The following is a 72,089-nucleotide window of genomic DNA, read 5'->3' as shown; positions in this document are numbered from 1 at the left end:
TGCTGAGGTTTGAGGTCCAGGACTCCACCCTTTTTTGTAGATACCAAAATCCATGGATGCTCAAGTCCCATTACATACAATAGTGTATGTATACAATGATGCAGAAATATGGTGTCCCTCTTATAAAATGGCAAAATGAATGCTTGTATTGGGAATTTTCATTTTAAAATGTTTTAAAACTATAGATGGCTGAATTTGTGGATGCAGAATTTATGGATAGGAAGGTTCTCAACAGTATCTTTGTTTTGGTTTTTTTTAACTGAAATACTGTTAAGTTTATGTTGGTCAAAAGGTTTGCCCATATATACATTGTATATAATGTATAATCTAATATATAAACATTTATTGGGGCTCCGCAATAAACTTTTACTTCAAAAAGGGCTCCACAGCTGATAAAGTTTAAGAACCCCTGCTCCAGGTTATATTCACAAGTGTGATGGAATTGACCACCAGGTCTTTGAGATTGGCTTCTTTTCTTCTCCTCCCTGGTAACTTTTTTCTCTTTCTTTACCTGCTTCTGCTCCCAGTCACCTTCCTACTGTTTCTTCAACAGTCACCAACTGACCTCACTTCACATTCTACTCCACTTTTTTATACTTGTCCTACATTCCATAACATCACTGAAACAAGGGCAGTGCTAGATCTGTAAGCAAATAACATTGGGACATAGAAATTATAGTGGGGACACTGTAGATGCATCCATTGTTGGAAAAGATAAAGAACACAACCTTACACAATTATCTTTAAGCCCTAAACTAAGGTTTAAGCTTGCACATCCCACCGGGGATGCTGCGCATGCGTCAGATAAGATAGACGTGCCTAAGAGAGCTCCCTAACTGCAAAAGAAATAAAGCTTATTTTTAAAGCCCAAGAAGATCATAAATCTCGGTCGTGAAAAAAGAGGAAGCAGTTTGAGCGTCTGAAACTTGAAACCTCAGAAAATAAATCAGAAGACCGGGTGAAGGAAAGAACTGAACGTGAGTGCCATAATGGCGGAGGGAGTGGAATGGGGGCGGAAGCTGGACCAAATATTACAAACATTGAATGAACTAAAGATAAGCTCTGATAGCTTAAAGAAGGGGAATGATGAATTAAAAGAACAAGTTGAAATGATTAACACCCGGCTGGGTTCAATGGAGTCAAAGGTGCAACAGTATGAAGGTAAATTTATGGAGATGCAAGAGGAGACTAGAAAACAGAAAGAGGAAATAGCCAACTTAAAAAAACATTTAGAAAGTGCAAACCAAAAACTCCTAAACAAGATTGCTGACCAGGAAGATCGGTCACGAAGAGCAAATATACGCCTGAGAACAGCAGGGCAGGATTTTCAGATGAGTGACAATTTAAAACAAAATATTGTCAGTTGGCTACAGACTTTGATGGAAATCTCACCGGACGATATAGAACGATCGCATTGGGCTTATAGAGGTAGAAAAAAACCCAGAGACATTTTGATCCGTTTTTCAAGGGAGGCAACGAAGGAAAAGGTGTATAATCAGCTTCGGAAAATAAAAGACCTTACCTTGGCAGGTAAAAAGGTCTGGCCTCTCCTGGATCTTTCATCAGAGACACTGGATAAAAGAGCACAGATGAAAGAAATTACAAAAGTCCTGGAGGGGAAGAACCAGCGATATACTTGGGCTTTTCCTGCCACCCTGATCGTCTATAGAGATGGTAAATTATATAAAGCTACTGATTTGGCTAGTGGAAAGACCATGCTTAGACTTCTGAGATTTTGTACAGAAGGGGGAGTATCGGATGAGACGGAGGAGTCAGATAATGAAGAGGTCCATAGAAGCTTCAAAAGAAAGAAGGGGAGTAAGAAGGCCAAGGACACTCTTCAGGCAGCTGGACAGATAAGATCAACAGAGCTGGAAGCTGCAGACAGAGGCGGGCAAATAGAATCATGCTCGACTCAGAGTATATCTGTTATTGGAGACTTGATGAATAGGGAAGGAGAGCATGGTCAAGATTTACAAGAGACTATAGACTTAAGAAATTTGAAGCAAATGGACTTAGACCAAATACGAACTTTGGAAAAACAATTGAGAGAACTAAAAAAGCAAAAGCTGAAAGAGGAAACAAGGAGAATGGAAACAAGATCCAAGATGTAAGAGGGAAAAAACCACTTTGATAAACTGGGTTAAAATAATTTGCAGATGTGGGAACTGGCGAAGGGCAACGCAGCCGCCAAGTGGAGTCTGGGAAGGGAAGAGAATAGAACTCTTTCGAGTCCTTCTCTGATGGGAGAAGGGAAAGGACTGGACTCTGAGGGGAAAGGGGCACAATGAGGATCCAGGGAGGGGGGCAAAAAGGGGGAGAGGAGAAGAAAAGAAACTGAAGAGACAAGGGGGAGAGATAAAAATGTAATTATACAAAACAAATGGGTGATTTAACTATATTGGCACTGAATATAAATGGAATGGCAGATCTTAAGATTTATAGGATGTTGAAAATGGCAAAGGAATGTAGGATAAATGTGATAATGTTATCGGAAACTCATAAAAAGAGGGGGAGGGATAAATTGATTAAAGATAAAACATGGAATAGAATTTATGAATCTCGAGGGACAGGGAACTCACGAGGGGTAGCAATTCTAATCAATGAAAATGTTCCATTTCAGGAGCTTGATGTTCAAAGAGATAGGGAAGGAAGAACAGTTTTCGTGAAAGGCAAGATAAATCAGGTCAAAATAACATTAGCTGTGATATATGCACCGAACAGAAACACAAAACAGTATATATTGAATACTAAAAAGAAGCTGGATAATTATGCAGAAGGGACATTGATTTGGGCAGGCGATTTCAATTTGGACTTAACTAAAAAAAATAAAAAAAGCAATAAATGTAAATAAGCTTAATATGGTGGATGTACACGCAAATCAAAGTATTAGGGATACTTTTTATTCAGCAAGACATAATAAATTTAGCTGTATAGATTATATCTTACTAAATAAAGCAAGCATAGCCCAAATAAAGAAGGTAGAAAGGAAACCAATATTTTTGTCAGACCACAGTCCTCTGATTGCAACCTTGGGATTGAGTAATGAGATTAGTCAAAGAATTTGGAGATATAATTCGGTGGTAACAGAAAAAGATGAATATAAATTGAAGCTTCAGGAGGAGATAAAAGAATATTATAGAATAAATGATAATGGAGAGTTATCTAAAACTGTGGTGTGGGACTCATTTAAAAGTGTATTAAGAGGTCAATGTTTTAGTATTGAGTCCTACATAAGGAAAAGTTGGAGAGAGAAAAGAGAAAAATGTATAAAAGAAATTGAATCAATACAAGAACAATTGAGAATAACGAGGAGAAGAAATATAAATAGTATATTAAGGCAGAAAAAGAAAGAATTGGAATTAATGGATGAGGTGCAATGGAACAAACTGAGACAGAGCGTGAGGCAACGAATTAATGGATGGGGTACAAAATCAATGAAACAAATGGTGAGATATTTAAAGAGGAGAAAGGAAAAGTCATGTATAACCAAACTTAAAGATAAAAATGGATTGATGAAAGATGGAAGAAAGGAACTCGAAGAAATAATGAGAGATTTTTACAGGGAGTTGTACCAAAAAGAACAGGTGAATAATGAAGAAATAAAAATTGGGAATAAAGTAAATGAGGAGGATAAAATTATGCTAAATGATGAAATAACACAGGAAGAAGTAATTCAGGTAATTAAAGGACTGAAACAATATAAGGCACCTGGTATAGATGGATATACAGCAGAATTTTATAAAACCTTTATGCATGAGTTGGTACCATATATGGCTGAAATGTTTAATGAGGTATATATGAGAGGTATTGTCCCGGAAACATGGAAACTTTCTGAAATTATTCCAGTTCTGAAGCCAGATAGACAACCGGAGCTCCCAGAATCATATCGTCCGATCAGTTTAGTAAACCAAGATTATAAGATATTCATGAAAATCATAGCAAATAGATTGGAAATTATTCTACCAAAGATTATAGGAGAAGACCAATATGGATTTGTTAAAGGGCGGAGTATCAGTGAACCAATAAGAAATGTTGTTAATGCGATTAGTCATGCGACAAAAACAAAAAGAAAATTGTCAATTCTAAAGTTAGATGTGTATAAAGCTTTCGACAAAGTAAACCATGAATATCTGTATAGATTATGTAAAGAACTAAATTTGGGGAATAATTTCTGTGAAATGATTAAAAATGTATATAGGGAGAATACGGCTTGTATTAGAGTGAATGGACAAAGAACGGAAAACATTCAAATTGAGAATGGGACCAAACAAGGTTGTCCATTATCCCCAATGTTATTTGCTCTGGTAATAGAACCCCTAGCATATAAAATAAGGATGGAAGAAACATGGGAAGGGTATAAGATTGGGAGGAAGGAGGAGTTGAGATTGAACCTGTATGCGGACGATGCAATAATTTTAACACAGAGACCAAGGGAAATGATTAAATCAATGAAAATAATATTGAGGGAGTTTAAAAAAGTATCAGGGCTATCAGTAAATATGGAGAAATCAGAGATATTATTTATTAATACGCCACCGAAGGAACAATTAGAGATAAGGAAGGAATCAGGATTAAAATTGGGTATTAAAAAGATGAAGTATTTGGGAATTTGGATATTTAAGACACTTGATAAAATAATAGATGGAAATTATAGAATGGCATGGAAGAGAATGTTAAAACAAATGAGTAGGTGGAAGAATAAAAATTTGAGACAGATGTCTAGGATAAGGGCATTAAAAATATTGATAATTCCAAAAATGATGTATTTATTTCAGGCTCTCCCAGGAATTCCTCCCATGGCAAAATTAAAGGAATGGGATAGGAAACTAAATTATTGGGTTGAAGGAGGGAAAAGACCAAGAGTAAGGAAAAAATTGATAATTGCAAAAGAAATGAAAGGGGGATGGGGCTGTCCATGCCTAGAGCTATATAGTGATGCCTTCCAAATTGAAAGAGCAATAGAATTACAAGTGACAAATAAAAAATGGGTGAGATTTGAAAAGGAAATGAATGGAGTTAATTGTGAAGAAATAATCTTTAGAAAATGGGATAAGAGAAATATAGATAAATTAATAGGACCAATGAAAGGAACAATGCAAGTGTGGAAGAAATGGCAAGGGAGAATAAGTAGCTTAAAATCTAAAATGTCAACAGTATGGATAATCAATAAGGATAAGGAATCAAATATGAATAGAAATATTCAAACATTGAAGGAAAAAGGAATAGAGAGACTAGAACAACTATATGACAGAGAGGGAACGGTAAGAGAAAATAAAATTAAACAATGGCTTGGAGAAGAAAATTGGTTACAGATAAGAGCAATCTGTGCATATTGCAAAATAAAAGAAAATATTAATATGGTTAAGAGAGAAGATAACGCCTTTGAAAAGATAATAAGAGAAAAGGGGGAAGGAAAGAAGGCACAGGCCAGCAAAATATATACAATGCTCATAGAGGCTGATGGATGTATAATACGGGATCTGAAAAGTATGTGGGAAACGGAGCTGCAAATCACAGAACAAGAGATGAGAAATGTGGTAGAGACAATAGGGATGAAAAGGAATACCAGAGTACGAGAAATGAGGAGGAAAATATTGCACAAATGGTATCGTACACCCTGCCAATTAGCATACTACTATAAAAAGGGGAGTAGTCAGTGCTGGCATGGATGTCATCAGAAAGGGCGGTTTATGCACATGATGTGGGAATGTGAACATGTACAATATTTTTGGCAGACTATACAAAATGAGTCATATCAAATACTAGGAAATGAGTGGGTCATAACAAAGGAAATAGCGGTATTAGGGAAAAGAGAGGAAATGGGAAATAAAAGGGAAATAAAAGAAGCAATAATTGAATGTGCACAAGCAGTAATAGTATTAGGGTGGAAAGATAAATCAAAATGGACAGTAAATAAATGGTACCAATATATGGTGGAGCAAATGGAATTTGAAATTATGAATGTGAAACTAAATGTTGTAAAAACTAATGAAAATAGAACAAGAGAAATGGAAGAAAGATGGACAATGGTAAAGAACTATATCATGAATCAATCTGGAGATCAAGCCATAAGAAATAAGATACAAATGTTATATAGTATATAGGTTGGAAATGGATTAAGATAAAGATATAAAAATTGTCTCATAAAGAAACGAATATGTAAAAAGAAAACAATCCTCGTGTTGGTGGTGGGAATTGTAAATGTTTTGTATGTCTACGGTATGTATTTTTTGTGTTTTAAAAAATAAAAATTTATTAAAAAAAAAAAAAAGCTTGCACATCCCACCAACAGGATTCCAGCTATGTTTCAATACCACACAGTTACAGCAATATAATATATCTTTAATATTTATGCCTTCTATGGATATTTTGCTTTCAAACAAATCCTAGATTTATAAACTAGAGATCACATGTCAGTTTCTCTGAACTACAATAGAGAGAGAGTAGTATTTCACCAAACTACAAGGGCTATCCACAAAGTAGATTACGTTTTGGAATTAAAAATGAACAAAGTATAGGAGAAAACATTTACCATATGCAGTTGAAAGCCACATCCAAATACCACATCTCACGTAGTCATCATTTAAATCTAGGCACTTACCATAGTGATGAATGAGCTTTGCAAATCCTTCCCCACTAAATTCTGCCACTTGCATCCTCAACCAGCCGGTCAGCCCACCCCGCAGCTGCGCAGCATCGCCAAAATGCTGCATTGCCAACCACACCCCCATTGTTGGAAACAAGTGGTTGAGGATGCAAGTGGCAGAATTTAGTGGGGAAGGAGATGCAAAGCTCATTCATCGCTATGGTAAGTGCTTAGATTTGAATGGCAACTACATGAGATGTAGCATTTGGGTGTGGCTTTCAACTGCATATGGTAAATGTTTTCTCCTATACTTTGTTCATTTTTAATTCCAAAACGTAATCTACTTTGTGGATAACCCTCGTACATAATGCCAGGATTCCACAGAACAAAGCCTTGATAGTTACAGTACTTTAAACTGCTACAATTGTTTAATGAAGTTAAGTTATACTCACATAATTAATCATATAGTTCTAAAGCTTGCATTACAACTTTTGTCTTGGGTATTTTGATATATTTATGTTTAAATATATACTTTTATAGTATATAAAACTATATATGGGCTGTGGCGCAGCTGTTGAGCAGCTGCCTTAAATCACTCTGACCATGAGGTCATGAGTTCGAGGCCAGCCCGTGGCGGGGTGAGCACCCGTCAATTAAGAATAAAAAATAGCCCCTGCTCGTTGCTGACCTAGCAACCCGAAAGATAGTTGCATCTATCAAGTAGGAGATAAGGTACCACTTATAAAAAGTGGGGAGGCAAGATTAACTAATTTACGACCTGGTATGAGGAAGTGCCGTCAGTGTGGATGATGAAGCAGCTGCTCCCCCCCGTGGCCAGAATCGAACATCCCCTCAGAAGAAGGTTAACTTGCCTCTGCGTGTGTCTCTCAGTCTCTGTTTGATGTGTTTATGGGCATTGAATGTTTGCCCTATGTGTGTTATAATGTGATCCGCCCTGAGTCCCCTTCGGGGTGAGAAGGGCGGAATATAAATACTGTAAATAAATAAATAAAATAATAAATATGTTTTCATATGTAATTTTATAGATGTATTTGACTATGTTGTGCCCTGCCTGGAGCCAAAAGGAATGGCAGGTAATAAATAAATGTTTATTATATAGTTAGAATTTATTCCCTCACTAGTTGTGTCATTGCATGAAGTCAAATCCCCCCCCCGCCCCCAAAACATGGACAAGCTGGTATACAATTGTTGCGTGCCTTCAAATAATTTCCAATTTATCCTGGTCCTAACATGAAACTATCTCAGGGTTTTCTGGTGCTGATATTGTGTGATCTGCCCAGGGTCATCTAGTGCTTTTCATGGCCAAGCGGACATTTTAAACCTGGCCTTCATACTCATTGTCATACTCATACCCAAATGACACTATGCTGGTATGTAAAGCAGTTTTGTCTCTCCATACAATGTTGCTCAGCTAAGAGGAAAAATACTGTAAGTATCTGCAGATGACAAGTTAACTAGGTCAAAATGAATAGTCACCTATTTTAATGTCATTGGTGAATCTTCTACATAGCATCTCCGACATGTACAACAGCCAGGTCCTTTAAGGCTGATAGAAGCATCTCTTCCAGTCAGAGATCAGTAGAATCAGCACAGATGTTCAGAGACATGAGGTTGTCTATCTATATCAGTCTCAACAATATGCCCTGTCTATTCCTTTTATTAAAATTATAATGTCCTCTTTATACTGAATGTTGGTGAGATGTTAGGTTTTGCTTTTCCTAACCACAGAGTAACCTTTAAAATACAAGCTCCTTCTCTGTTCTAGACTCAAATGTCAGATTTGTTGTGGACTCTGTTACAGCTGGAATCTTATCATTTAAACTGCAGAGAGATGAGTCCTGCGGGGAGGATTAGAGGACTGTAGGATCTATTTTGGACTATGTGTTCCTTATAAAATCCAATTTCACTAGGGCAGGGGTGGCAATTAGACCAAACATACCATAGGTTATTATTGTAAGGGTAAAGTGAGTCATGTACATCTTTCCAGGTGCACATGATTGAGAAACAAACTAACTTAATCATGTGGAAAAACTAGGACTTCTTTTTACAGCTTTTAATGAATATGCCCCATGAAAATCACACCTTTGAGGCTTAACTAGGAGAAAGAAGTCTGTAGCATGAGCTTTTATAAATTCACCATCTACAAATGCTAGCAAATACATAATGATGTACCCCTAATGCATGCTGCAATGCACAAACACACAGAAAACGAGTGTTGAAAAGGTCAGGAGAAAGTCCAAAATCAGTAATGAAATGCATTGCAGCTAATCAGCATATGGATGCTGCAGAGCAGAAATTCGAGAGCAACGTGTGCTGTGCTCATGTAAACAGCAGCATCACTGGAAAATTCAGATGAAGGAACTAAAAATGTGGCTTTAGAAAGCTACAAGTAATGCATAGATATCTATAAGCATATAAAGAAACAAAGTATGTATGTATACGTCTCGTACAATATCCTCAAGATAAACAAACACCTCCACCCTCCTGAGAATTGGAAGATGAGTCCCACTGCTGATTCTCATCTAATGGGCTGCTACAGTTCAGCACATATTTCACAATGAGGTAAGACAAAAAAATGGGACCGGGCTGTGGCGCAGGCTGGTAAGCAGCTGCTGCAATAAATCACTCTGACCATGAGGTTGTGAGTTCAAGGGGCTATTTTTTATTTTTAATTGACGGGTGCTCACCCCGCCACGGGCTGGCCTAGCAACCCGAAAGATAGTTGCATCTATCAAGTAGGAAATAAGGTACCACTTATAAAAGTGGGGAGGCAAGTTTAACTACTTTACAACGTTGGAATGAGGAAGTGAGGAAGTGCCGTCAGAGTGGATGATGAAGCAGCTCCTCCCCCCTGTGGCCAGAATCGAACATCCCCTCAGGAGAAGGTTAAATTGCCTCTGCGTCTGATTGTCTGTCTATCTGTCTCTGTCTCGGTTCGATGTGTTTATGGGCATTGAATGTTTGCCCTATATGCATATAATGTGATCCGCCCTGAGTCCCCTTCGGGGTGAGAAGGGCAGAATATAAATACTGTAAATAAATAAATATGTCATTTTGTTGGATTGATTTGGCATGAGGGGAGTTTTGTGGACTCCCAGCATACATGTGGAGCTCTCCAGAGTGGAAATTGATTTATTTAATGCCCATTCTGATCTGGATTATATAGCTGTATAGAAGCAGTCTGAGTTTCCTTCATCTATTGCAGGGGTCCTCAAACTTTTAAAGCAGAGGGCCGGTCCACAATCCTTCAGACTGTGGAGGGGCCAAATTATCATTTGGAAAAAAAAACGAACAAATTCCTATGCACACTGCACATGTCTTATTTGTAGTGCAAAACAACAACAACAATGAAAGTACAATACAATATTTAAAAATGAAAACAATTGTAACCAACATAAACCTATCAGGATTTCAATGGGAAGTGTGGGCCTGCTTCTGGCCAATGAGATAGTCAAGTTAATTAGGATTGTTGTTGTTGTGTGCCTTCAAGTCATTTCAGGCTTTGGGTGAGCCTAAGCCTAAATTATTTATTTATTCATTTACTACATTTATTTATTACATTTATATCTCGCCCTTCTCACCCCGAAGGGGACTCAGAGCAGCTGTATGCACATACAATATATTATATTATTAGCATAGCACAATATTAGCATTATATATTACTATATTGAACTATACCACTATACTGTAATATTATATGTAATATATATCATATAATTAATATTATTATATGGTGTTATTAGTATTATATTGTATAACATATTATTATCAATATTATATGTATATACAATATATTATATTATTTAAAATGATATAAAAATATTATATTATAAAACTGAGGGCGGGGGCCAGGTAAATTACCTTGGAGGGCCGCATCCGGCCCCCGGGCCTTAGTTTGGGGACCCCTGATCTATTGTGTCAAACATGGACTGAATATATGAAAGCTCTTATTATAGACTTAATTCTTTCAGTTAAGCTATGTCTACAGACACAGACATACTTTATTCACCCCAAATCCAGTGCTGGCAGTCTTCATGATGCACAGAGATTTCCAGTATATACCCAAAATTTTTAGCCATTAACCCAACTTTGTTCTGTACCAAGCAGTATTGGGGAATACTCTGAGGTTTGCAGGAAACTCCAGAATATCTGTGGGCTTTGTGACCATTTGGGCAACTGGATAAGGTCTGTTTCATTCCAATCTGTTGTCCATATGCACAGGGTTGTCATCCCTGTGTCACTGTATTTACTCCTTGCTGATCACAGAGGTGTCCCATTATGACAATTGATAGTCAGATGGTCTTTGGCTGGTGTGGATTGATGACAGTGATACATAGATGGTCCATGGGTTGATACAATCCCAGCCCAACTGGAGACCAGCACAGTACTTCAAAAGGTTTGGCCCAATGCATCTCACCACCATCACTGTTGACCCAGTCCAGTCTAGAGTATATTCCCCATATTAAATGTCTTAATGGTGCTATAGAACACTTTTGTATGCTTAGCACAACTATGTCTTCAAATATCCATAAAAACACAATTATCACAGCTATCTTGCCCTGGACACACCCAATACTATTTTACTTTAAAAAGAAAAAGGAATTTTGGATCTGGTCTAGTATCTGGAGAGGAAATCATGAGACAATACCAGGAATTTCCAAGGATAGATGGAGTCCTGCTACAAAACTCTGGTTTGACAATACTTTGCTTTAGGGTCAGATTGTCTAATTCTAATAAGAATTTCCTATGCTGTATTCTTATAATCCACAATAGCAAATACAGCATTACAAAAGAATAGCTATTATCTATTAAACTAGTTCTCATCCATTCTCTTGTAGCATAGCATGTTATTGTGAAGAACATTGTTCACAAGTAAAATTGATGTGACCTGGGACAATTGAAATTTGGTGGGTGAAAATAGGTTTACACGATTTTCCTGTCAAGGCAGGTTCTTCACTTGTAATTTCATTTTTGTTGTTGTTCTTGTCCCTTTTTTCACAACTGTAAATCAAAACTGGAGCCCGCTAACTAAAACATCCTAACCAGCCCAGCTGCCCTCAATAGACCTTCTTGTGATAATTTCTGATCATTGTGAATAGACTTGGTTGCTTTGGAAATAATGTGTATATATGGAGAGAGAGAGAGAGAGAGAGAGAGAGAGAGAGAGAGAGAGAGAGATTGACATTTGACATATCCTTATCTGCTTTTTCTTGATGATGCTTGGAGTCCAGGAATAACGGAAAAACTTGCTGAAAATTGATTTGTAGGGGCAATATGTTTAAAGAATAAGGTAAAAAAGCAATTATGAGATTCATTGATATAAGTAGAACATCCTTTAGATTTGCAAAATTTCTTGTTGGTTTTCATTTGGTTTTGGTTTTGCAAAGAGTTCTGTTTCACTTGATCAAACTCTTATTTCAGCATGAAACATCCTGAATAAGCAAATTGTTATCGTTTAGTATAATTTATTTGGTTATAGCCCTAGACAATTCAGGTTCAGGTTATTTCGTCAACCGCATCCCCTTGTACTAACCTGTCCGGGCTCTGAGATCCCCTTCAAGAGAGGTCCTTCCTTCTCTCAGTCCCACCTCCATCTCAAGCTTGGTTGGTGGGAACGAGAGAGCGGGCCTTCCTTCTCAGTGCAAATGCCCTTCGACTTTGAAACTCCCACCTTCTTCCAAGGAAAGCCAGAATGGTCCCTCCCCGCTGTCCTTTCAGCAGCAGGTTAAAACCTTTTTATTCAAGCAAGCTTTTAAAGATGAAGGTGTTTAAGATCTAGTCAGGGGAGCTGTGGTTTTTAACTGATTCAATGGATTTCAACGGTGATTTTTTTGTGCTGTTCATGTTTAATTCTAATTTAATGTTTGTATTTTTCTATATTTTAATTGCATACTAGTGCTTTTATGTCAAGCCACTTTGAGCCCCCTTTGGGGAGATAAAACAGGGTAAAAATAAAGACTACATCATCATCATCATCATCATCATCCCTGTATTTTCATTATACTGGCACTCACAGCAGCTTTCTTACTTTAGGAAGTGCCCTATTACAGCATTTAAAGGTAAAGGTAAAGGTTTCCCCTGACGTTAAGTCCAGTCGTGTCCAACTCTGGGGGTTGGTGTTCATCTCCATTTCTAAGCTGAAGAGCCGGCATTGTCCGTAGACACCTCCAAGATCATGTGGCCAGCATGACTGCATGGAGTGCCGTTACTGTTCCACCGGAGTGGTACCTATTGATCTACTCACATTTGCATTTTTTGAACTGCTAGATTAGCAGAAGCTGGAGCTAACAGCGGGCACTCACTCCGCTCCCCGGGTTTGAACCTGGGACCTTTCAGTCTGCAAGTTCAGCAGCTCAGTGCTTTAACACACTGAGCCACCGGAGGCTCAGTCTTAAATAAAACATACAATAAGTTATTAAAATGCACTTGAATTATCCTAAAACACTTTCAGCTATGATCAACAGCCTACCCCCCTCTTAATATAGGGTCACCAACTAGAGCCATTCTAAACAGGCCTCTGTCCAGCCTCTTTTTCAAGTTCTTATTTTTTTTAAAAGTAAGTTGAATAAATGAATAAAAGTCTCCTCCCTTAAAACTAAAGTAACAGTTTCCTCCTTCAGAGGCAGTAAGGGCTGAAGAAGGCTGTAAAAAGTTGTAACAGGCGGTAAAGAGTCCTGTGCAGTTTAAGAATGCAGAATATATGGCCATGTAGACTCATGTAATGTGGTTCAGTCTGCATTATATGAGTCTACACTGACCATATAATGCATTATATGGCAGTGTAGATGTGGACTATGTTTTAGAATTGTCCAGCTGGAATCAGGGGCCCAAATATACTTCTACATGGTCAACTTGAACTGCATTGAATGGGTTTATTTGAGTCTACACTGCCATATAATAGCCTCATTTACTCTGCCATTATAATGCAGTTCAAACTGATTTATATGACCAGTGTAGACACATATAATGCATTTTGACTGCATAGAACTAGATTATATAACCATATAATACAGTTCCATTCCGGATTATAATGGCAGTGTAGATGTGGCCTTGTGAGTCTTTTTATCCCATAGTTTCAGGGTGGATGTGAGTTGGAGTTAGCATTGGGAGGGAATGTCATCAGGACCCCCCTCCCCCCTGCTTAATTCACTTTTAAGAGAATGATAGGCCCTGTGGACAGTGGGTACTGCATCATATGGCAGCGTAGACTCATATAATTGAATTCAATACAGTTAATCAGCATTCTGAAACTACAGTATATAGTAGTGAAGGTGGGGCCATAGTTTTAGGAATCTCTCAGTCCTCCAATGTAACTCTACAGTCAACTTCCAAAAGTTTGAAATAGAATTTGACTGAAGAATGTAGTGATTCCTACATAAACTTATGAATAAACACATCTGTAATTCTCATGGTCTAGCAATAGTCCAGTTTATGTAGTACATTATGACTATAAAATACAGGTGTCCAGAGGAGGGTGACTAAAATGATCAAAGGCCTAGAGACCATGAATCCTTCTAAGGAGCATCTTAAAGAGCTGGGTCTGTTTAGTCTGTAGAAGAGAAGGTTGAGAGGAGAAATATTTGAAAGGCTGTCATAAGGAAGCTGCAGCAATGGGTTCAAATTACACCTGAACATTAGGAAGAACATCCTGAACTTAAGGAGAGCTGTTCAACACTGAAACTTTCTGCAGCCAAGTGTGGTGGAAGTTCCTTCCTTAAACAGAGGCTGGATGACCATCTGTCAGGAATACTTTGATTGTGCTTTTTCTACATGGCAGGGGGTTGGACTAGATGGCCCATGTGGCCTCTTCCAACTCTATTATTCTGTGATTCTAAGTGCATCAGCATATTGCTAAAATATCACACATAGTATTCATACTTTTTTGTATGTCTCTTTGATCAAACATGTATTTATACTGTGCATATTCAAATAATGTCTCACAGTAATCTCAAAGTAAAGCTGCCATAGGCCTCATCTACACTGCTGAATAATAAAGTTTTAATGTGCAGTTTAATTGCTTTGAACTGGGTTATATACATCTACACTGCCATATAATGCTGTGTTCAATGAAGTTAAATATTTTGAAACTCTATTATATGGCAATCTAGATGGGATCACGAGGTCTTCTTTGCAACATTTCTTCACAGTCCACAGTCCTAGTCCATCAGCCAAACCACTGCAAATATTGATATAATGAACAATATAAAATAATAAATGTAATCACAATCTAAACTTTGTGCTTTTACTGCATGGCAGGAGGTTGGACTAGATGGCTCATGTGGTCTCTTCCAACTCTATTATTCTATGATTCAATTATTCTAAGGACTGAAGCTGGTGGGTGGTTAACATGACACACTTCTACAATCTTAGAATTAAACCAGAATGAAAAGAGAGATGTAATATACGGCAGATTTTCCTTGCATCGTTCTCATGGTGGTCTCAGAGGTCACTTAAAAATGTATCAAGCACAGACAATACTATTTCCTTGGTAATGCTTAAGATTCAGTATTTTCTCTGCTAGTCCTCTGACGTTTTGAAATCCTTCTTGAAATTCTCCTGGTCCTATCCTTTCCTTCCTTCACTTTTCACAAGGCATCCTCCTAATTTATCATGCATTTACATTTCAATTAAGGTTCCTGGCTGTTTATAAAAGCCACCCCAGTGAGAAGTGTGAAATAAATTATTGACTTTACCATCATCTGCACAGCCCATTACCACCTCATTTACCCTAATGACACTAAAAAGGCTGTCACCCTCAATGCAGTTCATCCTCCTAATAGAAATTCCCCCAGGAGCCCTGTTTATGCAAGTTACATCCATTTGCATATGTTAATTAGGTAATCATAGCCTGGGCCTTCTCACCAGTGCCTTTTAAGTATGATAGATCCATTGATGCTGACACCATGGCAGAAGATGTCTCTAGAAGAGTCAGAAGTCAAATTCTGCTCCAAAAAAGCCTACCCTTGGGTCAAAACCTTACCTCACAACAATTTTTGTACATGGAATAGTGGGATATCTGTTGCCATTTGGCCATAACCATTAAATCCAGCAGGAAAAAACTGAACTCTCAATATTCCTATCCACAATGACCTGATCAGTACTCCCTGAAGGAATATGTGAATCAGGACTTAGATCTCTGTCTGCAATGTGTCTTCAAGTTGACTGTTGACTTATGGTGACCTCAAGCATTTCACAGGGTTTTCTTCAGTAATGAATCCTCAGAGATGGTTTTTCCAGTTTCTTCCTCTGAAATAAAGCCTACAAAAACTTTATTTCTTATTGGTCTCCCATCCAAGCGCTAGTTTACCCTGCTTCACTTCCAAATCAGATGGTATTTGATGTCTTCACAACACTGTCCTGGCTCAGCTATCACACTTTGCAATTGAGGAGTCACATGCTTGAGGGAACATCAGCTAAAGCAGGAGCAAGGATTAATGAGTGCATACTAGAGCTGACAGACGGGAGCACACCCCATCTCGCAGATTCAAATCAGCAACCTTCAGGTCAGCCACCCATCCTTCAGGTCAGCAATTCAGCCGGCACAAGGGTTTAGCCCATTGCGCCACCATAGTTCTACACTTCTTCAGCTGCCAGTGGATTCTGGTTTTGTGCCTCCAGAGCAGTGGTTGTGAATCTAGGGTCCCCAGATGTTTTAGGCCTGCAACTCCCAGAAATCCCAGCCAGGAAACCAGCTGTTGGGATTTCTGGGAGTAGAAGGTCAAAAACATCTGGAGACCCCAGGCTGAGAGGCTGCTCTTCAACAGGAGAAACTACAGGGCTCTCTTCAGACTCTGATTCCACGTCTGAACGTGCATCTACACCAGTGATCCTCAACCTGAGGTCCCCAGATGTTTTTGGCCTTCAACTCCCAGGAATCCTAACAGCTGGTAAACTGGCTGGGATTTCTGGGAGTTGTAGGTAAAAAACAACTGGGGACCCCAGGTTGAGAACCACTGATCTACACAGTTGAATTTAGATTAACACCACTTTAACTGCCATGGTTCAATGCTTTGGGATTTCAGAAGCTTTTGTTCTACAATGTCTTTAGCCTTCTCTACTAAAGAGTACTTGTGCCTAACCAAACGGCAAGTTCTAAGATTCCAAAAAATAAAATAAAAATGAGCCATGGCAGTTAAAGTGGTGTCAAAATGCATTACTCCTACAGTATAGTTGCACCTTGAGTCCTGGACTATGACACTTAGACCCCATTTACATTGCCATATAATCCAGTTTTTGAATCCATATTATTTGCTTTGAATTGGATTATATGGCAGTGTAAACTCAATCCAATTTGAAGCAGATAATCTGGATTCAGAAACTGGATTATATGACAGTGTCAGTCCAGCCTTAGACAGCTCTTAGCATTTGTATTTGAAGTGCCCAGAAGGATACGTCTAACCATGATGCCAGTCATTCGAATTCCAATAACAAGGGACAAAGTTGTTACTTAACTTTTTAAAATAATTAGGACAAATGTTAAGATTTCTATAAATATATACAAATTGCTCATTAATACAAACACATTGGTTTGAGGGCATGGGTTGAACAATTTTAATAAATTTTTAAAATAGAATTGACAATACGACATTAATGTATTATGTTACCTGTTCCTGTTCTTTTTCCACCAAGGGGCAAAGATGTTTTAATTTAGGCAAGCCTTTGGCTCTTAAGTTAACTGTGGCAGAAGGGTCTTTTAATGAGGTGTGTCATGCTTTCATCTTTTTACTATGTTTTAATGTGTTTGAGCTGTTGTAATTAAGTGTTTTTAAGATAACAGTTTTAATTAGAAGTTTATTTACATTTTTTCAAAAAAAATTATCCCAAAGCTGTACTTTGTTTTTAATTTGATGCTACAATGACACCCTCGCCCCCTGGAAGATCTTTAGTTTGTCAAGGATCTCACAATATATTATTATTTTATTATTTTTAAAATCTTTTTTGAAATTTGGCTATTTTGAAGCATCAAAGATCAAGAATGGGCAGGTGGCAGCTTCATTCCCCACCCACCCCAAAAAAGACTATATCATTTATAACCCTTTAATAAATTGTATCTGCTTTCCTTGCCTTTCTGTGTAACTTGTATCTTTCTGTGTAGTGTATCCATTTCTTATATATAAACTGTAGCCCAGATACCATCACCTTTCTATAGCCTTACTGATATATTTCTGCGAGAAAAAGAAGTTTGAGTAAATCCCTCTGGCTGTTTCTCAAGCCAGCTAATCATCAAAATCCATTGTTCATATAGGCAGTTTCCCATGACAGCCCAGATCAGCCCAAAATTGTTTGTCTAGTTAAATGGGCCCGGGCTGTGGCGCAGGCTGGAGAGCAAGCCAGCTGCAACCAGCTGCAATGAATCACTCTGACCAGGAGGTCATGAGTTCGAGACCCGCTCGGAGCCTATGTTTGTCTTGTCTTTGTTCTATGTTAAAAAGGCATTGAATGTTTGCCTATATGTGTAATGTGATCCGCCCTGAGTCCCCTTCGGGTGAGAAGGGCGGAATATAAATGCTGTAAATAAATAAATAAATAAATAAATAAATGGTCCACTTGAGGCTGAGAGATTGCTGACTGTGGAAACAGAAGTTCAGAGTACATATATACATTTTTGAAACCTCTTTATTGAAAGCCCAGTTCTTGATTGTCCTTTTAGGAGTCTCATGTCTTTGTCTGTGGAAGCTCCTATCTTTAACAAACATGGAACTGGACAATTCAAAAATCCATTAACATTTCCTTGATACTGTCTTTATAGATGACTTCTCCTCCCAGGGGGGCATCCCACCCGCTGATTGGTTCTCCAACTGGCCAATCCCTGGTTGTCGTTTACCCTTAAAAGGGAATCCCTGCATGGAAGCAGCGACATCAGCGGAATTTCCAGCCAATCAAGGCACAGACACAGACTAGCCCCTCTTTAAACCAATCAGGGGAGGGAATGGGAGTTTTGAACAGCTGTATAACTATAAAACACTGTGCTATCTCTGTATGTTTATGCCTGTAGTTTTGAAGCATCTGTTTGTATTTTCATCTCCTTTGAATTAAGAAATCTCTGTGGCTTGTCTTCAACCTGGTGAGTGTTTCTTTGTCTTTGCCCATTCAGTTTAGCATAATGCTCATCGGGCATGGTTTCTTTTATCTGTGGTTCTAGTTATCCACTTATGATGTTACCTTGATTACAAATAATAACAGAAAGAGTTTTAGAGACAGTCTAGACCAGGGGTCCTCAAACTTTTAAAGCAGATGGCCAGTTCATGTCCCCTGACTGTTGGGAGGCCAGACTATTTTATGGGGGAAAAAAACATATCAATTCCTGTGCACACTGTACGTATCTTATTTGTAGTGGAAGGAAGGAAGGAAGGAAGGAAGGAAGGAAGGAAGGAAGGAAGGAAGGAAGGAAGGAAGGAAGGAAGGAAGGAAGGAAAGAAAGAAGGAAAGAAAGAAGGAAAGAAAGAAAGAAAGAAAGAAAGAAAGAAAGAAAGAATATTTAAAATGAAGAACAATTTTAACTAACATAAACTTACCAGTATTTTAGTGGGAAGTTTGGACCTGCTTTTGATTGATGTGATAGTCAAGTTAATTAGGATTGTTGTTGTATGCCTTCAAGTTGTTTCATACTTAGGGTGATCTAAGCCTCTGGAACGCCTTACCCAAAGAGCTAAGATTAGCACCATCAATAGCATCTTTTTGTAGGGATTTGAAAACTTGGTGGTTCCAACAGGTTTTTGGAAATGATTAACCTGAAGCCTTAGGTGCCACTTTAGCCATTAAATGAAAACTGGGATCAAAATTGGCTTTTGGAAGTGCTTACTCTGCAATTCTAGACACCACACTTTATTATTGCATGACACTTGTCCTGTACTTTACCCACTCTTTTGATCCTGTTATGGTGTTTATTATTTTAGTTCTACCTGATAGCTATACAGTAGGCTGAAGTGTGGAATTTTGGCCTAGGTTCCTTGCTATCAGTCATACTTTACCTTGGCTTTATGCCATTTTTAACATATGAGTCCTATTCCGGCCATACTGCCATCTTGCCTGTTTTATATATTTTATATATTATACCCTTTCATTGCAGAACCACTCAATGGAGCAATCTGCAATTGCTCTTACTAGGTATTATATTGTAGAATTTTAAACATGTTTGTTAATTGCTGTTATATTGGTTTCTTGTATTTTGTATTATGTATATGTATGTCAGACCCCTGGCAGCTGGGCACCAAGAACCATACACGGAGGCCAGTCTCTATCTAATATCTTTATTAAGGAAATATATAAAAGCAATAAAAACAAGTGAAGAATATAGTTCAGAAGCAGACCTTTCAAATGAGGTCAAATATAGTCCAAAAATGTATAGTCCAATAAATGATATTAGAGTTCAAAGTTCTTTATCCAATACCGAAACACACACTATTGCCAAGCAATAGCGTGGGGAAATGTCAGAGTCTTAAGAGTCCAAGGTAGCTTGACAACAAGGCTGGAACAAGGCTGGATATAACTTGGTTCTTTAACAAGGTCCGTGACTAGGTACAAGGTAACCAGTGAATCCTGGAACTAGGTCCGTGGTTAAAAGCAAAGCGATACAAAATCTTGAATACTTGATCCGGGAGGCAAGGAACTGGGGTTACGAAGTCCACACACGATCTCACTCCTGAAGCTGATCTGTTGACTCCGCAAAGAATCTCCCGCGCCCAACACCTATATTGGGTCTCGTTTACCCGCCAACAATCTCTTTCCCTAGAGAACGAGAAGCGAAACCCAACTCTGTCCAGATGCAAGACTCCTTAGAATTTCCCAAGGGAAGCAGACCTAATCAGCCTGTTGTTTGGCAGCGATCCGTAAACTCCTGCGATTTGCTTCTCTGACTCCTCTGTCTCTAGAGTAAGATTCCTTCCTGGGAAACGGAGGCGAGGAATGCCCAAGGTCTGTTTTACTGAATTCTTGAGGACAAACATCAACATCCGTCAGGTGAAAGGACTCCGGCTCTTGTTGAACCGGCGAAAACCCCATGTTTTCATCTTCGTCTGCCACGATAGTACTAGGAACAGGACTACAAGGCCCATGGGGCATCACAATGTATTGATTGTTTTTATGATGTGTAAACCGCTCTGAGTCCTTATTGGAGATAGAGTGGTATATAAATAAAGTTTTGTTGTTGTTGTTGTTGTCTATGATTTAGGGTGGGGGCCAAGTAAATGATCTTGGATGGCTACATCTGGCCCATCGGTCTTAGTTTTGGGACCTGATGCTTCCTTACATTTCTGGCATATGTAGCCTATTCCAGGAATTATTTTTCAAGGGCTTTAGTGTAGTGTCTTACAACTTGAAATGGGACAAGGAGAATAAGAGCACTCCCTTGGTCAGGTGTCCCCAAACTAAAACCCACAGCCCAGAAGCAGCCCTCCAAGCTTATTTACCTACCCCCCATCCTAAAACTACAGACTTGGCATCACCCTAATAACAACAATCCTGATTAACTTGACCATCACATCAACCAAAAGTACTTTGCACTAAAATACTTGCAAGTTTATGTTGATTAAAATTGTTTTTCATTTTAAATATTGTATTGTTCATTCATGGCTTTTTTGCACTACAAATAAGATATTTGTAGTCTATATAGGAATTCATCAATTTTCAAACTATAGTCTGACCCCCACCCTCCCCAAAACAGTCTGGCTCTCTGTTTTAAAAAAATGTGAGAACTCCTTCCCTTGGTTGTTCTTGGTCTTTAAAGTCCAATCTACACTGCCATATAATGCAGTTTGAACTGCATTTCAATGGTCAGTATAGACTCATATAATGCAGAGTGAATTACATTGAGCTGAGTCAACGCTGCTGTTTAATCCAGTGCAACATAGTAAATCTACATTCTGAAATTACATTATATGGCAGTGTAGATAGGACCTTAGAGTGAAATGCTCAGCAGAAGAAAAAGCATCCATGGCCCTATAACCTTAACATAGTCTAGATTTTTACCAGTTCTACTGTATCCCAGGTAATTTATTTAAGGACATCAAGTACCTTAATGAATGTCTCTATAGTCCAAGAAAACATCCGGAAGAGAAACCAGGCCAGTCTGGGTCATATACTAGAGCAGAATTGTGACTAAGTTGGTCCCAGATATAGACACAAAACTTGAGTCTGGACAAGATTCAACACCAATCAGTGAGCAAAGAAGAATAACAATCCCATGTACGAACTGAAGTTCACAAACTGATAGAGCAAAAGATCATTGAGCAAAGGAACAAAAGTGTTTGAACGCTGTGTTTTGGAACAACAGTGACATGATCATATATGTGTTAATTTATTTGTTGTTAACTGCTGTCAAGTCAAGTTCAATTTATGTTGACCCTATGAATGAAAGACCTCCGAGTCACCCTACCATCAACTGTTCTTCTCAGGTCTTGCTGATTAAGAAAGCCACTGCTTCCTTGATTGAATCTATCCATCCTGAACAGCCTTTTGCCTTTCCTGCTTCCTCCTATATTATCAAGCAATATTGTCTTTACTAGAGAGTCATGCCTTCTAATGATAAGGCCAAAGTACCACAGTCCCAGTGTAATCGTCTTGGCTTCTAAATCAACAGTAAATCAACAGAGCTGGTCCAAGTAGCTTTGAAGCTTTTCTCTGCCCAATTGGCACTTTAGTCTACAATTTTCTAGTGTGGTGAAGTGCCTCAGCATCTGACTCCTGATCTTGAAGAGCCGCCCTCCTGTTCTGGCTTTAATTGGAGTCTGTTATTTTGACTCTTTTCTTCACTTTTCTCATCTGAGGAGGCCTCTTCCAACTAAGTCATGATGACAACAAGCAACATGGTTTTAATTTTACCCTTTGTTAACTTGTTGACTAGCTCTGCATATTAAAAGACCAAAGTAACAGAAAAGGGTTTTCATGTGCTAGTAGAATGATAGGCTTCAGAAGCACACTAACACAACCTTTGACAAGACACAAGCTTACTCAACTATTTTTTCATTAACAAAGTAAAGGCACTGAATCCTGTATGATCTTGGAAGCTAATCAGGGTAGGCCCTGATTAGTATTTGCATGTGAGACTACCATTGAAGAGTAGGTGCTATACACTGCATTTCAGATGAAGAATTTGTCAAAACCATTTCTGAGTATTCCCTGTCTATTGCAATCATATGAAATTCATAGAGTCACCATAAGTTGACCAGAAGCTTGGAAGTCAAATGCACACACAGCATAGCTATGGGATTCTGCCAATTTCTCCATCAGAACAAGAGTGGTGACAATAATCAACATAATGCTGTAGTATTTAAGACAAGCCACAGAAAGGGAAGAAGTCAGGAGCCTGTGTACATGACTATTTATTACCAAATGCTATAAATATGAAAAGACTATTCACAAAGTGACCTATTGTTACCAGTCAATACACTATTCAGGTTGAATGAAAATCAGGGGTTGCATTGCTGAAGGATTAATCCAGCTGGTATCATTGTGAAGGATCCTGTCCTTTCTTTCCTGTTTGGAGACACATCTGCCAATGACAATGTGTTGTACTTTCTGTGTGCTGAGAAGTCATTAACACCAGATGTTCCTTTCTTAGAATACCTTAAATGCCAAATAATGCCATTAACAGAAGCCAAAAATGTTAGCAATTATGTGTCCAAACTCTGTGAATTAAATAAGCCATTAAAATTCTGTGATGCCATCTATGTTTAATGCAATATCTCTCTCCCTCCCTCTCTCCATGTGCACATGAACAGGATGGAAGAGAGAGAGCATATCCATTTGAGCTTTGGTAGGTTTTCTTCTCGTCTCAGAAATAGAAAATATATTCAGAGAAATATAACATTATACATTCATTTTTGCTTGGGGCCCAACGTCTTATGAATAGAATGCATAAGAAAGGAAATGCCAGCCAAAATGACAACACAATGATGACAAAAGATGTGAATTTAAATAAAATCTAATTAAATATGTGGCCTTCTTTGTCCTGTAATCACTGAAGGGAATTCTATTTTTGCATTTTTTCAACTCTTTCCCCTAAATAACCTTTGGTTTTATTCATTATTAATGGAGTACATCACTTTCTCCATTTTTTCAAAACAAAAAATATTAAGAGAACTTGTTATTTTCCCCCTCTAAAGTCCATCTAGTGACTTGTTGGCTAAAGAGGAACATTTACCAGGGTCCTTCAAAATGATGTTCAAAAACTCACCCAGAAATATCAGTGGATCCATTGCTTGGATCATTTTAAAAGTGATATTAATTCAAATGTAGTTGGATTTGATTCATAGGAAATGAATTGTTGTACTGATCAGACTAAATTTATGTGAACCCATACTACATCATATTTAGATTATTCTGACTAAATATTGAGTGAGTTCAATTTTTGCTCTTTTGGGGACTAGAATATGAACCAGTGGCCACAGTGCTATTCAATGTCCTTATCAATGACTTAGACAATGAAGTAGAAGGCATGATTATCAAATTTGTAGATGACACCAAATTGGGAGTGATGGCTAATACCCCAGAGGACAGGATAACCTTAGGAGACTAGAGAATTGAGACAAAACTATAAAATGCTTTTCAATAGGGAGAAATGTAAAATACTACACTTAGGCAGAAAAAAATGAAATACACGGCTCAAAGATGGTTTGAGAAAAGTGTTTATGAAAGGGATGGAGGAGTCTTAGTGGACCCAAGATGAACACAAGTCAACAAAGTGATGGTTTTGGGCACCACAATTCAAGAAGCATATTGACAAGCTGGAACATGTTCTGGAAAGGGTGGTCAAAATAGCAAAATCCCTGGAAATCAAGCTCAATGAGGAATGGCTTAAGAGCTGGGTATGTTGTTTAGCTTGGAGAATAGAAGCTTGATTGGGGATATGATAGAAATTTTAAAATATTTGAAGGAGTGTTCTATCAAGATGGGAGCAAGTTTGTTTTCTGCTTCAGAAGAGATAAACACAATAGATTTAATTTAGAGGAAGAGAGATTCCAACACAACATTAGGAAGAACTTCCAGATGGCAATAGCTGTTCACTAGTGGGACACACTGCCTTGGACTGTAGTGGAGTCTATTTCTGGAGTTTTAAAACTGAAGCTGAGTGGCCACCTGTCTAGAAGACTTTGAGACCTTTTACATTGAGCTCGTAATGCAGTTTGAAGCCATTTTGAGGCCACAGTGGCCACAAAACGCACACTGCCAAATTGCACTGGTTCATTCCATACTGGTTCCAAGTTGGATGGCAGTATCAATGTGAAATTATTTTTGATTGATATTTCTGGCAGAGTCTGCTTGGACTGGATGCCTGTGATTTTTTCCCATCTCTATGATACTGATTGCAAGGAGTGGCAAGTCCTTTTCCTCCTTGTTATATTTCTGGTAAAATTTACATCTCCACATTCTGAATTGGATCATAAGCTGGTACATGAAAATGAGGGAATATAAAGTTTGAGAAAATTAAGGGATCATTAAAGTTTCATGGAGAAGCTGATGCAAGATGGAGAGAGATGCGAGTTTTAGAGAAAGCATAGGCATTAATGCAGACCTCCAGCTATTATTGAATGGCAGGTCCCAGCATCCCACCTGTGTTTACTGCATTGTATTGATTAGGAAAGGAAAACTGTCCCATTACATATGTGTGCATCTATGGAGGGTGGGAGCTTTATTTAATTTTTAGACAAAGCTTGTTGAGTATAGAGTTTTTAAAATAGTTTCTAATCAGTTTCTCTTTTGATGTCCTGAACTGAAATCCACAAAGCAATTTAACCTTTCTTCAGACATCAAAACAGTTGAACAATCTGTGTTCAAGATCCCTGCTCTATTGTCACTAATTCAAAGTCGTCTATTTTAATCGCTTAGATCATGCTATCACAAGGCAAGAAAGTTTCCCAGAAACAATAGCCATATGTTAAAACTTCATGGTGCTGGCTTATTTTTCCTATGCTTTTAATTCAATCATCTCTATTATAATTAGGAACCAGAAAGCTTCCAGATCTGTGCCTAGTTTAAATGGAAATGAAACTGAGCTCTTTGAAAACTTGTAAGAAGTTAGACTATGATCCTAGTAAAGCCCCCTCCCTCTCATTTTGCTGTATAAGAAAGAAGCAATTTGTTATCTTTTGGGAAACTCTTCAAATGTGAAGCGAAATGAAATTCTTTCCTTTTCTAGAAGTCTATTTCCAATATATGAATTAAAACAAAATCCATAATCCATAAATAAGCAATATCTTTACTGGCCAATGAAATGTGTAAAATGCTTCATACAAGCTTTCAAAGTTTCACTAGTTTCTTCATCAAATAAGCTGTTTTTAAAAACCATAAAGGAGAGTGTAAAAAAGAAAAATGTAATGGTGATGAGGACACAGGACTATATCAAATATTGTCTCTGCAGAAGTCCTACAACCCCAGCTTTGTTATATGGCCATTGGCCAACACAGCTACCAACAGATACCAACAGATAAATTTCTTTCTAGCCCATTAATGTGGGAAAAGGGAAACAATCAGATTTTTTGTGCCTTATCAGGAGGCATAATTCCAGAAATGGGTTGTTGTATGTTTTCCGGGCTGTATGGCCATGTTCTAGAAGATATATATAAACCTTCCTTGCTTAGTTTCTCCATACCTCACAACCTCTGAGGATGCCTGCCATAGATGTGGGCGAAACGTCAGGAGAGAATATTTCTAGAACATGGCCATACAGCCCGGAAAACATACAACAACCCTGTGATCCCAGCCATGAAAGCCTTCGACAACACATTCCTGAAATGAATGGCACACTATGCTTTGCCAATGTGTTTGCATGCATATGTACACACACATCATTTATGGAACTCCAAGCCAGGTACTTTACATAGCTACACTTTCAGATACTATCCTAGAATCTACAAGTCTGTCACAGTTGTTCATATTCATCCATTTAGATATTTTGTGCTCCATCTTCAAGTAGTCCCAGCCACTCAGTAGGATTCTGGGAACTGATGTCCAGAAAAAACATGTTGAGGAATTAAAGGCAGAATGGGTGTTGTCTGCATGGAAATTTGTTGCTATGTGTTCAAGTCAACTGCAACTCACAGGATCCACTCTTAGTGTTTTCCCAGCCAGATCTATTCAGGAGAGGTTTGTCATTGCCTTCAGCTTTATACCGGGAAAGTTCACAGAAGACTGGGCAACTTGGAAAGTGCTGACAGACTGCTCTCTGACACCACAAGATGCAGAGCCAACCTTAAGAAATGGGGCCACAAAGTGGAGTCCACGACATGCGAGTGTGGAGAAGAGCAAACCTCAGATCATCTATTACAATGCAGCCTGAACCCATGCACAATGGAGGACCTTCTTATAGCAATGTCGGAGGCATTCCAAATGGCCAGCTACTGGTCAAAGGACACTTAGTATAATGCCAAGTTTTTAACTTTGTGTTTTAAATACATTACAACTGTACCCTCGGTTCGCTTCTGATACGATAAATAAATAAACCCAGAAAGTTTCTATGGCTAAGCAGGCATTTGAACCTTGGTCTCCCATAATCATAGTCCAGCAGTGAAACTGCTACAGTTGGACCTCAACCCCTGTGGGTTTGACTTTTGTGGATTTGTTTATTTGTGGATGTTTAGCATAGAGTCAGACTGGAGGAAGTAGTTCCTCCAGTGCAAGTCTATGGTCAGCTCTGATGGAAGCTAATCATAGATTCATGCTCAAGGCTCTAGAGATTCCTAGGGAGGTATTGTCTCAAGTAAAAAAATGATTTTAAAAAAATGTGGGATTTTTTTCCCACTTTTTCAGAAGTCTTGAGCCCCTAATCCCAGCAAACATTGTGGGCTGACTGTACTTCACATCAGCCCTATTCCTCATTTATAGTTATGTATCCATAATATTTTTCCTCTTACTAGTTGTGTAAAAAGATAGTTATAATTAATTTTTATGTCAGCAAATGCTTTTTGTTCTGTTATCCTTTTTAAAAAATGTATGATATTTATCAGCTGTACACCTCAAACATTTTTATTTCAGCGGTGTCCTGCATGGCTGAACATTGTCCTGATAAGATTCCCTGTCAGTACCAGTCAATTTATTTGGTATATGGAGCACCACAGACGCCCGACTGCAGCAAAGCAAACACCATCAATTAAATTCCTTTCTTTTCTGTAGACTTCATAAACATGTAAATTCAACAATCTTCATAAACACTTTGATATTATGAATCACAACAGGGCATCACAGCTGGGCGGCTCCAAAGAGAGTGTCTGGAACCTGGCGCATCATTTAGATGCAAGCAGGTGATGAAGGGGAGGAAAAAAGAAAAGTGCTTCATGCACTCGCCATGGCAACTCTGGATGTAATTAGAGGTCTTTGGACCAGATTTCTTTTGCGTCTGATGAAAAGGAATTAGAGTGAAACAAAAGTGTTGCTTGAAAAGATGTGCCATCTGGTGAGCAAATGATGGACCAGAGGTTGAAAGAAAAGGCCAAATATAACTTATCTCCAAGCTGAGACCTATACTGCTGCATCACAAACATTCCATACTTCTAACTTTATTCGCCATTTATTAGCACAATCTGCAAGCATTGCCATTTTTTCAAAAAAACCCCTAAATGTTAAAGCTATGAATAGAGATGGACAGGTGAAATGATACCAAGGAGAATAGATAAGCCAGGAGCCACAAGTTCAAAATTGAAAGAAGTCAAATGGAATAAAAATAAGTCCACAAACCACTCCATAGATGGAAGGTTCAAAATTGAAAACTTGTGACAACAAAAGCATAATTTGTGTCTGAAATGTTATAGCCTGCATTCTACTGGGAGTTACAATTAAGGTTATCAACTCAAATGAACAAAATCTGGACTTATCTTAAATCTAGTTCTGAAAGTCTATACCAGGGCTTCTTAAATTTTTTTTCACTCATGACCCTTTTCTGCTAAATATGTTTACATGACAAAAATATTCAGAATATCCTTGGGCTTTGTGGTTGTCTGGATAGCTTGATTGCATCCATTTTGACCAATCCACTGTCCAGGCACACATTCCCAGCATCACTCTTTCCTTCTCATTTCAGTTGATCAACACAAGGAAGAGGGTGGGTCATCCTTGTCATGCAACCTCTTCCAATAGAGCTCCTTAGCTGTCACCTGCCACATCTGCTGACAAAAAAAAAATGGGATGCCTGCATTGTCAACAAGAAGGTGAGGGTTATGATTTCAGCAAATGCAATAGGAGACAGTCAAGAACTCACAAGTGGCTTTGTACTTGGCAAGGAGCATAAGCATTATCATTGCCTGCATTATCGTGCAGATAAGTGGATGTGCCAGCAAAGGGACAGCTTGGATAATTGGACACATGACTCCAGATCCAGCGGAGATGTGTCCTAGATCCTGAGCATCCTGGAGAGACAAATAACCCAGATAATAGTAATAATAATAATAATAATAATAATAATAATAATAATAATAATAATAACCTGCCCCATGTAGACACAACCTGATTGAATATGTGTGCACTTACTATTAAATGATTTAATCAATGAGTTTAGTTTAATTGGGATTAATTGGGATTAATTAATAGTAATAGAATTTTGACTTCAATCCTCAGATTTCCTTGAAGTGCTGTGGTAGTTTCTGCAAATCACACAGAGAGAAAAATATATATTTGTCATGAATGATGTTAGGGAGTGCTCAATGCTCAAACCTCACCCATCTCAAATGAACCTCTCACATTTATTTATTCCCAAAGAGAATCATGGTCATAGGAGTCCTACATAGATAGAACAGTTGAAGAACCTACATCAGATGTCCTACATTTCCTGTAGCCTTCTTTTCCGGATCTGGCTGTCTTCCATTAGGCAGATGCTACAATAGTTAAGACAAAGCATTATGAAAACTAGATGCCACTGTGCAGGGTGTGTTTTCCATAGAGTTATACTGGGTTCACCCTGGGGATTGATCTGTTCCAGTGGAGGGCTATTTGGAAGATCTTGTTCAATATTGCATTTTCCAGTCATGTGGTAGCTGATGGACTTTGAGAAAATCCAGTCAGGTAAAGAAGGAGGTGCAAGGAGAATCAAATCACTCCTTTAAATTTCTTGTCAGGATGGAATTACTGTAATCCTCCCTATGTGTTTTTCAGAATATATCTTTCATATCTATCTGTTACTTATGACATTATCATACCAGGGCTTTAAAGTGGGAAGCCCTGAATTTCTGCCACCTGCAGAGTTCTTAGAAATGTAGATTAGAATTCTCAGCCACTGAGGGCTTCATCTTCCCAAACTACATTTCCCAGAATTCTGTAGGTGGAAGAAATGCGGGGCTGCCCACTTTAAAGCTCTGGTGTGATAACGTGGTAAACTCTCCCAAAGATTAGGGGGGAGAATGATTAGGAATGAAAGAGAGTCAGTGGTTTACCTTTTGCAGATTTGATTATGCATGGTTATGATTAATATGTTCTCTCTAGAAATCTCTAGTTCACCATAGAGTTATGCTTTAGGGCCAAGGAATTCCCAGAGAGGTGCTCTTTAGGGTTTGCATTTTTTTTCCATTCACAGTGTTTCCATTTTCATGTTGGTCCTTCCTCCCATTCAAGAGTAAAGGACCTACTATATAGGATGAGGGAAGTCTAAGGAAGAGTTGGCCTGTTGTGGGAATATTTTTCTTCCATGCTTCTGGATCCTTGACTCAAGATCCCATATATTTTGAAAATAAAAGCTATATTACCAAATCTTTAAGTCATAGACATGGAGCGTCTATGAGATACGAGTTTCCTTCATGAGCTTGCCTGGCTCATTAGATCTTTCAGTCTCTCCATCTCCACTGGCGACTGGTAGAAATCCAGGAGGAAGCCCCCTTGGTGGCTGCTCCCACATCCTGGATCTCCTTTCCTAGTTAAGTATGATGATCCTTGTGTTGTCGCCAGCTTTCATGGCCGGGATCACAGGGTTGTTGTACTTTCTCCAGGTTGTATGGCCATGTTCCAGAAGTATTCTCTCCTGACGTTTCACCCACATCTATGGCAGGCATCCTCAGAGGTTATGATATAGATATTGTGCCATAGATGTGGGCGAAACGTCAGGAGAGAATACTTCTGGAACATGGCCATACAGCCCGGAAAACATACAACAACCCTATGAAGATCCTCTCCTTGCCATTACTTCGACTGCAATTGAAGGCCCCTTTAATCCTAGAGTCTTTTGGAAATTGTCCGTTTTATAGTCTCACACCACAAGCGCATCGTGTAGAGGCAGTTTCAAGTGGCTCCATCTTACGGTGGTCATTACAAGGCGATCAATTTCCCTTCCTCTTTGCATCCTCATTATGCAACTTGTCTTGTTTCATGCCTCGGCCCTGAGCTTTCATATGGTAATTTGCTTTTTATTACATTCTACTGTGTGGCTCTGAGATAATGGAAAACAATTATACTTAAGAAATCCCTCATCAATGGGACTAAGAGGAGCTGATAGGAGTGGGGAGTGTGTGAGAGAGGTGGAGGTGTTTTATTTAACTGTTCCATATCAGTAGAAGTGTCAAAATGAACAAACATGTTTATACCTGACCTACTTTTCCCCTGCACCAGCAGCCAGAGGGGAGAACTAAGGAAATCAGGTCAAGTTTTTTGCAACTTGAAACAAGAGGAGAACTGGGCAGAAAACACTACCTGCTTCTTAATGAATGAACCTGATGAGATACCACATTTTAAAAAGGAAACATTATATATTATAATAAATTAATCATCTCTCAGTGCTTTGTGATGTACCAGGATATGTATAAGTGTGAATATTCATGCTTTTGAGTTGATGAGGTCCCAGGCCAAATGTCTATTAGCATGGACCTTAATTTAACTATTATTCTATGCCACTTGGCATCTACCCAGTATGCATGTTTTTGTATATTTTAATTAAAATGTTCAAATATATTGAAAAGTATACATAGAAAAAAAGAACAAAATGAAAAGAAAAAATGAGAGAAGGTGGAAAATGAAATGTGATTAAAGACCAAAAATAAAGAGAGAAGAGTGATAATGACTTATACCGTTCTCTGCAGGATGTGGGGTTCTGCAATTCAGAGAAGGGCTTTTAGAATTCTTAACCAGAAGAGCTCTTCTTGTAATTCACCAGACTACACGCGCCAAGATTCTTCAAGATATAGCCAATAGCAATTAATACAGAATACAGCATGTGGAATTTCCATGTCCTTTAGCCTTCTCTACTAACGCGTGCTAGAACATCTTCAAACTACAAATCTGAGGCATTTGTACCATTGAGTCATGACAGTTAAAGTAGTGTCAAACCACATTGATTCTACAGTGCAGAAGCATCCTCAGTGAATATCACCAAAGTGCAGGCTGAATGGCGGATTTCAGGGGGTTATAATGGAAAGTATCAACTTTTCTAAATAAATAAGACTCCCTAGTGTGTGTTCAGTTGTGCAAATATGCCATTTACAAACTCTGTGCCATGAAATTAATGTGTAACACACAAACAATATACTACTCTCCATGCCAAAATTTTACGTTGAATTGCAATCACATTTTTCACTTTCATCTTGTTCTTTTAATTGCTGTCATTTTCCCCCAAGTGACAATTTTGAGGTTAAAATTTCTCTTCACATTGTTTCATTCTGTCCAGGGACATAAACTTATATATGCTTGTAAGAGTTTGAAGAGATCAAGGAATCTAGAACCAGATTCACACTTACATCTGGTTTTTGTACTTAACCAGCAGCCCTGCCCTTACAACTGATTTGCACCTGCCCACCCACCCGAGTCTAGAAGCTGTTTACTATATCAGGCCATTGATTGTTTGCTTGATGGTTGTCTTTATACTGTGTTATATTTTAACTATGTTGATTGGGAGTGTCCCCATGTAAGCCGCCCTGAGTCCCTTCAGGGAGATTTAGGCGGGATACAAAAATATAATAACAAAAACAGTCGCATTGACGAAAAACAACAGGAAAAACTCAGCCGCTAGCAGGACCTCAAGATTGAACTTCAAAGACTCTGGCAGAAACCAGTGCAGGTGGTCCCGGTGGTGATTGGCACACTGGGTGCCGTGCCAAAAGATCTCAGCCAGCATTTGAAAACAATAGACACTGACAAAATTACGATCTGCCAACTGCAAAAGGCCACCCTACTGGGATCTGCACGCATCATCCGAAAATACATCACACAGTCCTAGACACTTGGGAAGTGTTCGACTTGTGATTTTGTGATACGAAATCCAGCATATCTATCTTGTTTGCTGTGTCATAATAATAATAATAATAACAACAACAACAACAACAACAACAACAACAATAAATCCAGATGAAAATACTGCTCTGGAGCAAAGCCGCTCTTGTTGTCGAACACAGACCTCCCCCCCCCCCCGCCCCCGGGTCAAAATATATTAAATTGTCTTTCTGGGCTGTGATGGGTATAAGCCGTGGCTAGTAAGGACCCTTTATTTGGCCATTTTTCTTTTTGCAGATGTTCAAAGGTCTGGAGGAGCTTTGCTGTGGCTACCAGCATCTGGGATGCTTTTTAAAAAAACATTTTTTCCCCTTTTTAGTTATATTGTTTCGTAATCCTTCAATAAATGTGCACCTTGGTGTGTTGTCCTCTTCTTTTGACTACTTTGTATCTCTTTCTCTCTCCTGGTTCCTTTTCTTCCACTTTCACCTTCCACAGCTAGCCAGGTGGCCACCTGGACCACATGGCCCCAGCAGCCCCCACGGCGCTCCAAGGCCCGCGCAATGGGGCTCATTCTCTCCCTTTTCCCCATACTAACCGCCCTCCCATCTTCCCGAATCCCTTTTGCCGATCCTTGTCCCCATGGATACCAGAGCTGCTGGAATCATCACCTCCCTCGGTATCCACGGATCTCCTATTTATGTGCTCCTTACTCTGTGGATACGATGGCCTCCAGAATTGTTGGGTCCCCCTCAGTATCCGTGGGCACCTCATGTGCGTTTTGTGTATAATATTCTACATTTTATGTCTTGATATAAAACTCTAGAGAACGAACCCACTTAGCATGACCTTGATGACCTTTTGTCAGCATCCGTTGACCGGGGAATTCCTTCCAGCTTAAAAATGTCTGTTTTTCAGTGTTATGACATCTCAGCTTCCTTTGGAGGATTACTGCAAGCTGGCATCACCCAAGCTGACTTGAATAAAATTCCTCGGTGGCTTCTTCTTCAACTGGGTGAGATTATTGATTGGGAACTATTGGGTTGTAGCTTCATCATCTCACCAAGTGCATGGATCAACAGACAGCCTGCTGCTGGTGCCAGTATCTGCTTATTGGGACTTGGTATCCATGTTTCGAGCTTTGTTATCTGCAGCGGTCTCACTATCTGCGGTCAGTCTAAATTTCTCTATTTCACTCTGATACATGGTGGGAGCATCCCAAGAGCCCTTTGGCTAGCCACATGAATGGCTGCTTTTGCCAAAGGCTTGTTGGAAACATTGCATTTCTGGTCCCATGAATGAATGTTCTGTTGTAACATCACCACAAGCTTGTTGGTGGCAACAGAACACTGGATCCATTGCAGATGGGGACAATGGATTGGGCCAGATCTAGTTATTCAATGTGGAGCTTCCTAGAAGCCATATAGTACAGTCATCCCTCCACATTTATAGTTTTGTCTTTAGTGGATTTGATTATTCACAGATTTTATTACAAATGTTCTCTCTAGGAATCTCTAGGTTCCCCAGTGTGAGTCTATGGCCAACTTCTAGAGATCTCCAGTCATTCTAGAGATTTCTAGAAGAAAAAAAACTATCAAGGAATCAGTAAGTGCTCCAATGCAATTCAGTGGTCAGCTTCCAGCAGATGTTTGCCATAGAGTTGTGCTGGAAAACCCATCTACACTAACCATTTAATGCAGTTCGAATCTAACTTCAAACTATAGTAGCCAGAAACAAACCTGCACAAAAGAAAGTAAAATGAAGCCCTTAAAATGAATCAATGCTCTGTGGTTTGTATAATCACCATCTGGGCCTCAAACTTGTTGCAGTATTTTCTATGGAATCATCTGCATTGCAAAAACACTTTCTTCAATACACATTTGAAGAAGCATAATTAGTCTGTGTAGATGTGGTCCTAGAAATTCCTAGAGATGTGTTAGTTCAGTTAAAAATAAAACCATTTATTTCGTTGTGTGGGGTTTTTTTTGCAACTTTCATAAGGATCATGTTTACCTAACCCCTGTGAATGTAATGGGCTAACTATAAATTCAGTGTCTTCTTGACCTACAACAATGGCTGGATACAGCACTGCTGCATTATCTATGCTCCCTGTAGCACCTGAGTAGTGAGTCCACGTAATTGGGCCCTTGCAGGCACAGCCAAAATGATGGGTGATGCTTTAATGTCATATGCACCTTGGCCTTAAAGCATAATTTCTTTTCAGGGTTTTTTAAAGTGATTTTTGGATAGTTTTCAGATTTTCTGTTGTCAATTGTTTGTGTCTAATTAGTGTGGCAAGATCATATTGATCCTGATTCATATGGCGCATTCTGTAGCCTTATGTACTTTTCTACAACAAAACATTTCAGTAGGCTGCTCTTTTATCTCAGGAAGTGCTCACAATGGCAATGAACCAATACCATCTCCAGCTGAAGTATCTGTACCATCTGGTGTGAACATGATGCATCAGTTTTCCTTTTAAGCTTCAGGTTTTGAACAGCTGCACAACAAAACTAAGGGGGAAAGGACACATTTTTTTGATTTTTTTTTTCAAAGCAAGATGGGCTCCTTTTTCTGTATGATGGTGTGCCAAAGTAATCAACTCCTGTAGCATTTTGAAATTGGGTGGTGTATGAGTTATTTGAAGAAGATGTTAAAACAACTCAAACCCACCTTCTGGCTCATTGAAAGGTCTAAAAATGATACAACATTCCTCTTACTTGTTTTTAACCCCCTGAGAATTTCCAGATCATAAACTGAAGTCAAGTCACTAGTTTTATTTGAGTAATAAGTCACCTGATTTGTAGCCAAAAGGGAAAGCACATAAGGCTGTAGTGGTGAGGGTCAGTTGGCATCTCCAGCCCCATTACATGGAAAGAGAGGAGTTGAGACTATTTAAAGTTGATCCACCCTTCCTTCTCCCTTCTGAGTTTGTTGCATGGTCCACCCTCCCACCCTATGAATAGTGTGAGTACAGACTGGTTGTGTAAGGGCCAGGTAGGATTTTTCCCCTCAAAGTTTAGGAGGGGGGGGGCACCTACCCCACACTATCTCAGAGGAGTGTGGTAATTGGCTTAATTGGTCATTGGTCATTTAAATAGATGGTCCTAGAAGATAAATGGTTTCTGATGTCCTGGTAGCTACCATGGCACCTGTTGCAGCCCAGCCGCCTACTTGATCCCTTTTTCACCACACAGGTGAACAAGAATAGTAAGTTGATTAAGAAACGAGTATCTAATATAAAAAAACAGTTTCAAAATACATCCATCAACTAGATTTCCAGAAGCTTAACAAAAAGCAATGACCAACTCTGAGTAGAAATTCAAAAAATCACTTAAGGCAAAAGCAAGAAACTGCAATCCAACGGATGTTGCACTTAAACTAGAATTATATCCAAAAGCCTGAAAGCATGAACATAACCATAATCCAAAGGCTTGATACTTGAATATGACTGTAATCCCAAAGGCTTGAAATTTAAAACAAGATTTGTAATCCAAACAGGAGTCATAGAACTTAAACAGGAAAATAGGGTTGTGCACAAATCCCATTTCCTTCCATACCTGCAGTGCCTCCAGTGCCTCCAGAACCTTTGGGAGCACATAATGGGAATCCCCCTCATGGTACAAAAATCAGTGATATGAATGCAAGCGGGAGCCGATCTTGGTTCCTAACATGCTTTTAGTGAACAGCCTCCTTGCCTTGGAAAGAGTGTTTGTGTGGCATGCAGGCCTAGAAAACACATGCACCTGTCTGCAGCCAAGCACCTCCTCTGGAGTAAACATGTCTTTTTGCCTTGGAAAGTGCATGTGACGTGCAGGTCCAGAAAGCCAGCACACTTGCCTGCAACCAAGTGCCTCCTTTGGAGTAAGAGAAAATGCCTATTTGCCTTGGAAAGTGCATGTGGCACACAGGCCCAAAAAACACATAAGCCTGGCTGCAGCAGAGTGCCTCCTCTTGAGTAAGAAACAGATAAAAAGCCTCCTTAAAGTTTATGCCTGCCTGCAGCTGAGCGTCTCTCTTCTAGAGTAGAACTTAATTGTCTAAAAAACAAGATGCGGACCCAAGAAAAGAACTCCTAACTCGGAGCTCCCAAGACAGGCAACTTGACACATAAAAAACCAATGTTGAGCTCCTCACTGAACACTGACTCCAATTCCTTAAAAATACTCCCTCTTGCTCCTGACATCACCCTTTCTCACACCTGGGTTCCCTTTGTTTATCTTTCAATCTCTGGGAACACTGGATTTATCTCTGTTTTGCACTATCCCTTCTGATCTGTAAATGCTGAGTTATCTGTAACCCTCCTGTCTCCTCCGCATTTCTTTCAGAGTCAATCCCTGGCCAATTCTCATGGGAATCACTGCCTGTTTCCCTGACAACAGATCTATCCAAAACATTCCCATTGTCTCAAAAAACACTTTCTCTTTCCCCAACAGAAACACCAGGCTGAACCAGAAAATCCCTGTCCTCATCCTCAGAGGATTCACAGGCCTCAACAGCACTCACCTTTGTGAGTGAAGGGTTGACTCCCATAGAATTCTTTCTAAGTTCTGTGGTGCGGGGCTGTAATTGGTGGATTTCCCTTAGGGCTGGAATAAGGATGCCTCACTCTTTTTAAAAAAATTCTGAGGTTTTGGAGGAAGTGCCTTCAAGATGACCTTCCACTTTATATTGGTCTAGGGCACAGCCAAAGAGTTGGGATCTTGGTGCTCATTCAAGGATAGTCCTTGGGGTTGGTCAATGGAAGTGACACCTGGCCAAAGAATGTTTCCTACCATATGACTAGCAACAAAATGTTTATTTTCTCTGACAGGCTAACTCAGTATTCTAGAAGTTATAGTAAATAAATAAATAGGTCAAAATAAAATGTACCTTTAGCTCCATGTTTTGTGTCTGGTTGGGGTGGGAGTTAAACATCAGAAACACACAAATAAGGAATAGAGTACTTATAAGATAAAGCCCCGAATTCTGTTGGTTGTGGCAACTAGAGTAGGCCCAGTGAATTAGTTGTTGAATAGTGAGTCAACATTTCTCTAAAATGTGTACTCTAGTACAGACTATAGATTTCAGGACAGAATTGGAAGCACACCAGTAATGGGTGGTCTTAAGTCCAGAGTCACGGATAGGTACCCAAAGATTGAAGACAAGGTTATGGCTTCCTGTTCCAGAACCATGATTGTTAGGTAATTCTGGGAATTGTAGCAGAGTGGCAAGGCTTCTTCCCATGGGATGGGGCAAAGGTAAGTCAGACAATGTGGGTGTGGACTGATAGGTTCTCGATACTCCCCACCGGGACACCACAGATTTGACACGATGCATAGTGAATGGTGATGCATGGGTATTTATGATGAGGCCCAGAGGTTCACACTAAAAGTAAATATAAATAGCTTGTTAGTTCATAGACAGATATAAATATAAATTTGGTGAATGTAATATTTGTTTCAGGCTCTGCCACTTTGCAATATGTTGTTATTATCTGAATGTTGAATGTTGTTAATTTTTCTATGTCATGGTGTGTGTTTTGGAATTTTAAATAATTTTAAATTTTCTTATTTAATATATTTTTGTAATTCTTGGAAACATGCCAGTGCATCCAGTATACAACAAGGTGAATTGTGGATAGAAGTAATATGTAGTTTTCAAATGTCAAGGCACATCTTCTTAAATTCTTATCAAATACTCTCCAAATAGTTTCTAGTCATAACAGCATGAAACTACACTGTGTTAACTATAGTTAAGATAAATCTCTCCCTTTTCCATTTTATTCATTCCCTTCTTTTTATCACTAGATTGAAATACATTTGGAAGACCTGAAAATCATTCACTGAAAGGTGGTCTTTTTCTCTTTGTATTTTTTTCTCAGAAAGCAAGCTTTCAGGAAAAAATAATATGGTTTAAAGACCTTGACATTTCAGAGCCACAAAGAGCACTCTTCACGAACTCCATCCAATTGAGTTTAAAACAACAATTTCACACTGGCTATATCTTTGTCTTAAGATTTTGAGGGAGCTCTGCAATTACAATTGCAAATCTTTGAACACAAAGCTTGCAACTTGAATGATATACATTTATTCCAGAAGAGAGTGAAATCAATCATTAATTTTTAAGTCCTTTAGAGGCATGCAGGAATGAAATCATCAGCAACAAATTCATATATAACCCCCTCCCCCCCCAAAAAAGCCAGCAACAAATGCCAGTAAGATTCAGGCAATGATCAGCAAAGAGGAGGGGAAGCCACAATGTGGGTAAATAATCTATGTCTTAAAAAGCTGTGCGCTTGAAAATGTAAATGAAAAAGCACTGGGGCTCTCAATGTTCAATATTACTGTGTCAATTTGCATATCATCTCGACTCTCCTTTCAAGTAACCCAGACCAACAGCTGGGACTTGTCAGAAGGGCAGACTGAAAACTCAGAGGGGCCTCTCCGAAACTGTGTCAGCTTATCTTCTGCATTCACTGAGAAATGTAATTGCAGGAGATGCCATTAAGAGGGGGCTCCAAAGATGTGCAGAGCCTGCTTAATTTCCCACTGAACACGAGCCGTGCAGTATTTGGAAAGAGCAGAGGCAGAAATGTGCTGAGCATGCTCTTTGAACATCGCATCCCTCTCTCCCCTCTTTCTTTGCTGCTTCCTCCCCAGATCTTCTCAAAGCTGGTGCGTATGCGGTTAAAGGGACAATGAGTCTTTGTGGTAGATGTCTAGTGATGTTCTTCATTTCTCATGTCCTCAACTCCTACTTCTCTCAACTTTACCACAGTTCTTAGATCCTTGTAGCTTCCTTTAAATGCACTTGTTCACACAGGGCTGACTGAAAGTGACTGCAGGTGCATTCACACTTTATAAGAAAGAGTTTTTTCAAGTCTGGTCCAGTTTCAGTTGTCTTGCTAGATGTGCTAGGAAATCAGTGGGGCTTACTTCTGGCATTTTATTGCCAAAGTGTCTTGATGTGAAGATGTTGAAGGATATGATCTGAGCTTCCTGCAAGCCCTATTAAGACATTCTGAGACCATAGCCAGGATCCTACTAGAATAATAGAACCCAGAATTGAAAGAGATCACAAAGGTCAGCCAATTCAACTCTGTATCATGCAGCCTCTGATTAAAAACCTCCAAAGAAGGAGACTTCACCAACCTTCAAGGCAGCATATTCCATTGTTAAACAGCTGTTACCATCATGAAGTTCTTCCAAATGTTTAGGTGTAATTTCTTTTCTTACAATTTGAATTCATTGCCCCATCACGTCTTAGTCTCTAGAACAGTAGAAAACAAGCTTGCACCCCTTCTCAAAGTGACATCCTTTCAAATAGTTATCATCTCCTCTCTCAGCCTTCTTTTCTCCAAGCTAAACATACCTATGTCCGTATGCTGCTCCTCATATGGCTTGGCTTTCAGACCTTTTATCATTTTGGTGTCCCATGCATACATAATTTATCCTACAGAAGTGAGTGGATATTTTTGGCTAAGCAGCCATACAGTTCAATGTCATGGAAGAAGAATTGCAGATGTGGTGGACATTGTGCATGAAGATGTACATTGTAGATACACATGCACACTGGGTTGCACATTGTTAGTAGATTGTGACCCACATATCAAGTTGCAATTACCAACAATTTGATATAGCATGAATAGTGTGTAAGCCCATCAGCATAGGGAAAGGGGATGGATCATGCCCATGTCACTGCCACCACCAGTGCTCCTAACTGGCACGGAGCATCTGAGTTCCTGGCCATCTCTGTTGATGTCAGAACAGGGCGGCCTATGCAACCAACAAGAAAGAGGCATGGTGGCAGCAGAAACATAAAGGAGATGGGATGTGGGCTCCCAGGCCCCAGAGTCGGCATAAACAGTGTAGATAACACCCAAACACATGCATGCAATAATATGTCCACTAGATGAAACTGATGTCTGCATTCAAATATTTCTACAAATAACTCTGTGACCATGAGAAGAGGAGGAGGAAGAAGCAAAAAACACTTTCCATACGGCTCTCACTGAAACTTTGTGTGCATTTGCAAAGAGATTCCATAGATAATATAGTGATTATTGGAGTAATATTTTGGTGCACATTAAAAAATCTGCCCGCTGTAGGAAATTGGATGTGCCTCAGTCACTCTGTCATTCAGACTTTCTCAGTGGAGCTTTTAATCCTATATAACAGTCCTGATATTTTGTCTCGCAATATCAACTTTTCATCTCACATCGTTAATAGCTAATTCCCTACATTCCACTCCAGCTCGGTTGTGCAGTAAACAATGTGCTACTGGCTGCCAGGAGGGAAACTCTAACAATGTTCTTTTAGCATGCAGTGAGGTGAATGAGAGAGATTATCTCGAAGAGCACAATGGGGGAGCTGTGGAAGCCATCCCAACACTACTGGATTAAGAGATATGAGACGCTCAGTGGAACTGTAATTTCGGTTCACTGATTTATCTGCTACTTCTTTCTCTGCCTTGCTTTGTAGTTTACTTTTTTTTAAAAAAAGCAATACAATTGGAAACAACACAACTTCCTTTAGAAGGTAAGTATTGGTTCCAGAACATTGGCTGGATTCAGACCATTTCTCTTATTTCAAAACCAATAATTTAATGGGTAGGAAGCACTGATTTCTCCCTAACAATGATGAAAATTCAAGCTAAAGAAGAATGTGAGAGGTCTATATGATTTCCTTGCATTTAAGTAAATATCACAGATGCCTCAACTTCTGAGCTACTGCAGGCTGAACCATAGTGGTGGACTGCTATTTTAGGGATCCAAATAATCTACAAGATATTTGAAAATTATTTTAAAAAACCCTCATATTTCCATCTATAGCTCCACATTATGTGATGGGAAGCCTCATTGCACAGTGAGATATCTTGTGAAGTGTTTTATCATGTGACATGAATTCCCATTTTGCAACGGCACATTTTCCTTAGTGACTTGTTGTGCATCCTCACAATTCTCTAACATATTTGAGTTGTGTGTCAGCAAGATAGCACCATCAGTCTAAAGTTACATATTAAAGCCCACGATTATGTGCAGTTGTGTTTTCTGCACAGAAAATGCATTTTTTCTGCACAAAACCACAATGAACCAATTTAACACAAAATAAATGCCAAACTTCAAATTGCCTTCAGATGGAGGCTATTTTAATTCCAAAAATTGATTAAAATTCTTATTGTCTTAGTTGACAGAGAATTGTCAAATAATTGTTCAGTGATGACCAGAAGAGCTTAGTACATATGTCAAATTTCAGCTAAACTTGTTTATGTGACTAACAAGATCCTAGCCTTGATTTAGCACTGGAAAATTAGGCTGCATCCTCACTGACACCATTACCACAAAGAGGCAGAGGGGAATCAGTTCTGTAGTGGCTGCAGAACTGATTTGGGCTAATAAAACCCTGAACAGGGGGCTAAGGTGGCCTTAAAACTGTGATGACAGAAATTGCAGGTTGCTCCAATTTTTCACCAAAAATCTAAAGTAAACTGCAACTTCTTGGATGTGAAAGCAGCTGTGTGGTTTCCTATTCAAAAAGGAGCTGTCTGTGTTTACACTGCCATGTCACTTTCCCTGGACTCCGGTAGCTTGTGGAAAGGGGTAGGCACTAGGGGTGTGCAAAATTCCATTGGGCGATTCAGACTTCAGATAATTTCAATGATTCAGCAGCCGAGCCACTGAAAATAGACTGGGAAGGACCCTTTCGGAACCTTACTGGAATGAAAAACGAGCAGCCTAATCTCTTGGCTAAAACTTTGGGGAAAAACTGTTGATTCGAACTATATTTTTTGTGATAATAATAGCAATGTGCTATTGTACTCTGCTGCCCTGAGGGTGGGGAATGGCATAATTAATTAATGATAACTGACAAGAGCAGCTGCACACAGTTTTTTCCCCTCATTAGCCTAGCCATAGCCATACAGAAGAAGGAAGCGGATCACGTGTCTTTTTGCAAAGTTTGGTCTATATATAGCCACACAAGGTCCTCCATTTTCTGTCTGTCCTGCACTAAAAGAAGGCAGGCACAAGCTAATCATCTGATCAAGTTCATTGGTCCATTTCTTGAGAAGTAGCAGACTGTCCAGATAGGAGTACGGTCACAGTAGGGTCAGTGGTTAACCTAATGTCAAATAAATACATACTAAGTGAGAGTAATTCATTCCAAATTAAATTAGCGGGGAGGCTAATTTAACTAATTTACAACACCATAAAAACATCCAGCAGCGTGCATGCCAGATGAGGAAGTACTCCATCAAAAGGACTCATTGTCACAGTGGATAATTAAGCAGCAGTTCCTCCTGTGGCCAGAATTGAGCATACTCTCACAAAGCCAGAAGCTGGAAAGTTAAATAGCCTCTGTGTCTGTTTGTGTGTTGTTTGTCTAATAGCATTGAATGTTTGTCATGTACATTGTGATCCGCCCTGAGTTCCCTTCGGGGTGAGAAGGGCGGAATATAAATACTGTAAATAAATAAATATCCCTGATGTTGCTCAGCAATGTAGTTGCAATCCAATCCAACCACAAGCCAGGCTTAGCACCATGTAGTGCAGCTGCCATTCAGATTTCAAACTGGCTCAGAGGCATACAGTGCAGCTCCAGTGATGTTGATCCAGAGTAGTCCACTCCAGATCAATTTTATGTTTCTAGCCAATGAAGACATACGCTAAGACCCCTTACTGTTAGAAGATAAATGTTAATGCTAGCAAACCAATAAATAGCTATGCAAACAGTTCTAGCACAGAACAGACTGCAGACTACAAGTGGCCTGTTTGTAGATAATGCAAAGTATTTTGGTGTTTTTCAAAGAACTTTGCTGAAATGATCAATTGGAGGCTTTTCTACAGGCAAAGTCCACCTGGCTTGAGAAATCTATATATTTACAAGACATATGAGAGAGAGAAACACAGAGAGAGATAATCCCAATCATGAATGCATTCAAAGGAATGTGGTGGAGGCTCCTTTTTGGAAGGCTTTTAAGCAGAGGCTGGATGGCCATCTATCAGGGGTGCTTTGAATGCAGTTTTCCTGCTTCTTGGCAGAGGGTCGGACTGGATGGCCCACAAGGTCTCTTCCAGCTCTATGATTCTATGAATGAACAGCAAAAACAAATACAATTGGGATGGCCATTTTTGCCTCTATAAAGAATCTGTCATTGGGGATGGGAATAATGTATGTAAATACTGTGTGCATGTGTGTTGTAGTGATCACAATTCACAAACTGATCAGTAGTCACTAATGTACTAGTAGGGGGACAACTAGATTGTCAGAATTCATATCCCTGACAGTGTTTCTTAAATTTGGTTCCTTAACACCATTCAGCATGTCGATCTTTCAAATTCTAGATTTACAGTGTTGTATAACGAGTGGTGAAAAGAGCACATGAAAGCCCACATTTAGATTGTGCCACTGATCAGAGGAGCAGAAATAAAGTGTGATTCCCTAGGCCTGGGTCTAAGAGCATAATAGGTTGCTGCTTAAAATATTTAACTGTTCATTTCCATCCAAGCCCTCTCCGGTGTCTTCTTTTTCCATCATGTTCCATGATGCAGCTGCATTTGCTGACTCCCCTCTGCCCTTTCCTCTCCTGTTTTTTTTCCTCGAAGCTTATCTCAATAAGGGTTGTCGAGCAGTCTCTGAAAAGAAGAAAGAGAAGCTGAATTGAGCTGACAGCTAGTGTTTCCATCAGATAAACTAAAGTTCAAACAAGTAGAACTCTTTTGCTTTTCAAAGGCCTCAGCTTGCCTGACGTTTCCTTGTGCAATGCAGACCTTTCCATTAGCTCAGAATCACTGTCACTTCCTTTGTGTGGTGAGTGGAGAGTTATCCTTTTTATGCTACCAATTTTCTGCAAAGATAAACATTGTGGCATTGGTCGAGAAGAGCTGTCCAGGGTGGACCAAAGTGAGTCAAAATGTTATTGGACTCTTCTCTCAAGTCACCCACTCATCTTCCTTTTCAGGTTATCTTTTTCACTCTCTTTGGCTTCCTGTTCTCCGTATGTGACAAAAAGCCATGCTGCGTTAGCTATTGGTTCTCATTTCCCCAGGGTGGTCAATATACTATAGGAGTGTTTTTAACCATATTCAACAATGGTGTTTAAGCTATTTCAGTCATTTTGATAGAAAGTATGTCCTCCACTTTCAGGGACTTAGAATTGTGCTAGAAGACATACAAAAGCCTACAGAAGTATCTATCTGGAAAACTCTGGTTCCCAATCTGGTTCCCTATAATAAATAAATAATAATAAAACTTTATTTATACCCCACCTTACCTATTATTAGAGTCATTAGCGAATTGTGTCCTGATTATTTTATCTGATATATTTAAATTTTTCACTTGTCATTTTAAGTTGTTTTATAAGTATATCCTGATGCTTTCTATTTGATTGTTTCTTATTTGAAGTGTCTTATCATGTTATGTATGTTCTCTATCAGCTCCATCTCCATGCGGGGACATGAGAGAAGCCTCCCACAAGGATCGTAAAACATCAAAACATCCGGGCGTCCCCTGGGCAACGTCCTTGCAGACGGCCAATTCTCTCACTCCAGAAACGACTCCAGCTGCTCCTGACATGAAAAAAAAAGCATGTTCTTTACATCATTGAATGTTTGCCAGTGAGGACTCAGGGCGGTTCCCAACAAACAAAAGCAAAGATTCAATGCCAATATCAAAAGACAATAACCATAAAAATTTAAACAGAAAATCATGGAAATCAAATTATTACACCAAACATTAGAAAACATGAAGTTAAAATTGAACAAACATGAGAATATAACAATTTAAAAGCCACCTTAGAGAAGTGCCATACCAATTCAATTCCATTTAAACCGTACTACAAGTTCCATACCTCCTCCTCACTATATGCTTGGGAATATAGGAAAGTTTTAAACTGTTTTTTAAAGAAGAGTAAAGAGGGGTCCATTTTGAACTATCTTGAACTATCTTGAACAGCCCGAAAGACATACAACAACCCTATTTCCCAATGTTGTATAATTTGGAGGTTTACCTGGTTCATGCTGTGTTAATGACCCAAAGTCCCTCAACCTCATTTGGACATCCAAGAGCAATATCTAATCTACTTTGTGTTATAGGGCCAGTGTAGACAAGGCCTAAATTTTGCCATCTTAACTACATTCTAATATTGTTTTGACACATGTATTCCTGTTTCTATTTGTGAAATGCTAGATGGCATACACTATTCTATGTATTGGACTATGGCATGGATAATGGTCCTGCATGCAGAACTGTACATATGACACCATCAGCTGGTTGTTCCAGTCTCCTTGACTTCTCTGGTGCTAATGCGATGATTGGAATTTTTGCATAAATCACCACCACAAGGGCTGATTCCAAATGTTCTTTGTTGCTTGCTATTATATTCAGGGAGAGGAGCACTGCACTGGTAGTAACTTGGGCCCAGATATTCTAAGAGGGAAAGTTTACTAATCAATAGAGCAAATAGGCCATCTAATAGGGTCAGAATTGGCCTACAGCTGAAAATGACTAGCTTGAAGAATCACAGCATAAATGTCCCAGGCTGCCCAGGCAGGAAAGATTAAACTATGGAGCTTTGCGAAAGCTGGCCTGTGCCTGGGAATTTATTGGGTAATATATGCCCTAGTAACTTAATTTATCCCGCATAGCTACACATCACTGCTGTCTATCTTTATCTCAGTAATCTCTGATAATCCTCTAGTGGCCTTTTTGTTTTAAGCATCTGGCCAGCCTTCTGGTTAGAAAAAAATTGAGCTGGTGTGAAAGGAAAATGGCTTTTATACATACACAAACAAACATACTGAAATAAACAAGGCATTTTGGGGAACATTAACCTTTGGCACGTATGAAAGAGAAATTGCTTTTTCTACCATAAATGGAGTTAGTTATTTTACAGTCTTAAACTCAAGGTAACACTTTTGTCATGTAAATCCTTTTCAGGTATTTAATGGGATCATTACGGGAAGGAACAATGAGAGATATGTATAAATAGAGCCCTGTGGAATGAGATGCACCAAATGCTCCAGCTTTCCACCTTTCTGATTATCTTTGTTTTGTAGGAAAACAACCATGCATCAAATGGGTTCTTTTTATCCTGTAATAATGTTGTCAGCATCCTCATAGACATGGCAAAAGGTGTTATTTGGGGATAATGTTCTTGCATGTTCATCAGCAAGCGTTTCTATTTGCAGTTGATGCTGAAACTGAAAACAAAGCAAGGGGGATGGAATCATCATTGCATCAAATATTCTCCCTGTGCCTACTTTTCTCAACCTCATAGCAAAGTCCAAATGTCCCTGACTGACAGATATATGAAATCAAAAATATTTACAGCTTGGCTCAAATAATAGTCTACTCCAATCTACACCATTATATTAAACCTTTCAGAACTTTAGATACTTGTCAGCCCATAAATGCAACCAGTGACATATGGCATTATGATTTCTGCTCTAGGGAAAGTGGCAGTTGGGATTAAAACAACAGCAGCTTTGATGTGTATTTATTTATAGAATGGTATCCTTGAACAGTAAGTGGGGATAGCCATCTTCCTTATTCCCTTGAGGGGAATGCATTTACATTCATCCCCCCCACCCCTGTCCCCCCAAAAAAGAAAGGATGTGGCAGCACATACAATGGTTGATAAAACAAAAATCTGGAAAGGCAACTATGAAAGTACAGTTTCCGGCTCCTTCAGTCAATGTGGACCCTGATCAGTATGGTTTTGTTGGTTAGTTGCTATTAGAGTTGTGCACAGAAATGTTTCCCTCCATTTCATCCATTATTTCGTTACTTTTATTATGTTCAGGAGCACGTAATGGGAAGGCCCCTCCCTGTATGAAAATCAGCTCGACACAAAAGCAAGCAGGAGCCGATCCTGACTCCTTGCCTGCTTTTCGGCATCACATTATAATCTTTTTTTATTAATCCCCCAGCAAACAAAAAGAAAACTCCTCATTCACTGAAAACTACTACCAGTTACCTCTCCTCTTCCAGGAAGTCATTGCTCTTCCTTACCTGGAAGTGGGAAGCCTCCTTAAAATGCCTTGGACGAGTGTGTGGCTGTTGGCATGCACCTGCATGTGCCTGCAGCTGAGCGCCTCCTCTAGAGTAAGAAACAGCTGTAAGAACTTGCTTGCCCCCTTTAAATGCCTTGAAATGGAAAGAGTATGTGGCTGCTGGCATGCACACATTTCCTCTAGAATAAGAAACAGCTTTAAGAACTTGCTTGCCTCCTTTAAATGCCTTGGAAAGAGAGTGTGTGTGGCGTGCAGACCTGGGAGAGAAAGTGTGTGCATCTGCCTGTAGCCGAGCACCTCTCCTCTAAAGTAGAACAGCTTAAATGCCTAAAATGATGGGAAGGGAAGTCTGGGAAGCCCCCCCCCCCCCCAAATGAGCCAATAGAAAACAGATCAGGAGGCACGAATGGAGGGCTTAAGGGAGAAATGCGCCAAGAGGAAGGCCCATCAAGCCAACCCTGACCAGGACCGCCTTCCACCTGGAAACTGATGTCCTCACTGCGGGAGAACATGCAGATCAAGAATAGGTCTCTTCAGCCATCTACGGATCCATCCCCAAGACAACAGAGACGGAGGACCATCATCGACAAACTACGAGGGATCGCCTAAGTAAGTAAGTAAGGTGCTATGATCACCTTCCAGTGGACATCAACCATAAAGTACTGCTGAAGGACATAGAACAACCTTTTAAGGTGTTTTCTTTGGCAAAAACAACAAACAAAGCCACTTATTTGCATTTTTCACTCTCCCAAGGGTTCTGTGCCCATAGCCCTGACAAATGTGAAGGGCTGACTGTAGAGGGTTATTTATGACTATCTGGAAGCCAAGAAGGTGGCAGACCACAGGGAAGGTGATTTTTCAGTGAAGAGCAAGAGAATTCTACAAATCCTTTGGACATTCTATCACTCAGGTAAAACCAAGAACTCTAGCTGTGCATCTTTACCCAATTATCTCCACACACACAAAAAACCCCTCCAGAACAAACCCTAATACTTTTGGTGACATTGAGTGATATACAAATGAAATTATTTTCAAAACAACACATGTTTCTTTGACTCATCAATGTGCCAGATACCTGGGATGGCGAATTATTGGGAAAAACAAGCTGCTTAGATTTAGGTCATTGAGTACTAAGAGATCTCCTTTTAGGTGTGCTCCACTTGGAGATCAGTGGGGAGGGAGGACTGTCAGACAGCCTTCTCAAGTAGTCAGACACTGACTCCTTTGGTTGGAATGGATGAGTGAACATCCACACAAATGCCCAACCCTGTCAGCTTGGAGAACATGCTCTGATTGTTAAGCAGGGACACCAAACGTATGCCCTGTCAGACTTTGTTCCATTGTTTTGCTTCAGTGTTTTCTGTTACACATAAAAAATGTAAAGAGCATTCAAAATAGAGTCTGTGTAGACATTTTTTTTAAAAAAGAAAAGATAATGTGTGAGAGAAGAAAGAACAAGAAAAATAATGAGCTGTTGACTTGGGAAGACAATAGCTTGCACTGAAAATGTCACTATCATAGCATTCCAAGTCAGGGGTCAAGAAAGGATGAACAGAAGACGGGAAAACTCATCCCCTTTTCAGAGCCATGCACACTGCATTACTAACTGCACAAAGTGCATATTAAAAAAATCACTTAGATGTGCCCTAGAGGCAGCTTTATCCATGATGTGGAAGCAAAGAGAGAGAGTGCGTAAGTTCCCACTTCGCATGCAATTACAAGAAGCATGGAAAGAAGATATTCCACTCCCTCATGTAATTGTGGAACATATGAGGTAGCTTTAAGAGCAATGCAATGGAAAAATGCATACAAGCAGACAATTTTGTTTATACATTCTACATACAATGAAGAAAACCTGTGGATAGGTTCCAGATGAATGACAGTTGGAAGTCATATTTGCTAACTTATCTTTTTCACATGTGTTCCTCATGAAGCCAATGAACATATAATAGACAATAAACATAAAATATATGCCCTGCATTTGAACCAATCAAGGTTCCTATTTGCAAATGTGCAGATCATATAATAGACTGTATTCCCCTATAAGAGTCTAATCAAGTATCATGATCTGTATTAATTATAGTTTTCACATCAGAGTAGATCTAAGAAATTTGCAAAGTTATAGGGTAGTTGTTCACAGAAAGCTGTCCAGTAGATTAACTTCTTTTCTTCTGGGGATTTATGCAAAAACATCAGCGACTGACCACACTGAATCATGAAAGCATAAAAAGGTTGCCTAACTGTATCATGGTTTGAAACTTTTGTTAGATATAAAGACCTAGTAGGTAATTATTTTCTGAGCAAATTGTCTGGGCAAGGGGATCTGAAACATTTTAGCCATGGAGCCCTTTTGGAAACAAAAGTTTCTCATGGAGCCCCAAGTAATCTTAGAGTTGAGTTCTCTCTGTCTATGTTCTATGAGGCATATTAAACACTATTGGAAAACTACAGCTCCAATGATTCAATTCATACTCATGGCAGTTAAAGTGATGTCAAACTGCATTCATTTTACGATGCACCCACACTACCAACTACATTTTGGAGTTGTGACATCATGGAAGGAAAGGAAAAAAAAGAAGTGACAGTCCTGCAAAGGAGCCTCCCAATCAACTGTAGGTGAAGCAGGATCAGGGGTATGGGAACTATAAATTACCCCTTGCTAGAAAAAGAATTGTGTGGGATCACTGGCACTCTTTGCCAGAGAAGGCCTTGGAAAACTACAACTCCAATGATTCCCTTCATACACATGGCAGTTAAAGTGGTGTCAAACTGTTTTCAATCTACAATGATGCCCTCCTGCTGGCCTGCCCAGAGCTCCCTCTAAGGCTATCTAGTCCGAGCCCCCTTCTGCCAGTAAAGAAGGCACCATCCAGATCCTGCAAACAGAGGGACACCCAGCCTCTATCCAGGGAAGGAGACCCCCAGGCAGAAGAATACAGACAGTCTCACTTTCTTTTTTCCAATTCAAATAAAGTCTGTCTGTATCCCCCTTGGGAGTGGTAGCATATGCATTGGGCCTGTGGGGCAGCACTGCATTGGGTCCCTTGGGGGCAGTGATGGGGTCGTGGGTCCCTTGTCATCTTCCTCCATAGTGGCAATGGCTCCCTCATGATCCAGCCTTTACAGCATGCTGGCCATGTGGTCCTGGTGACCATGTGGTTGCCAGACCACATGGCCAGCATGCTGCAAAGGAGTCTATGGGGAAGATAAAGAAGGGAAACAATAGGCCGGAAAGAGGTGAGGTACCCTCAGAGTACCTGAGCGCCTCTTGTGAAGCCCCGAGGGCTCTGTGGAGCACAGTTTAAGAACATAGGCAAACCAATGCCTCAGCAGAACCTTTAATAAAAGAGGACCATAGTTTAATGTATCTCAATCAAAGTTGTTCTAGGCAGCAGAGTGAGCCCAAAACAGTGCAAGATTGTGAAATATAAAAGGTAAGGTAAAGGTTTTCCCCTAATGTTAAGTCCAGTCATGTCTGACTCTGGGGGTTGGTGCTCATTTCCATTTCTAAGCCGAAGAGCCAGCGTTGTCCGTAGACACCTCCAAGGTCATGTGGCCGGCATGACTGCATGTGGCCGGCATGAGTGCCGTTACCTTCCCACCAGAGCGGTACCTATTGATCTACTCACATTGGCATGTTTTCAAACTGCTAGGTTGGCAGAAGCTGGAGCTAATAGCGGATGCTCACTTTGCTCCCGGAATTTGAACCTGGGACCTTTTGGTCTGCAAGTTCAGCAGCTCAGTGCTTTAACACACTTCACCACCGGGGCTCCTTGAAATATACAAACTTTGGGTAATAAAGTTTAAGGGTCTTTCCTCTAGCTCCAAATTGACTATTAAGAAGCTCTGCCATGATATTTGCTCTCATCCAATACCGTTACTTATGTATTAATGTAGACAATTCCACTGTCTACATTAGCCACTGCTGCTATTCGGTTCTTCTTGTGCATTAGGGTTGAATCAGACCTGTATTACTGTTGCCACTGCCAGAAGGCCTTGTAGACTCTATCCCATCACCACAGAGCGCTGGGGACAGAGCCAGTCTGGAAATATTTCTACTCTGGCTTAACCAGTATGAGACCTAAGACAAACTGTGTCCACAGTTTAAAATCTATAATTGGTAGGTAAGCTCTAAACACGTATGTGTTCATATGCATTCTCTGAGAGTACAATTTGTCCTTGTAATGTCATTGAAATCAGCAGTGTCAATAAAATCACACTAGCAAAAATCAGTAATGAATTTCCACCATCTTGTAGGTTGGCCCTCCTCCATAATAAAGGAGACCTTGAAACCACTGCCCTGCATGCTCAGAAAGGCAAAAATCCATGGTAGCCAGGTAACAATGTCTTTATTTGGTGTATGAAAATATTATACAATTGATAGAATTGTATGCTTTCATTTGTTGCTGTGATCAGATGTTGCTTAAAGAAAACTACCACTCAAAAAATTTATTAATATCATTTGAGCCTAGAAGAAAACAAGGTGCCTAATATAACTATGAAAAAAAGAAGAAATGAGAAGAACAAAACATTTAAAAAAGTGTGTTGATATAATCTTGAGGGTTACTTTGTAAGCTGACCTGGTGCACAAAGGTAAGGTGACCTGGTGTCTTCTATATTAAACTACAAGTAAGAAACTCAGGGTCTCAATTCTGGTCAATGTCTGCTTTGTCAAAGTGTGAAACAGAAGTATATTTCTATCAACACATTTAGATACCTGATTTTCCAGAATAGCCTTCTAATTTCTCCTGGAATTACTGGGGAAGAACATTTTCCCTTCAGCATTATTAAGCACCAAATGGGAGGATAGAGAAGAAAATAAAAATAGACATCAGACTTTGTTGAAGCAGATAACACTTGGTGACAGGGATAAAGGAGAGCCGAAATTGAAAAGAACAAATAATGCATTCACTGAAAGTACATGGAAATATGTTTTTTTATTGTCCATATGTTGGATAGCCTTATGACATTTGGACATATGAGCTGGAACTGATAGAAGGTGGAGTTCAGGTATAGTCCAACTGAAAGACCATTCTCCCTATAAGAACTTGCCAAAACCCCTAAGATCTAACGGAGTAAGGCTTTCTCTTGGTCTCACCACCGTAATAGGGTCATTTAGTGAGGATACTAGAAAGAACCTTCTCAGTGGCTGCTCCCATTCATTGGAACTCCCTTCCAGGGGAGGTTAGACTCATCTCCTCACTTTCCTGTCATCAAAGATGAGGTGGAATCCCTTTTCACGTAGTCTGAACCCATTGCTTTGAATACAGAAGTGGTATATTCCTTCCTACATCATAGGAAATCGCCAAGTTCTTAAGAAACCAAAACTAGAACTCTTCTGGCTAAGATCTAGTTTTCCATGCAGAGGAAATCTGGAAGGACACATTTCCATCACCAGTTTTCTTCACTAACTTTAAACTGAAATGTATCATCTCCAGCCAGACTGGAGAAGAGTTGCCCCATAGATGTTGTTGGAGGGAAACTACCATCAGCCTTACCCAATGATGAGGAATATGGGAGCTGAAATTCAACAACACTTAAAATACCACATAGTTCCCATTTCTGGCTTGGAGACAGGTTTTTCCCCATAGTGAGAAGTTGGCTGGGGAACCTACAGAAGAACTTGTTTTCTGTGGATTCCAAACAGAGATGTGCAAAGATGTCAGAGAAATTTTGTTTGTCTGATCCACTTCTTTTTTCTTCCCTTGGAAGTTTCTCCTGAGCAGCAGGAGCTTCCAAATTCACCTCAAAACATGCCTTCAGGAGAAATGCATTGGCTGTTCTATTACTGAGGTGGCTTTGAAGCTGAGCCTAAGGTGGCTTTGAAGCTCAGTCTGCTAAATGGTGTTATAACAAATAGACCCAACACTGGTATTTCTCCTCCTACCACTTAATGATTAGAAAGGCACAAAGCAAACCTTTTAAAAATGGTGATAGCTTTCATGCAGTCTTAGCCAGGGTTCCTCCTTCCCCCCCTCCTAATTTGACATTCCATATTTTGGCGTCTTGTTGCTTGTATTATACTGCTGTTTTTGTTTCTTCTGAATTTAGCAGACTTAGCTGTGATTACAGCATAACACTTTGATACTGGATTTCAATTTGCAATTGAAAGCATTTATGAAGCCCTGTGTAGAGGAATTAATATCTGCTGAACAATTTCTCTAACACCATTGATTTTTTAACAGTACAGATGCCAGAAAGACAAAAGGTAAAAAGCATGCACAAACCCTCACACAGACACATCAACATTATTGTTGTGGTAAATAGAGAGGTGAATTGCAATGGGTACTGGCTTACAAGGCAGCATTGTACAGTCATCATGCAGCTTTGTGAGCATAAAATTATGTTCCATTTCCTTGTTATAGAATTTCAGCCCATAAATTCTCTTTCCTATCTGTGAATGAATCCCCTGGCTAGAATCTTGAACATGGTTTATATTAGCTTGATCTCTGGGTATGTCAGTTTGAAGACTTTTAAGGCTTTTGAGGAAAGTAATATTGTATATCTTCTTTGGACCACCAGATTAGGATACCATGCAATGGGTTCAAATTCAAAAAAAAGAGATTCCACTTAAACATTAGCAAGAATTCCTTGATGGTAAAAGCTGTTCAACAGTGGAATGAGCTACTTTGTAGTGGGGTGGAGTTTCCTTCACTGGAGGTTTGTAAACAGAGGCTGGTTAACCATATGCCAGAGTGTTTTGATTGTGCATAGCAGGGGGTTGGACTGCATGGTCCTTAGGGTTTCTTCCAACTCTATGATTCTATGACTCTGCATCCCAGGGATTTATCTTGGTGATCGCTCCTTATGCACACAACACTTTCTGACTTTCTCTGGAGGACAATGGCTTCTGATTTTCCTCTACCGGGTGTACAACAAGGACAGTCAGACAGCTCCCAAGAGTATTCCTATGACCATGATGAACCAATGCAGGGTCATTAATCTGTGCTGGGAAGGAAATGCATGGGGACGTTTGATTGCTCCAGGAGAAGTTGTAAATCTGCCCCAGACCACTGACATAGCTGCACTGGCAAAGAGTGACACTCTGACAGTATAATATCAGCCTGTGAGTGGAGATATTCATGTGCCCAAAAATGACAGTATCTTATACAGATGATGTATAAGGTAACCTTGGGGAAAAATCTGACATTTTGCAGCATTGTAAGAAGGGTTAGGATTAAAAGAATTACACATTCATGTTTAACTTGATCCCATGTGTAAGACAAAGGCAGTTTTTAGGGCAAAGTTATGGATGGGGCCTCTGGTGGCACAGTGTGTTAAAGCGCTGAGCTGCTGAACTTGTGGACCAAAAGGTCCCAGGTTCAAATCCCGGGAGTGGAATGAGCGTCCGCTGTTAGCCCCAGATCCTGCCAACTTCGCAGTTCAAAAATATGCAAATGTGAGTAGATCAATAGGTAAGGAAGGTAACGGCGCTCCATGCAGTCATGCCAGCCACATGACCTTGGAGGTGTCTACGGACAACACTGGCTCTTCTGCTTAGAAATTGATATTTATTTATTTATTTATTTATTTATTTCCAATATTTCTATCCCGCCTTTCTCACCCGAAGGGACTCAGGAGATGAGCACCAACCAGGGCCGTAGCCAGAAAAAAAATTCGGGAGGGGTTTTGAAAATTTGGGGGGGGGGGTTGAACCCCTAGCACATACCCCTCCCCGCTACAAACCTGTCAATATCTGCTTGAGATAGTGCCTGGAGGGACTCTTAATGTTTTGCATCTCATAGACTTAGCATGGGGATTTGGTTACCAGTTAAAATTCATGAGTAAACGAGATTTTTTTTTTATAACTTGAAAAATTTTGGGGGGGGGTTGAACCCCTAACCCCCCCCCCTCGCTACAAGCCTGGCACCAACCCCCAGAGTTGGTCACGACTGGACTTAACGTCAGGGGAAAACCTTTACCTTTACCTTATGGATTTGGATATGACCTGTGGATTAGTAGAGGGTCATTCCACTAGGAGAGGAAAATACCAATGAGACATCAGGGAATCACCAATCCCTGCCCTGGCCACTGCCACTATTTCTCTGTGATGGCATTCATAAAGTCCAGAGGCAGCACAATGACAAAGAGATGAGAGGCTGATACTTCTTTAATTTATCTCAGGGTGGACTAAGCTCCTGCCTTTCTCCACTCTACTTGGAGAAGGGGATGGTTCATTTTAATATATTAGGTTAAGGTATTTTTCATGAGTAAGCCAACCTAGGTTTTGGCTCAGAAATTCTTATCCATCCTAATGAGCTTACTTTGCATCCATTGGACGAGATCATAGGTTGTATGCAGTCATACTTAGATGAAGAAACTTTGGCCACTCTCCCTCTGAAAGGATAAAATATGGGATATTTAAATCCATCGGTAGCACTAATTGGAACTCAGGGGACTCTTATAAAGAAGAAACCAGAATAAAAAGCAAATGGAATAGTCCTTGCTTTAGCAAGCTTGAGATTCTACCCAGGACATCGTTTCAAATTAAACTCCAAAAGGGTTAGCTGTGTTAATCTATTTGACTAACCACACACATACAAAGAGTCTCATGGCTCCTTAAAGACTAATGTATTTACTGCAGATGAGGTTTCATGGCTCCTTAAAGACTAATGCATTTACTGTAGGATAAGGTATCATGAGCTATGGCCCACATAATCTAATGACAGATGTGCTGTCTACTCCGGGTTTCATTGTGAACTATAAAGTTGTTATTCTGACTTGCTGTTTGGAAAATAGGGTTAGCCTTTCTGAAGTTCAGACTAAGGAATTGATCAAATGGTAAGCATATTGCTTTAGCACAAATAAAGATACCATTATTGAAATGATAACTTTCACACTTCAGTGTAAATGTGATCTGATGGCACTTTGGTGATAAGAATACCTGCAATCATTCTTTCCTACCTCAATATTTGAAGGAGTTTCTATCCCCATGTAGGCTTTCCTGAAGACAAATATTCTGAGGCTTCTTCTTTTGTGTCCCACCAGCAATACACAGGTCAGGAAATGGGAGAGAGCCTTTCCATCTTTGCTTTGACTTTTCAAAGCTATGTGATTATTCAGTTTGTTATTAGAATATTAACATTGTTTTATTGTATACAATTGTATTGTTCCCTATGAAGTCTCCAGGTGACTTTAATAAGTCAACCAAAGATCTTATGAGCTGGAGCTGGATAAAATTATTGCAAATAACTAAATAAATACATTTCCCAATATGTGGTATCACAAGAGTATATCTAAACATGGGTGGTCAATTGAATACATTATCACCTCTCTTGAAAACAGTACTTATTCCATTGTTCCTACTAGGCATAGCTGTGTTTGTGTAATGTGTATCTATCCTTCAAGCATTGAGAGGGGAAATAAGGTTACTTGTGAGAATACCTGGAGTCTAAGAAACCGTCTCTTATTTCAGTTAATACTGGATTACACTCTAATCTGCTTCTACCAGATTCATCTGCCTTCTTGGTGTCCACATTTGTCCACAGTCCCAAGACGTAGCAGTCATCTTGCTACAAATACCATAATAAAGACTTAAGATTCTTATATCTGTAGCTTCATTTTCTGGTGATTCTGGGTGAGTTTAAAAATGCAGGGAATTTCTTCCTTCCATTTCCGAGGGCGTAACGCTGTGCCTGGTTTCTAATTTATTCTGTCAGCAGAAGTCTCTCTAGAAGCCACTGTTCGGCTTATCGCAATGATTTAACTATTCTGAACATAGTCTTTTGGAAAAAGCATGATACACTAATTGATTAATAATATGCAGATGTAACTGTCTGCCTTGTGAGAGATTATTTTAAATTGCAGCAAGTCTGAGGCAGATAATGTATATAGGGATCTATCCAACAGGGCAACTGAGTATATTCTGTCCAGTCAATGACACATAGCCGAGTGTAAAATTAAATGCCCAATATTCATTCTGTTCCACTGAACAAAGTCCAGGAAAAGTTTTCTCATGCACTACAGAATATATATATATATATATATATATATATATATATATATATATATATATATATATACACACACACACACACACACACACACACACACACACACACACACACACATACATACACAGACACACACACACACACACCCTAAAGCAGCAAATACAGATAGTACAGACAGTTTTTGCTTTCCTGTTGTGTGCCTTGAAGTCATTTCTAACTTATTGCAACCTTAACACAAACCTATCACAGGCTTTTCTTATGAGATTTGTTCAGAGTTGGGTTACCTTTGCCAGTCTTTGAGGCACAGAGCATAACTTGCCCAGGGTCATCCAGTGGTGCTCCATGGCTGAGCAGGGACTTGAATCCTGGTTTCCAGAAAACAGTGCTCAAAACTTTGTACTTCTTGTTTGGGCAGACAGATTATTAAAAGGGTAACACAGCTTCCAAATGAGATAAAGCAAAGTGTCTTTACCAGAACCTGGAAGCAAACACCAAGAAGGCCTTGTCCTGTATTCTCATAGGACATATCTGTGGAAGTGGTGGAGTGGGCAAAAAAGCCTTGCCAGATGACTGGAAAACCAAGGATGAATCTACATTGTGCAATTAATACAGTTTGACACTCGGCTATTATTTCTATATGCTCAGAAATTGATTGTGTTGACCAAAGCAGGCACTAAATTGTGAGATGAATGCAGTGTGACACTATTTTAACTGTCATGGTTCAATGTGGTGACATACTAGGATTTATAATTTGGACTGTTGCAGTCAATTAGCACTATTGAGCAGTAAAACTACAACTCCTGTGATTCCATAACACTGAGCCCTAATGTACAGAATTACCCCAAGACAGCTCATGCAGTCCTTCAGATAACTTAGACCTAAGTTGCTTAGGAATGTAAAGGACATAATCAGCTTTGCATTCTACCTGGAAATCACACTGTCAACCTTCAATTCATCCTTCAACCTCAAGACATTCATGAAACGTATCTCCACAAAGAATCTTTGCTGCATAAGCTAGAAAGATCTAACAATTATACTCCCGCAATTATGTCATGGTGATTGCATACTGCATTGCAGACACCCACTTCAGATGTAAGCACAGCTTCTAAGTCTTTTGTATGCCTGTCGTCGGGGGAATGAAAGCAGAATTATTCTCCCAGACAAGTTCAAGTGATGTCAGTGCCTCCTAAGTCACACTTGATAACTTGAAGATAGGTACTGTATAACTACAGATACTATAGGCAGTGTATAGGATACAATGGCAACCTCTGAAGATCCGTGGGCCAATTTTCTGTCCCAGGGTTTACATGGACTGGTAAAAAAATGGAGAGGGATGAAAGTTTACTTTGAGTTTTAAAATGTTTTTTTATTATTATTATTAAAAACGTGTGGGATATAACTTTAACTGCCATGGCTCCATTCTATGGGATCTTGGGATTGATGGAGTCTGTTATGGCACAAGAGCTCTCTGAGAGAAAAAGGCAAATATCTCATGAAACCACAGATCCCAGAATTCTATAGCATTGAATCATCACAGTTAATGTGGTATCAGACCAAGTGGATCCAGCCTTTTACTTATAGTAACCTCAAAGACTCTAATGCTGTAGGCTCAGGGCCTTCCACACAGTCATATAACCCCGAATATCAAGGGAGAAAATCCACAATATCTGCTTTAAACTGGGATATCTGAGTCCACACTGTCATATATTGCAGTTCAAAGCAGATAATGTGGGATTTTTTTTAGCTGTGCGGAAGGGGCCTCAGAGATGTGGTTTCCTTGACTGGATCTATTCAAAACATGATGTCTTCTTTATTTCATACTGCCATCCACTCTACCAACCATTACTGCTTTTTCCAATGAGTCACATCATATCATATGTCAATAGTACCATAGACTCATAGAAACATAGAGCTGGAAGATACCACAAGGGCAATCCATTCCTGCCATGCAGGAATAGACAGTCAAAGCATTCCCAACAGATGACCGGTCTCTGTTTAAAAAGCTTCAAAGAAGGAGAGTTCACCATCTTCGAGGCAGAGTATTCCACTGCCCAACTGTCATTACTACCATGAGGTTCTTTCTCATGTTTAGGTGGAATGCTTTTCCTTGTAGCTTATTCAGCTTTGCTTCAAGCAATTTATGCTAAGACATATTCATTTTTTCTTTTAGTAATTCATAGTATCCATTACAACATCTTACTAGTAAAATATTATGATCATTCTTAAACAGTTCAAGCTGATGTATGTTTCCCAAAATCACCTGCCTTGGGCAGCTGCCTCACTGTGCCTAATGCTATGGCTGGCCTTGCAAATACTAACAGCATGTCATAATTTGAAATGACATTGATTTTCTTTCTTTCTGTCTAATCTATTGTGTATTGGTTTGAGTTTCACCTTTACTAGTTTGCTTCATTTGACTCAGGTGTTACATGTTTTCTAGCAGAAGTGAGAAAATTGCAAACGTTAGCCTGCATATAACCTCCAAAACCTGTGCCAAAAGTCTCCATATTCTAGAAAGCCTAGCAGGGCATCTGGACACCCCCCCCCCCTCAGAAAAGCACACACTTTTGGGGGTACGGACTTCAATGAGAGTTCAATCAGGTTTTTAAAACCCAATTAGACTCTCATTAAAGTGCTGTCTGGAACCACCCCTAGAAACATAACCTAGAAGTAAATCTCCATCAACATGTGGGTCACATTTGGCCCTCATCCATGCCATAGTTTCCCAATGAAAGGATAAAAATTTGGGTGAAACGTCAGGAGAGAATACTTCTAGAACATGGCTATACAGCCCGGAAAACATACAACAACCCCGATAAAAATGGCATTTGGACATTCAGTCTTGCTTATGGCAAGCCAAACTTTGTGACCCAGTGTGCCACTTTGGGGAAAGACAGGTACATCTCATCACTGGCCAACACACATTTTGATGCCACAAATGTTAGCCCTGGTTCTGGGTATATTTCAGCTGCTTATTCCAAAAATGGCACTAGTTTCCCCCTGTCAATGCTAGTTTTTGAGATACATAACATTTAGTACCTGCCAGTTGCCATCTGCTCGCCCATAGAAAATCACAATAACCATATCTCAGAAACTAGAGCCAATGCAGTCCATCCAATGCAATTTTCAGAATCAGTATCTAAAATAACCCCTTGGATAGGTCTAAAAACCAAGAAACAAATTATTTTCTTTTGATTGGACTGTGTTATCTTTAGATGCCAACTCAATCTATTTTGATTTGATTGATAGATGCCAACTCAGTAATATGACCATGGATGAGGCGAGGTGAAATGATTGCCTCCATGCCCTGCCATAAAGATCAGAACTACTGCTGTCACCCGCCACCCATGTGATGAGGTCCTTATGCACATCACTAACAGAGAGAACTGAAAAAATAAAGTATTCCTTACCTAAGAAAACCCTATGACATCCATGGTGTTGCCATAAGTCAACAGGCAACTGTAAGGCACACAAACAGATACATCATCATTATCAGCACCATACCTGAAAGACATTGTATTCTTCAAAGTGCTATTCACCATCTTCGTATCTACTTTCCTTCATCAGACTTTCAAGCTGGTGGCAACCAGTTTGGAGATGTTCATGAAGACCTGAGGAAGATTTTCCTGGATGCCTTCCTTCTTCTTCACAGCTCTGAGTTACGCAATGCATATCCCTGACACATCTTGGGAGAGATCATTCTCCTGAAAAGTTTTTGCAACATCCCCTGGGATGTTTTACTTTGGAGCAGTACTCCAATTAGATTGCGGTATAGTAGTCTGAGTGTAAGACTATAACTCTAGAGACCATGTTCAAATTCCCACTCAGCCATGAAAATCCACTGGGTAACCTTGGGCAAGTTACAATCTCAGCCCCAGAAAGCCCTGTGATAACCTCACCTTAGGATCACCAAAAGTTGGAAATGACTTGAAGGCACATTACCTAGAGGGGTCAACATACATATCAACCAACCCACCACTTGACTAATACATCCAAGCCTTGTCATTGGTACCATTTGCAAAGTAAATGGGAAGGGAGAATTTGGGGGTTTTGCATAGAAGCTGAGGGAGCTGGTAAGGATTGTGATAGAGTATTTTTGCTGAGCTCCTTGTAGTTTGCTTCAAATTACTGATCTAGTCTTTCCCGATTACAGGCCAGCCAAAACAGAGATTTTCAATTGTTTCCATATTAATCTAAAATGGGTTCCCAAGAGGTCTACCATGCACAACAACAGCAACTCCTTAAGTTAATAAATGCAGGCATTCCTGACAGAAGTTAGCAACGCCTATTCTGAATGGGAAGAACAAGGTTTTTGCTGTGAGAGGACAGACCCAATCTGTGAAAGAAAGAAAGCACAAAGCTCTAGGCTTACACTGCTTTGACAGCAACAATGCTTTAAGAAGCACAGCCTTAAACAGTGAATAGAGAGGGTGTTTGTGCAGACACAGCCTCAGAGCTAGTCTTTGCTTCCTTGACCCACTTCTCTGTAATATGTAAGTTTATGAATCAAAAATGTGAGGCAAACAGTGCCATCTGCTGATTTGTGCTGCATTGTTTTGTAATTCTGCTTCGTGACTGAATAATTAACATATGGTGAATTTGATTTTTTTAAAATCAGGGGGTTTTTTTGTTTTTGTTTTTTGCTTTTCTGCTTCTTGGCAGGCTGAATGGCCCATGAGGTCTCTTCCAACTCTATGACTCTATGATTCTGTGATTCTATGAAATCCCAAATCATAAAACTTGAGACAAGATCCTATCCCATGCATACTATAAATCTATACTTGTGTAGTTACATGGTTGCTAATCTATACTATCCTTTTGCTGAAGGCTGATGTTGTGCAACAAACAACTATTGACAACATTATCTCTTTGAACATTGAGGAACATACAGTGGCTGTTTCTGAAATCCCAGTGAACAAAATGGTACCGTGAAGACACTGATGAATGGTTAGATACTATCCAGTGATATTCAACTGCGTAGCTGGAATCATGATTCTGGGGTGAATTTTACATGAGATCTACATTCACATTAGTTAAGATCTGCAAAGCCTCCCTCCTACACCTCCTAAACTTCCCCCAATCCCCTCAACACTTAAGTTTTTATATGCCAGCTAAGCCAAATAGTCATGAGAAAATCAATTGTGTCATTTCTGGTTTGTATATGGCTGGAAAGCAAGATACTTCCCTGTGCTCTTGGGCTGGTGAAGCCCATGGGGCGCATTAACTTCCCCGCAGTTTCCATCCTCAAAGTGAGTTTTTATGTTGTCGTTACAATTTCATTCAAATGTTCTTTAACTCTACAGTGTAGAGCTACCTATTGACTAGTGATTACACAGCCCAACAAAAGCAATGCTTGGTGTCTTCGTTTTTAGGTCTGTTCCCAAGTGTGTTTGGGGTACTGATTCAGAAAACTGCATTGGATAGATTGCATCAGCTCTAGTTTCTTAAATATGGTTATGGTTCTATGTGTGGGCAGATGGCATTAGCAATGGCAACTGGGGTATTGAATATGCTGTGTATCACAAAAACTAGAGCTGATAGGAGGAAACTGCAATTTTTGGAATCAGCAGGTCAAATATACCCAAAAACAGGTCTAACATTTGAGGCACAAAAATGTGTGTTGGTCCATGTCATTTAACATCATGAAGAAGCTGTAGGACAACATGCTTCCTAATGCTCTGACACATACTTTAAAATAAGAGTTTTGGCTTGTTTTTAACTGTTTTAAGTCATGTATTTATACTTTTTATTGTTTTTACTCACTATATCTCTCCTCAGGAATGTTTCAGAAATGGTGAACAAATAACTTAAATCTATATGTTTATCTGTCCATCCATCCATCCATCCATCCATCCATGATTTATCTTCTGTTTTTTTTAATTATTATTATTCCTGCCTGTCTCTTCATTGGGCAATAAACTCAAATCCACCTTATGGATTGCATCCTACACAAATAGACCTTGTAACTTATCTCAGTTTTCTGGGTTGTTGATTAATTTGTTGCCTGACATTTAGTTTCTTCTCTCTTGAATGCAAAATGACACTAGGTGTGATGGGGAAAATGAGCACTAGACTTTCTGGTTTATTGATATGTGCTCCGAGTTTCATTATCACTTTGTCATCTTCTTCCACTCGGCATATGGAAAGCCTGCAGCTGGAAATGGACCCTTGTTTACTTGGAGGGGCTAATTGGAGCCATGGAACAGTGTGACTGACTCCTCTTTTCATTAGCCATTGAAAAGCTCTTGCTGTGGGGGATCCTTTTGCTACACGCTAATTAAAGTGCAGAACACACTTGCCTTCCGAGCGCTATGCATTTTCCCCATCTGCTGAGGATGGGAAAGTGGTGTTTGAGAGGCTGGGGGTGGTGATTTTGCTTTTGTATAATTCAGCTGTGAAAGTCACAAAATTGTATTTCCCAGTGGATTGTTGGTTTGCCTCTTGTTCTTCCCTGATTGACTTTTTACCTTCAAGAGAGCAATCTTAGAAACTAGATGAATAAATGTGAAATAACACCTATTTACTGGTTAGGGTCATCTATGCTGTAATATTCCCAATGTCTATGTATGTATATGGAAGCTTGACACTGAAAAAGCTGATAAAATGTAGTTAAATATAGTTCTATAGGTGCCAAAAGAAGAAAGAAAGAAAGAAAGAAAGAAAGAAAGAAAGAAAGAAAGAAAGAAAGAAAGAAAGAAAGAAAGAAAGAAAGAAAGGAGATCCAGTAGCAAATCAAGCAAATAAGAAAGCAAATGATTAAACCGAGTCTGTCATATTTTTGACATATCATGACAGTATGACTAACTGAAGAAGATAGTAATGCTCAGTAAAAGGACTAATCTACACTGACCACATCATCGGTGATTACTCTTGTCCGAGTATGATTGTTTTCCAAGTCTAGTGTCTTGGTGGTGGTTCCACAGGTGACTGTAAAGACCTATTCTTGATCTGCATGTTCTTACACAGTGATTTCTAGATGGAGGCAGTCCCATTCAGGGTTGGTTTGACATACCTTCCTCTTAATGCATTTCTCCCTTTCACCCTCCATTCATGTCTCTTCAAATTCCATAACTCATTTTAAAATCTCTTTTCCTGTCCAACAACATTTCATTTTTCATTCTTGAGTTGGGAGTTTAGTAACTGCTTTGGGTGGTGGTGATCAGGCATTCAGACAACGTGGCCAGTCCATCGAAGTTGATGGTGGAGGATTATCAGTTCAGTGCTGGTGGTCTTTGCTTCTTCCAGAATGCTGACATTTGTCCACCTGTCTTCCCAAGAGATTTGCAGGATTTTTTTTTTTTGAGGCAACACTGATGGAATTTTTCCAGAAGTTAAGTGTGACATCTGTAAATGGTCCATGTTTCACAAGCGTATAACACGATGGGGAAGACAATGGCTTATAAAAAAGCATTTTTGCCTCCCTACAAATGTCCTGATCCTCACACACTCTCTGCTTCATTAGGAAAAATGCTGCACTCGCAGAGCTCAAATGATGTTGTATTTCAGTGCCAATGTTGACTTTTGTGGATAGGTGGCTGCCAAGGTAGTGGAGATAGTCAACATTTTCTGACATTACACCATTAAGCTATATTTCTGGCATTGTAGAGGGATTGGCTGGTGCCTGCTGAAAGAGCACTTTGGTTTTCTCAATGTTTAGTGAGAGACCAAGTTTTTCATAGGCTTTTACAAAGATGTTTAGAGTGGCTTGCAGGTCTTCTTCTGAATGAGCACAGACCACATTATCATCAGCATATTGAAGTTCTGTATTTATTTATTTCAGACATTTATATCCCATCCTTCTCACCCCTGACAGGGGATGCAGGGCAGCCTCACAATCAGCAATCATTAGATGCTAGAAAACATAATATTCAAAACAATTACAATTAAAACAAATTAAACATTAATTAAAACATCCATTTAAACACCCATTTAAAAAAGTGCATTTCAAGTCATGACCCAGGTCTTGTTGTTGTGACCTTGGTTTTGGCTTTCAGTCTGTTGGGGTTAAATAACTTGCCATCTCTCCAATAGGTAGTTTTCATGCCAGTGGGATGCTTTCCATCAACAAGGTGAAATATCATAGTAATGAAGATCGAGATTAAGGTTGGGACAATAACACATCCCTGTTTGACCCCTGATTATACCTTAAATGGGTCACTTTGGAAGCCATTGCTGTCCAAGACTGTTGCCATCATGTCATCATGGAGGAGTTACAGGATGTTCACAAATTTCTCAATTTGTAGGAGGATGGTTCAGAGACCATTGTGATTCACTGTGTTGAATGCCTATGGCAGTGTAGATGGGGACTATGTTGAGTGAGGGCAAACTACTTTTTACTTTGACCCCAATGCAGTTTGGTACCATTTTAATTGCCATGTCTCAGCAATGTGGAATCCTAGGATTTGTAGCTTGATGAGGCACCAGCTCTATTTGACAAAGAAGACTAAAGACCTGTTAAAACTACAACTCCCATTATTCCATAGCCTTGAAACTTGGCAGTTATAGTGGCAATCAAATTGCATTAATCCTGCAATATAGATGCATCCTTTGTTTGCAGCAATTGAAGTAAGCCAAGGATGAATGGGAGAAAGTGAGATGAAGAGAGATAAACTAGACATTTTACTGCTTAAAAAGTGGGGTGAAAGAGGATTTATTGGGATTGTCCTTGTCAAATTGGAACATGAGGATATGCCATTTCCTGGCTTATGACTCCCCAAATGATTCCACGGAGATTTGGTTCTTTTTTTAAAAATGAAATTATTAGCAATATGACATAGTGGCATAATGTAACTATTTCTAATGGAAACGTAAGAAACTCACATTCCAATTCCTTAGAATGTCAATTTAGATGAGGTCATTTGTGATTGATATGGTCCGGACCTTATAGGAACTTGGTTGCTCTATGTTCCAGCTCTTCAAAACCCATGTTGGAGAACACTGTTCAGTATTACTTAAGGTAGCCTCTCAGGTACGTTGAGAACATTTCTGGGTTAGAAGTCAAGAGAACAAATCTAGGTAATCCATCAAAATCCAAACTGAATTTCTGATATTTAGGTAGCCACGTCATATACCCAATGTTGCAGGTATAGAACAAATGTTGTAGAATATATTCAGGCTTACTGGTACTGTGAAAATTGGGGCAAAGTTGTACTTAACCCCACACTTTTTCTGTATGTGGAAGTATGTGAGATAGACAGAGCAAAAAAGCATGGTTGAATATTTCTGAAGAAAATGATTTTCTTCTGCAACTTTTAGCCTGTTTAAATCACTTGTTTATAAGAAAATGATATTCATTGTCCTCCCTTCCCTCTTCACAGTAAGATGTCAGAATTCATTAGCATTTTTCTTATGAACACTGGAGTTTTGTACCATATGCAACTGTGCTAACTAGGGATGCTGTAATAATCTTCTAGGTTTAATTTCTGATGTGGATATTTTTTTGTTTCACTGGTGCAGATAATTATTCTGAACCTTCATTATATCTGATGTATTTCTTAATAAATGATTTTATTTGCCATTGGAAAGAAACCAAAATAATTGCTTTTATCCTGTCACTGCATAATAGCAGCACAAGAAGGCCAAGGCTCCCACTACCTCTTACTGGAAAGAACAAAATGGTGTCCATTAGCTGCCAAATAAAAGAACTGTCATAGAAATCATACTTACATAAGGATTATAAAAGTCATCTAGTTCAACCTCTCCCATGAAGAGGTTGAAAGCACAAAGTTACTCTTGAAACTCTTGTTTAAAAATGTCCAAAGAGAATAAACCCATCATCCTCTGAAGCAGTCTGTCTCACTGTTGAACAATCAGTGGGATTGTGGCTCAGTGTCAGAATATATGCATTTCAAGCAGAAGATCCAGCCTTAATCCCTAGGATCTCCAATAAAGCTAGGAAGGACTTCTGAAGGAGAAACCCTCCCAATTTGGTGGAACGTTCAGCAGAGGAACTCTCTGCTCCGGAGTGTGGTGGAAGCTCCTTCTTTGGAGGCTTTTAAATAGAGGCTGGATGGCCATCTGTCGGAGATGCTTGGAATGTGATTTTCCTGCCACTTGGCAGGCAGTTGGACTGCATGGCCCACAAAGTCTCTTCCAACTCTATGATTCTTTGATTCTATGGTCCAAAGTTATCCCAAGCTAAAGTAGACCCACTGAATCACTAACTGAATGAATCTCACTGCTATTCCATGTATGCATTCTGATTTAAGGTATCACTAGATTTTAGACCTGTGTCAGAATACAAAACATTGAACTGAACAGAAAATCTGTCTTTTCAGAAACTCTAGAAGAAATAACAAGAAGTTTCAAAAGGAAGGGGAAGAATACAAGTCACAACTGTTCTTCTCTTTCAGTGCAAGCCGAAATGTAACATATCCAGAGAAGAGAGGGCATGTCAGTTCACTTCCAGCTGCAATGTGATTCGGTGCGATTTTGTTTCTGCTTTAAAGAAATAGGCTGGCAGGCAACTTTTCCCCTGGGTTGCAAGGCATTAAGGGCAATAATGATTTAACAAGACCACTTATGCTCTGTTTATCTTTCTGCTGTAGGCAACGACTCACTGGCTTTTGGGCACTGCTAGAGAATCAATTCATTCCACCGTGGATTCCCAAGACTAGCTCAGCCATTTCTGCTATCAATGTCCAAATTAGGAGTTGAATGGATTCTCTTTCTCCCCTCCACCCATTCCATTAGTCATATATTCTATATTTGGTGTCCCCTCTCAACAGCAACACTTTAAGAGTACTGAATGTGTCCCTGATATATGTGTTTTTGACAATGTGTTGATAAGCCCCATTCCACACACACTATAGAAAAGTCTTGCACAGTATCTCATCTTGGACCCTGGGAAAATCGACCGACTCCCTTTTTTAAACCTATTTGAGTTGACATTTGGCTGTCTCTTGTAATCTTTGATTCTTCCAATTTTGAAGAAATAAGAGAAAGATGTTTGTGAAGAAACAGCTCCATCTACTGACTACTAGGCAGCAATCTTGGACATATTTCTATGCCTCTATCTAGTCTTGGAAATAGCTGTAGCATTGTCATTACACTAGTCTGCATATGACATCTAATGGAAGCTAGGGCTTGCAAGAACAATTATTTCCAAAGTTTATATTTTTAGGGGATGAAACATTGAGAAGTAATATAAGCTACTAATAATCTTATGTAAAATGATACTTATATTACAATAATTAAAAATTGAAAACCATTGACCAAAAATCTACTTTATTTATTTATTTATTTATTTACAACATTTATACCCCGCCCCTCTCACCCGAGGGGACTCAGGGCGGCTTACAAAAATTGGCAAAATTTAATGCCCAAAATGCAATCATAAAAACAAAACAACATAAACAGATCCATTAATAACATTGTTAAAGCACATTATAAAAACCTATGGTGCGTAACTTTATGATGATGGAACTACATTATTGTGATATTATGCAACCATGTTGGAGAACTGCACACAAATATACTGGCAGTGAACGTGAATCTCTCACCACATAAACGGGGTCCCATATAAGATGTAATATTGTGCAATATGACTCACATCACAAAACAAACTGGTGCAATAGCTGGGAAAATAGGATTGACTTGTGTGTTACTAGGTTCCCCATGGTTCTTTGGGGCATTACAACTTTGTTTCTTCAATTTTTTACTTCTTCCTCAAAGTATCACATCCTTGGACAGAGAAACCATTGTGCAATAGCCACAATTGTGAAATGGTCCCAATTATTCAGCTTTGAAAATTGATTTAAGGTAAAGGTAAAGGTTTCCCCTGATGTCAAGTCCAGTCGTGACCGACTCTGGGGGTTGGTGCTCATCTTCATTTCTAAGCCGAAGAACTGGCGTTGTCCATAGACATCTCCAGGTCATGTGGCTGGCATGACTGCATGGAGCGCCGTTACCTTCCCGCCAGAGCGGTACCTATTGATCTACTCACATTTGCATGTTTTTGAACTGCTAGGTTGGCAGGAGCTGGGGCTAACAGCGGGCGCTCATTCCGCTCCCGGGATTTGAACCTGGAACCTTTTGGTCCGCAAGTTCAGCAGCTCAGCGCTTTAACACATTGTGCCACCAGGGGCCCAATTATGAAATTATGAAAATTGGTTTATAAAGTTGTAAATTCCCAATAGGGATTTTTTAAAGAATACATTTTCAAACTATCCTGCACCCTCTGTTTTTGATAAACAAAAAGTTTCCACCCCACAAGTGAATGGGCTAAATTACAAGAATAGAGATTCCAGCTAAACATTAGAAAGAATTTACTGTAAAAGCTGTTAAGCTGTGGAACAGATTGCCATGGAAGCTGGTGAACTCTCTCTCTTTGATGGTCTTCAAGCAGAACATGGTCATTTTTAATTGGGGGTGATTTAATTATCTATTTCTCCATGACATGGGCTGGAATAGATGGCCCTTGTGGTGTCTCCCAGTTTTAAGATTCTATAACTGTAGCAACTTTGCAGACCAAAGTCGCTCCGCCCTTTTATTTTCTTTCAAAAGTCATAAAAATCCGTACAGAGACAGCAGGTGAAAGATAGAAGAAAGCAGTGGATCTTTTAAATCACTTCCAGCTCTCTTAAAACATTGCTTGTTTAGTCTTAAATGAATCTCTTCTGACTGCTTATTTGTTGAATTTATGTATTTCTACTCTGGTGAAAAAAATATTCTATATTTGGGAGGTTTCCTTTTGGATATAATCTGTTTCATTGTACAGTCCTGTATTCATGTCTGGCTTTGTGTTTTGTGTTTATCTCTCTCTACTGGTATTTTAAGACTAATAAATTAATACAAATAATGGCCAGAATCCCATAGGGGCATTGCATCTTTGTAAGTAGACTTAGATCTGCAGGAATAAGTATTGTGCATTTGAGCACTATCTGCATTCAGTATTAATCAGTGCTGATCCTGCTTACCTTTAAAGATCAAATGGGATCTAGTGCTTTAGCTTAGATACTTTTTAAAAGAAAATCCATAGTTCAAGTTCCTCTCACATGCCCATAGTTTAATTTAATACCCTCAGCAGAGATGACCTTCCCAGGTTAGATTCTAAAATGGGTCCATTATCTCTCTTTCTCTAAACAAATTCTGTTTGGCATCTCAACATCAAGGGAGATCAGCCAGTTGCTAATTCAGCCTAATTGGAGATGCCTACATTTGTTACCTGCAGGCAAATGTTGTTCAATCAGGTGTGAAACATTTTGAAAATGCCATGGCAGTTGCTTCTGAGTTGTCCCAATGAAATCACTCACGTAGCAGTAACAATGGATAAGCTATTTCTTATGCTTGGCCAATGGAGTCAGAAATTATAATGCACGAGAACCATGAAGCCAGCATCTTGGTGCTTGTTTTTCACCTTCTAGAAAAGATCATGAGAAGTGAACTGATACTTGCAACATCATTCCACCAGCGAGATTCACTTTCTTGACTTCCACAGAGAGGTAGATTCCCAGTTCTCATGGTGACCAGAGTTGTCCTAGTGTAGATATATTTCTTTCCCCTGTTAGGACTTCCTTGGTAGAAGCTAACAGCATTGGGCTTCTTGCTTTCCACTCATCTCAATATTTCAGAGCTTTCTCATTTTTCAAATGCAAAATACAATGCATGAACAATGTAGCTAGGCAGTCAGCCCTTGTGATCCCAGCAGCTCCCTGGTGTCTATAACCAATGAAGATCCCCCCCTTTCAATTATTTTTCTCCCTTCTGACCAAGATGATGATGGGTCACAACACCATAGAGCTCCTTTAATTGAAATTCTCTCCTAGTTAATTAAAAGGTTAAACAAATGAAAATGAAAAGTAAACAGGGGTGCAAAAATAATGCTTGATTGGACCAGCAACTGCAATATTACACAAGGTGTTTTTCTCAAGGTGTGTGCATGGGTCCAAGTTCAACTTCCTCTGTCCAACTTGCCAAGGATTGTCCAGGGTGTAGTAGGGGCACCAGGAGGCTTCCTCATGTTGTTGTCCAGACAATAGCAGCCAATGTTCTATATTTCTTGTGTAAGTTGCCTGGAAAAACATTATATACTTCATGAGAATCAGTCAGGCCTTGGCCATAGATGCATCTCTTTTGGCTTTCAACAGAAATCTGGAAGAGAGCAGGGCTCCACTGAAAACAGAGCTCCTTTCTCCTGAAATAAGACTCTGTTCCTCATGCTAACAGGCTGGCAGGAAGTGTACATGAGCTGAACAAGGGACTATAATGACATTCTGATTTGATTTCTTATTCCATCCTTATTCATCAAACCCCTAAAGGCAGCCCTAAATAGCTGTTCTGCTGTATTTATCCTTCGTGGGTTATAACTTGGACTAACCTGCTTCTTTTTTTAAAAAAAAAATCCACCTGTCATCTTCCCATACTATTACAAAAGGATTCCGGCTGGAGACACCAACCGCAATCTCCCCTCGGCTTCATA

The 72,089-nt window shown here is 39.5% G+C and overlaps 1 long non-coding RNA gene across 1 annotated transcript; it reads right to left on the bottom strand.

Moving 5' to 3' along the window:
- Positions 1-41,837: 41,837 nt before the first annotated feature.
- On the bottom strand, positions 41,838-65,903 carry LOC134298773 (uncharacterized). Its single transcript, XR_010005856.1, has 2 exons — positions 61,175-65,903; positions 41,838-44,339 (listed from the first exon to the last, which is right to left on the bottom strand). It is a non-coding gene; the product is annotated as an uncharacterized LOC134298773 (long non-coding RNA).
- Positions 65,904-72,089: the final 6,186 nt, after the last annotated feature.

This window comes from Anolis carolinensis, chromosome 4 (genome assembly GCF_035594765.1).
Source record: "Anolis carolinensis isolate JA03-04 chromosome 4, rAnoCar3.1.pri, whole genome shotgun sequence".
NCBI lineage: Eukaryota > Metazoa > Chordata > Lepidosauria > Squamata > Dactyloidae > Anolis > Anolis carolinensis.
The sequence above is the reverse complement of the archived record's forward strand: the minus strand, read 5'-3'. Positions and strand labels throughout refer to the sequence as shown.